Source organism: Heterocephalus glaber, unplaced genomic scaffold (genome assembly GCF_053883595.1).
Source record: "Heterocephalus glaber isolate CG9 unplaced genomic scaffold, H.glaber_assembly_v1.0 deba00001859, whole genome shotgun sequence".
Taxonomy (NCBI): Eukaryota; Metazoa; Chordata; class Mammalia; order Rodentia; family Bathyergidae; genus Heterocephalus; species Heterocephalus glaber.
In genome coordinates this window covers 613,426-685,514 of record NW_028258500.1, presented here as the reverse complement: position 1 = coordinate 685,514, position 72,089 = coordinate 613,426, and the positions used below count along the sequence as shown (strand labels likewise).

Here is a 72,089-nt window from a genome sequence, read left to right as displayed (position 1 = left end):
AAGCCTTAGCCAAGGACTTGTTTACCTTCTCCATGGAACAATATACCTGCATCCTATTGCAATATGTAGATGACTTGCTGTTATGTAGCCCAACCCAAGAGCAATGCTGGGAAGGCAACAAAAAAGGTTGTTGCTGCACTTACAAGAAAACTGGATATAAGGTATCATGGAAAAAAGCCCAGATTTGTGTACAGCATGTTAAATATTTAGGGTTTCAAATAACACAGGGCATGCATTGCCTAGGAAATGAAAGGTCATTAGTGCCATCCCTAAGACCCAACCAAAGAAGCAGCTGAGAGAGTTTCTTAGAGTGGCAGACTTCTGTAGAATTTGGATTCTGGGTTTTGAAGAAATCTCTAAACTCCTTTATGAAGCCCTAAAGAGACAGGAGGAAAATCATCTGCATTGGACTGTAGAACAAAAGGAAGCTTTTAAGAAATTAAAATTGACTTTGACAGCTGCCACAGCCCTAGACATACCAGATGTAAAGTGGCCTTTTACTCAATATGTGACTGAGAAAAAACATGTGGCCCTTGGAGTGTTGACCTAAGAAGTGGGCCCATGGAATCAAGTGGTGGCATATTTATCTAAGAATTTAAATCCAGTAGCAAAAGGATGCCCTCCTTGTCTTTGGGCTTTAGCAGCTTCACTTCTCTTGATCCAAAAAGCAGACAATCTGACCTTAGGTCAGGAACTGACTGTGCAGTTTCCTCATGTGGTCTAGAGCTGCTGAACACAAGGGAGCATTGCTGGCTCTCAAATAATCAGGTTACTCAGTATCAAGCCCTTCTCTGTGAGAACCCCCACTTGTGGTTTATTCCTATAAAAACTTTAAATTCTGCTACTTTTTTGCCCACAGAGACAGGCCTTGCCAATCATGACTGCTTGAATGTCACCAATGAGCTCTTTTCTAGCCACCCTGACTTGCAAATGGCAACCTTGTCCAATGCTGACCTTGTTCTATTCACGGATGGGAACAGCTTCATGGAAGATGGGGTTCATCATGCTGGATATCCAGTAACAACTAAGGATGGGGAGATCCTACCCAGGGCCCCTTCCTTTTGACTGGTCAGCACAATGGGCTGGGTTCTGGGCACTCATACAAGTACTCCTATGGGCAAAGGGTAAAAAGGTAAATAACATATACAGACTCTCACTATGCATTTCCTCCATGGCATGATTCTTTGAGAGTGAGGTCTTCTCACAGCAGAAGGGAAGCAAATTAAGAATAGATAGGAAATTTTACAGTTGCTAGAGACAGTGTGGGAACCTAGCAAAGTTGCAGTAATACATTGTTCAGGACATCAGAAAGGCAAAGACTTCATTGCACAAGGTAACAATAAAGCTCACTGAAAGCCAAGAGACAACATATTCAAAGCTCTACTCTCACCACTCTGGAGGCTGGTGAGTCAACACATGGCTGAAGAATGGGAGCCCTGGAAAAGGCAGCATGGACTCTTGTGGTATGCCAGATCACCACTGCTCTGAGTTTCTTTGTTTTCGAACTGTGGGTGTTTAAACCTAGTGATGAACACTTTGTAATTTTCAAAACAGTAAAATGGGAATCAGAGGGTTATCCATTCACTGTATTATTTGACGCTTGCCCAAGAAAAACATTATGGGGTGCCTGGGGTAGCTTCTGATTGTGGGGGATACTTGGTGGAAAAGTCATACTGTAAAGGAAAAACAAGGGTTTGGCTCAACAACTCAATTGTTGGATGTATTGCTGGCAATTGTGGTAAATGTAAACAAGGTCAATGCCATCCTATATCTATGAACGTGCCAGACCCATGGAATCCCATGTGGTTGCAAGGAAAAATATTTCAGGTTTATATAGGGTATTAGTCCACCACCAAACATGGACCTCAAAAGATGAAATGATAGACATTACAAATCAAAAAGGTATGGAAAGCCGCTTCCTTTGAGTTAGGAAAGACCCCATCCCCTTTAAGAAATCCAAGCTATGCTGAAAGGGCACTCTCAGAACTATACTGGAATAGATATGATAAGTCAAATAAACAGTACCTATACATTGCTGATGCAAGCAAATGAGGAGCTGGCATCAGATTGCTGGTTATGTGTCCCTTTAAATTTGATGAATTATGAAGCAATAGGAATATACACCAACCTAACCCTTAACATCACCAGAACAGCCATGCACGCACTTTTGAGATACCCAACTAGGACAGTCAGAAACAGGAATTGTTTCCTAGGACAGAATAGGAGTAATGAGGAAAATAATAAAACCTGCACCAACTTAGTCTTGTTGAATGAGGAAAACAAATATGTGACACCTAATGGGAGCTTTTTCATCTGTGGAGATGGAATGTACAAGGTGATCTCAGGAAAAATCACCACAAAGTGTACTTTGGGGATTCTAATCCCAAAGTTTTCTGTTTACACCCTGGCAACCATAAAAAAAGTGCCTTTACAAATTGCTTCCCTGGTGCAAACAATTCGAACAAAGAGAGACCCAGTGGTGCTACCTATCCTAACCAGACTTGCAGTCACCAGCAGTCTCATTTTGCGGGGGGGGGGGGGGGCAGCCATTAGCCTAGGGAAAAAACAGTATATTTCATTAGGACAAGAGATTAGAAAACACCTGGAGGAAATTTGGGATGCATTCTAAGCCCTAGAAACTCAGCTAGATTCTCAGAACAGATGAGCTTTTGATTTGCTCACAGCTCGAAAAGGGGGAACCTATTTATTCCTCAGTGAAGAATGTTGTTACTATGCTAACAAGTCTGGTATAGTGCAAGAATCACTGGATAAATTAAGAGATCGAATTAAGACTCTTGATAATGAATTTGGTACAGGAGAACCATCTTATGGAATTTATTTCACTTGGAAAGGATGGAAAACATGTATAGGACCCCTTTTGGGCCCTCTCCTTGTTATCATATTAGTGCTGATGTTTGGCCCTTGTGTTGTCCAGTGGATTTCAAAATTTATCCATCAGCGTATTGCTGCTGCTCAACATTATCAAATGATGCTAATAAGAAATGTAGATAAATTAGATAAGACATATTATGGATAGAAGAATCAACCCGAAGCAGACAAAGGGAGGAATGATAGAGAAAATTTAAACTACAGGCTAGTTAAGGTAGCTGAAGTAGAATAAGTAGCACATTCCTTTAAGATTTACCTTTCCTGTAACTCTTATTGTTTAAGGTGATGGCTAACTGAAACTTTGACCTGTAACCTAGCTGTAGATAATATTTAACCTGGAGAAAAGCAAAGTAGAAATGTTTGGGTAGTTTACAAGGTATGTGTTTTAAGCCCCATCTATTTGTTATATGTCTGTGACTATAACCATTAACAGGAACTCGTTGTAAAAGAGAAACAGAAATTTTACTGACTAAGGCCACCGGGAATGAGGCAATGACTAAAAGAAGATCTAAAAGGAAATGTTAAAACAAAGGACACGGTGGACATTGATCAGACAATTCTGAAGTGGAGATGTGTTTTTCTAGGTGAACTGCCTCTTCTGACCAGGCCCCTCCTAACAGCATGTTTATCTATGGATTAATCAATGGATGAATGCACTGATGAGCATAGCACCTGTATAATCCAATGGTATTCTGTATATAGGAACATTTTGTGACACATTTGTGAAAAAAAAAAGAAACCAGACCAAATACACCACGCCCTCTGTGAAAATGTCTCTGACATTCTGCCAGATGAGTTTCTGGCAATCTCGCCTTGCTAGTAAGTAAAGGCTTTGTTTTTTGACCCAACTTCTGTGTCTCCGTACATTTCTTTCCGTGATTCTGGAACAAATTTACATGTCAAACTATTGTATAAGAAACTGATTGTTGGGAAGTGTTATTCATAAACAAGCCTAAACAAATTGATATTGCTGTATGCATGGTTCTGTATATGTCCATATAAAAATTATGTAAAACTACATTATCCTCAAACTCTATAAAGGATACAAACCCAAATTAACTAGAAGGTACACCAAAGTATATTTCAAGAAAAATTTGAAATCATACTAAGTAGGTTGCAAAATCAAAACACATATCAGCCACAAAATCAAATTAGAAAATATCCAGTAGAAAGGTGATTCATTCTATCAGGTCATGATTTATCATCAATTCTAGTGTTTCCAAAGTCATACTTATGGTATGCAAAATTGTTCAATATTGGAATTCTGTAACTTTTCTATACAGTGTCTCAATCCTCATTCTCATATTATCTGTATTTTATGGACCCACAGATTGAATTTTCCATCTTTTGGATAATATATAAAAGGAAATTTGCCATTTTGGCACTTGTCCTAATCCTAAACAAGAATTTATGTCACCATGCCTTTTTCAGGTATAATACTGAATGACTCAATTTCTCCTTGCTGGGACAAAACATCCAAAATGTACAACTTAAAGGAGGTGAATTTTATTTTGGGTCATATTTTCAGTGCATTGTGAGTGGAATCAAGGCTGATATTGCATGGCAGAAGGATCGGGAAAAGGACAGCTACTCATCAGATGGGAGCAAAGAGGAGAGGAGTGGGGAGAAGGGACAATTCTGAAGTGGAGATGTGATTTTCTAGGTGAACCACCTCTTTCTAGGTGAACCAGACTAAATACACCACACTCTGTGAAAATGTCTCTGACATTCTGCCAAATATATAGATACCATCACTCATTAAATCCCTGAGACTGAACGCATATTTTTCTACAGCTCTGTGACACAAACTATATGATTCATGATGTGTGTTATTCCCCTTCAGTTGTGTGACTTCTAGGACAGCAGGGATAACATCCTAGGAACTGATGTCATACTGTGCTCTAGGCATGTTGTACACCAAAGACATATCTCTGTCTCAAGCCAAACACAATCCCTCTGAGCACCTGCATCCTGTAAAATCAGTGCTAGGTCCCAAAAAATAAAGATATGGTGGAACTTCATCTCCAGTGTAATCAAAATGAGATTTTGAATCATGTGAATAACTTGTTTAGTAATGCTCTGTGTTAAGCTTCATGGTGAAGATGGAACTCAAAGACTATGGGGTGGTAGAAAAGAGTACTTTGAGTGCATCTAGAAAATAAACCAAAATAGCCAAGGAGAGTTTTGTGTACCTGTAATCCCAGATACTCAGTAACCTCAGACAGGCTGATGAAATTTAGCAAGAGTTTTTTCAAAATAACAAAATGAAAAGAGATGGAGATACAGCTCAGGGTGAGGGCTCCTCTTGGTTCAATCCTCACCATAATTAAAGGGAAAAGAAAACATATAAAAAGAAATAAAAAATCAATCTATGAGTATGTATAGTACAGGGACAGAGAATGTGTCTTTATAGGGATAATAGTATTAAGTAAAAGGAATAAATTTCCACCTGATGGAAGAAAGAATTTTATAATTGTCCTCTGGAAGAATTTTTCCAATTCCTGGATGAAAGGGGTGAATACAAAAGGAACATGGAGAAGTTGTCCCTAAGACAAGCTCTTAGCAGTGTCATTGGTGAGCTAATTCTCTGGGCAAGGGGTGCAGTTAAAACAATAAGCAGGCTTTCCCTTTGCAGGAGATTTCCTGAATCCAGGATGATAACTCTCATGGCACACAGAGCATGGAGTCTGAGGAAAACACATATGTTGATGAGAGAATTTTACCACTCCTTCAGAGTTTGAGAGAAAATCAATTTGTATACATACATAAATAGTATTACATATATATGTGAAAATGTCATTACATATATATGTGAATATTTAAAGATAGAAATCTATAAATATTCCAAAATATAGTTAAATATGTTCCATATCAATTCACGGGAAAAATTGAAAATTGAGATTTTTAACTGGCATAGATTCCCATTTCATGAGCAAAATTTGGGGTCAAAAGTCTATAACCACATTCTGATATTTCTTGGTAATGAAGCTCATTATGATTATGTCCAACATACCTCTGTAATTCCTGTGGCCCACTCAAGCATATCATCAGATAAAGACAATTGTTGGCCACAAGGAACATGTGGGTTAAAGGTTTCCAATTTGATTTAAGTCTAAGGCCTTCTGGAAAAATTCCAAAAGTTGAGAATGTCATACTCTACATCCAGTTTCCTTCTGTCATCCAAAGTGACTTGGTCTCCAGCAGGATTGTTAAATTGGATGTACTTCAGAAAGGGGTGAACCTAAAAGAGATACATCATCCTCTGGTGAACAGGGCTTCATGATGAAGACAAAAATGAATTAGAGAATGTTCCTAAGTATCTTTAGTCTTTATTTCATAATGCAAATTTTACACTGACATTTCATAAAATAGAATGAATAAAATCTTATAGGATGCAAAATATCATACTTTTCCTAAAAAGTCAATCTCAGGAGTAAACTTTTTTTTTGGTATCAGGATCAAACTCAGGACCTTGCACTTGCAAGGCAGGTATGGTGCCAATGAGCTAAATCCCCGGCCCTCAGGAGTAAAATTTACATCCATGCTCATTTAAATAAAGTTTTCATAAGTTAGAAAAATTAGTATTGGATATTTAACTAAATTTTTCTCTTAATGTTCCCACAGGATGTTCTTGCAAAATGAAGTTGTCACCATCAAAAGAGATTGCAGCACAGAGTGAGAAATTTAACATAATATAGCTAATAGAGGGTTCACAGCTTTTAAATCCAAGAATTACAAGGTCTTTTGTTTCCCTTTAACAAGTTCATGGAAAATATTGAGATTTTATAATAAATATATTTTCTAGGTGGGCACTAAGATCCTTTAGACAAAAGCAAAGGTCTTGTTTCATATTGATTTTTTGGATGCCAGGGCCTTCTTAATAAGTGAACATTTCTACCCAATTCAAGATTTACCTTCTTAGCAAGGAGCTGGTGTGTAGTCACTATTATTTTTGGATAAAGTGTTCTAAACTTCTCTGATGAAGCACATATGTAATAATTTAAGAATGGCACTTTGCCAGGGATTTAGCTCAGTGTGTCCACCACCTGCCTTACAAGCACCCAAGGACCCGAGTTTGATCTCCAGTACCAAAAAAAAAAGGCACCTTGATTAAATTGCATTCCATTACAAAAAAGATGATTTACCTGCCAGGGGACAAACACCATCACTTCTTTGTTTCAGATTGGTGGGCATAGGGCTTGTTGAAGAAGCATCTCATGAGAGCATGGGCCAGAGCATACACAGCATTTTAGATATTGTGACTCTGATCAGTCATGGTTGTGTCAAAATGATTCACAGGCAGCCATGCCAGAGAGGTATTAGGTGTACAGTCCTTCAGTGAACAGTCAGAGTCAGAGAATGAGCAGTGGAAATTATTGAACCAAAACATAGTGAAGTAAGTGTCTTCTGGGTATTTGGAAGGGTTGGCTTCTTCGACCGAAGTCTGGAAACCAGAAATTTTCTCATGGTGATTTGAAAAATTGAGAGTAACATAGAATTAATTAAGTATGATTTTTTTTCCCAGTCATGTCAGCATGCCATTGTGAGTTTGTGAACAAAACTTTGCCTCTTAGTAAATAGCACTCTATACTATACTTTGTGTCATATCGAATTTCAGTGTCATAGTAAATGATGACCACATTTACTTTTGATGATTCGTTAGTCAGGATAGTGTGTTCCTTTGTGAGTGCCACAGAATATATACAAAATCTTGAGACCATTTTCACAAACACCACACAGATTTTGTTCCTGTCCATCTCTCTTGCCACACCTGAGAGAAATTGAAGACCTTTTGGACATTCCATAATGACCAGTCCCACCCAGGTCCAGCTGAAATGAAACATCAAAGAAACCATAGCAAGGGCCAGAGATGTGTCCCTTGGGGGCTATCTGATAGACAGAAAGAAACTATACACTGTCTCTTAGAGTAGGATGGAAAGAACCAAATGTAACCTTAAAGGAAAGAAATTGGAAGGAATATAAGGAATTGTGAAGACACCAAGCAGAACTTCATGCCTGGAGAATACAAAGTAACACCTGGAATGGGTAGAAGGAGAGACTTATTCATCTGGTCTTTCTAATTATCTTGCTTTGCAAATGCTTTGCTTAAAATGACTGATGAGACACAAATATTTAGAAAACATGTTTCTTCTCTCCATAATTTTTTCTGTCACCAAGGAAATTGTGAGCAACACAGCAAGCAACTGTATCCTTATGCATTGAAATGACACACTGGTAAATCTGTGTTTTAACCAGGATCCTTCTTCCACCCTGATTAGGCACCTAATAATGTCACCAACAAAGACAAGGCTTCATCTTTCCCTGTCTCTCCCATCCTCACCTGTGGAAACTTGTAGAGCTCCAGCAGGGTTCCAATTTGAGCAGAAAATCCCCATGATGTTCCTGTTAGCACTGGTGCAGTCTTCCTCTCTCCTACAGGAGCAATTAGGGATCTCATCCTGTCCTATGAGGAAAATTAAAGAACTCTCTAGTATCCTCCAGTGACCATGAAGGAAATTATGGAACTCATATCCCATAGATATGTTGGGTAAAAGATGAGGATTCTTGTTGATCTCTTCTGTGGCAAATATGAAGGCCAGAACACTCTGGTAGTGGTTGGGCATATGCCTGCATAGAGAGCAAACAGGTTTTTATGATGAAGACAGTTTATGGTTATATTGTAATCTAGTATAATACCATTTGTGAACTGGATGCTCATATTCCTCCCCATATTTGTGTTATAAGAACTGAGGCATAAATAAGAGATTTTTCTGGCTTTTTAGGGGTGGATGAAATTAGGGTTGGGAGAGAACTTGAGGTGGATTTTTCATAAGTATAATCAGTGCCTCACAAGATTTCAGCACAATCGCTTCATTGTCCTGCTACATGAATATGCATTGGCCAGACAGTCACTGATAAACCATAAGACAGATGCTTTTCATTCTCTGAGCCACATCTAATAAATATCAAGAATTATTGTTTTAAACACTCAGTTGCTAGTATATTTTATACGGCAGATAGAATTCAGTTGATATCCTAACTAAGGTTAAACAACCAGGAAAGTAATTCCATCTTTGGATAACTGGTCCCTCTATACAGCTTTAGATTTCATAGTTAAAAAACTCATAATGAAATACTTCATTTTATAATGATGATACACACGAAAGTGGAAATACTAATGAAAATAATGTTAAATGAAACATATGTGACACATCAAGGAACACATCTATGGAAGATTATGGTGTAGAAAAAGGCTGAAATTGAGTTACCTAAACCTCTGTCTCATCAAAGTTACACATCTGCAATTCTGGACAACAGAGGCAAGGCAGGGGGCATCACAATCACAAACATAAAGCTACACTGATAAAAACAGCATGGTATCAGCAAAAACAGACTTGTAGGTGAGTGGAACAGAATAGAAGATACAGAAACAACTCCAGCCACACTCAGTTATATTATCTTTGACAGGGGCTGAATCCCTTCACTGGATGAAAGACAGCCTCTAATAAGTGGTGCTGGGAAACCCTACTACATACATGCTAAGGGTTGAACCTACATCCATATCACTCACCATGTACTAAACTATAATGAAATGCATCAAAGATTTCAACATTAGAAGAGAGATAATCTCCTGGAAATCAAAAGAAGACCCTTGAAGACATAATTGTGGGCAAAGACTTTTTGAGAGAAACTCCAGTTGCACAAAAAATATTAACAGAAAGCAATAAATGGGATCACATCAAATTAAACAGCTCTGCACTGCAAAATAAACCACCAACAGAAAGAAGAGATGACCTACAGAAAGGGAAAATTTTCTCCAGTTTCTCTTCAAAGGACTAATATATAGAATATGTAAAAACTTCAAAAATAAATCCCCAAATTTAAAAGACTCAATCCAAAAATGGACACTTCTCTGGTTAAGAAATACAGTCAATAAATACATGAAAAAATATTCAACATCATTGACTACTAGAGAAATGCAAATTAAAAGAACACTGAGATTACATCATACCTGAGAAAAAAAGGCATCCATCAAGAAAGCAAACAATAGCATATTTTGGGAAGCCTCTCAGGAAATAGGAACCCTTCTTCAGTGTTGGTGGGTGTGTAAACTGGAACAATCACTATGTAAATCAATATGAAGTTTTCTCAAAAATCTAAAAGCAGAAATTTCATTTGACTGAGCTATTCCCTTTCTTGGTATCCTCCCCAGAGAGGTAAAGACATCTTATACCTATGGTTATAGTCATATAATATATAATTGCTAAATCTTGAAAACATCATATATTACCATCAACAGAAGAATGGTTAAAGAAAATGAAAATGGAGTAATACTTTGCTGTAAAGAATGATAAATTTGGGTCATTTGTAGGAAAGTGGATGCACCTTAAGAGCATGATATTAAGTGAAGTAAATCAGACAGATGAACTTAAAAGTCATATAGGTTCTCATGTTAAAAACTTTCTATATAAATAAAATTTGAAATAAAAGTCAGATAATAGGAAGAGAGAGAGAGAAGTAAAGCTATTCTCTGGTAAAGTAAATGCAGCATGTACAATATATCTAAAAGTCTATCTTGTCTTGATGTATATAACAGTCTTAAGTGTTTTATGTTTTCATTCTATTAGTCTGGTTATTAATCGGTATATATAATATTTAACTTTATATGGACGTAGAAGATAAGTAAACAAATCTGATGCTGGAAAAATACAAAAAGGGTGGGGGTTTAGGGAAGAAGAAAGAATTGAGGTGTGCTGTGTGTGTACCAATTCTCCTCATTGAGTAAAACCCTAGGTACAACAAATATAGTAATAAAATTAAATATGAAAAAATAAAATTTTTATTTTGACTTAAAAATTAAAATTAAAAAAATTACTGAAACAACTGAAGTTGAAAAATTAAAGGTGAAATTATACATCAATATGGGGGTTCAACTGAGCTGAAACAGAAAGTCCAATATACACTGAGTCTGAATGGATTTACAGATGAGTTACTTTTAAATGTCAGAATGGAAATTGGACATGGTGGTGCACACCTGTAATCCTAGCTTGGGACTGGGGGCCTGAACCAGGACGATTGCAAATTCAAGCCCATTTCAGACAGTTTAACACTCAGCAAGTGTCTGCCTCAAAATAAAAACAAAATTAAAACAGGCTAGTGATCTAGCTCAACATGAAGGTCTGGGTTTCAATTCCCATTTCTGAAAAAAAAATAGGGTATTCTAGTAATTTCTTAATAGAAAGTGAATGTATGGAACCCAAGTGTGATTTCTATAAAATTAATATGATTTTGATCTAAATACTTAAAAAATGAGCAAAGAATTATCCTAAATGAGTCATTACAAAAATAAATAGTTTAAAAAAATATCCTCACATTTCTGCAAGGAGAAAAACAATATGCTTATTCAAATACAGAGAACATTTGATACTATCAGGTAACTAGTGAGAGACTGAATATTAATATTAGTATTTGAACATAAGTAAAACAAAATCTCCATTTACGTTCATTCATGTGGATCAGGACAAGGAGTGTTGGATATTTTATCCCACTTGATTTAATCATTGGGTAATGTAAATATATAGCCACACATAGCACTGCATCCCAGAAGCACATATAATTAGTATTTGATAACTAAAGAAAAAAAACAAAGATAAAACAGAAAACCTTTTAATTCAAAATTTACTTTACTTAAAATAAATCTCACTGAGTCACAATGGGAGTGGTAAGAGGGCAGGGATACAAGTTCACCCTCCTTCCAGGAATGCATTGCACAGAAAACTACTGCAACCTCTTCCTGTAGATCTTGTGTTAAGAAAACTAGTACAAGCCTTCTGGTTGATGGGGTGTGATCTCCTTTATGTATTGTGGGGTGAAGCTTCTTTTGAATTATATTCATGTAAATATTATTATACTCTTTTTTCTGGCTAGAGAAAAATATGACAGATTAAGAGCTACATGGACGAGTCCAAGGGAACTCAAAGCATGAGCTTCCAGTTGTATTCTCCAGTGGAGTCATGGATAATGCTAACTTCTCCCAGCATCAGTGTGTTATTTATGGAATACTGCCCACCAGGAAAGTTTCCCCAAGCTCCGTGTCCAGAGGGCTTTGTTGTTGTGATTGTGGTAGTTGTGTAGAACCTTGGCCTAAATATATGGCTGCCATTAGTCTCTCCTGAGCTGGCACTAAAATCTTTAACCCTTGGCCTTTGTAGTTTTTCTCTTGTTAGTATATTTTTTTGACAAATATTCCTAAGAAGTTGAGAATCAAGAGCATTTTGAATAAAATAGGACCAGGGCAATATTTCTGTGTTATCATTAAAATTACTTAGCAACATTCCGGAGTCTCTAAGCTATAAAATGAATATTCAGGAAAATAGCTAGAAAAAAAGTAAATGACTGGACACATACACATTTGTATTTCATAAAGGAGAAAACTGTTCACCTTACAAATCCATGACAAAATCTGATAAACCAAGGCCCCTACCAAAATGTGTGTGAGCCAACCACAATGTAAACACATGAGAACTATCAAAATTTCCAACATAAAATTGCAAGCTTAAACGATTTTGGTGAAAAAAAATAATGGAATAGCAATAGCAAATTTCATGATACTATTCTGAAATGGGAAGAAAATGTTCAAATGGGAAGGGGACTAGTGAGGGTGAAAGGAGAAAGGAAGGAAGAGAGAAGAAAAATATAATAGAAGTGAAAAATGGAAACAAAATTTTGCAAATAAAGAGAGGAAGAGGGGTTGAAGGGAAGGGAGGGTTGGGCCAGGGATTTAGGTTAGTGGTTCTGCTGGTTGCCTAGAAAGCACAAGGTCCTGAGTTCGATCCTGGTACCAAAAAAAAACAAACCCCTGGAAGGGAGGGTATTTGGAAAAAAGGAAAAAAGTATATCATGCATAGGTTCAAATTCTCTATGATAAATGTGATGATTAGGTATATCTAAATTGTACCAATAAAATTAATTTAAAAATTTATGATAGAACATATAACAAAAACATAATGTGCTAGTAAGGATATGAAAGCATCAAAGAGCACATTTCACACATGTTAACACTCTCCCAAAAGTTGTCGAAGTTGCCACTGCTGTAATTAAAAACAGAAAGAGGAGAGATTTTTATGGCAAAAGCAAAGAGTTTAAAGTAGTATCTTTAGAAATAATTGTGAACAATAATGAAATTATAACTTAGAAAAAATCAACAACACAGTCAGTATAATGATTTAAACAAAATGAGAATGACATGGAAAATGGAGATGCAATAATGCGTGAAATAGGAAAAAAAGAGAAATTAGCTATGTGTAATTTTTATTAATTTACATATGTATGTATACATACACTGCTTAAATCACAGAGTTCAAATTACAAATCACAGATCAATATTAAATTATTTTATATGGAAAGAGAATTGTGAAAAATAGAATTGTGTTTATTGCAAAATAAATGGAAGAGGCCAAAAAGCAGTATCCATCTTTGAAAGTAATTCAGAACAATAATGATGTGATAATTTAGAAAAAATAAAAAACACATTTACTATAATGTTTTAAACAATCTGAGTATGATCCTGAAAAATAGAGATGGAGTAATGCAACACAATAGTAATAAAATGAACTGTGTATAATTTTTCATTAATTTGAATATGTATACATGTACACTGCTTATATTACAAAGTTCATATTACAAATCACAGATCAATATTAATAATTTTATTTATATGGGAAGAGAATTGTGCAAAATTTAACTGTCTATTAGAAAATAAATTGAAGAAGTGCTAAATAATTTGTGAGTTAATATAGATTTATTTATTCAATTTTGCATTTGAATGCATGGTAAACAAGAACAAAAAGGTAAACAATACGTGAAGTTTTTGCTACCAAAAATTTCCTGATCATTTTAGTTTAAAATGATATGTGCAAAATATTCATGGTGAGCCCAGTTAATCATTTTAAAAATATAGTACATGGTTCCCCAACTTATCCTTTACCTAATATGAAAAATAATTTTGAACTCATGGAAAGGCTTATAGCAAGATACATAGATGATAAGGAGCAAGCCATTCAACAAAATTTTCTTAAGGTAATATGTGAAGTATAATCAATCCAACTATTAAAAATAATGCAGATATAGCAACATCACATTATTTGCAAACAGCAATTTAGAGCACTTGCTACAGGTGAAGATTAAGGAAATAATATTCCACTGCATGATTGGATAAGGGTCCAGTATTATGTCTCTAGATGGTTATTGATATTAAAACCCTAAATTTTTAAAAATATAGATAGCTTTAAGCCCAGCCAATTTCATTCTCAGAATTCATTTGCTTTAATCAGAGGCTGCACATCTGGATAATAATAGACTACAATCTAATATCTATCAAGCATCAATCTATTAACTTCCTTATTATGGAGACATGAGATCAGGAACCAATCAGAAATTTAGGAAGTTCCAAATTGATAACAGGTGATAACAGGTGAAGTTTGCTGGTCTTACAGGATATATGATGGAGGCCAAAGAGTTTTCATGAGCCTACTGATGTATATGTCAACATCTATGTCATATTTTTGTGCAAGAAAAATGGTTTGCAGCAGCATAGACATGGTACATCCTACTTCAAATGTAATACCTATGTGGGTACAGAAAAGACTAAGACACTACTGGGACTACTTTAATTCTTAGAGCCATGGCATTTCCAAATACATAGGCCATCTGCTCCTGTGAAACTTTGAACTTGTTTGCAATGCACTATTAATTAATATTCAAGGAAAATATAAAGGTAATTCTTTCCAAAATTTATTTTCCCTTTTCTTTTAGTAGAAATACAAATTTTATCATGTTTTCCTTAATATTTGTTCCTTGTGGGTAAGTCAGCCTGGACATTAAAAACTGCTGGAATTGCAAGGATTTTCTTTCTGTTGCAGACTGGGCTTAGAGAGTGTGGGAGAAAAATGGGGCCAACTGAACAGCAGACCGATGTCCTTAGCTGGTGCTAGTGGAGAAAAGAGGATAATAGAGAGAAAAGGTAGCTTCTTCTCTCCTCCCTGAGATAGGAACACACTCTCTGCCTAGTATCTTTGAACTGTTCCTGAAACCTGCTGATACTTAGTGTCTGATCTGTTCCTTATCGACCACAATCTTCAGACAATGCGTGATCCCACTGGGCTGCCCAAAGCTGGAATCCTCAGGTTGGTATCTGAGATCCTTTACTGTACTTGTGCTGTCTCTTAGTCATGTACAACCAGAGGCCTCCATCCTCTTTGGCTATAAAATCCCTTAGACCCATGCAGCTCTCAGAACCTACTGCAGATCATCCTCCCTATGAAAAACGCCACTGCAGTGGTCCTTACACTCTGAATTGTGTCCTGAGAAAATAAAATCTTCATTGCCATTCTCAACAAATGCAATAATTCTTTTTAAAAGTTTCCAGGGTTGACAGTAGACTTCCCTGATCTACCCAGCCCATATTCCTGGCATTCTGTCATTGTCTGAAAAACACACTCCACAGAAGCTATCAGAATTAAAGTTCATGAAATAAACAAATCAACAATGACAACAGGTAACATAGTTTGGAAAATAATGTAAAGAAAAACATGCTTTCCACATATAACATCACATGCCTGTATTGGATTCTGGAGCCCTAGGTTGAAGGAATGCTTAAACTTAGGATATTACTGGTAACCTAGGTAATATAAAATGACTGTCTGGAAAACCATGACATTATGGAAGAAAGTGCTTAGGAATAAAAGTATAAGTAGGCATCTGGATATCATAATAAATATGAGAAAGATATGGGTACCAACTATAGAAGGAAGAGGCCAATATTTCTTACCATGCCATATCAGGTCCCAGTGACAGGAGCATTCCTGGCTCCAGCATCTGATCAAACCCAGTCAGTCATTGTGTCAGTCACATCCTCATTCCACAGAGGGGGACAATGAGTCTGCTAGAATCCTCTGACACTGTGCAAAATCCATAAATTAATTATACATTTGGCTACAGAGCTGATGGGTTAGTGTCTGAGAACAGACACTGAGAACAGAGAGTGTCCATCTGTCCATATGAAGAAGAATCAGTCTGGAGGTGAAGAATCAGTCTGGAGGTGAAAAATCTCACAGATGAATTCTTTCTTATTTGTGACCTGGCTTGCAGATCCAGGAGTCATAGACGACGCACTGCATAGAGTCATGACATGCACAGTATTAGAAAGTAACTGAATATTAACAGCACAAGTCTCCCCCAGCAGGAGGCTTTATGAGTAGCAGTGGACACTGTATTGATAGACAAAATTGTATGCATAATTAAAAGAAAATGATTAGGTCCAGCATTGTATACAGGGCATATTTTGTGGTAGCTGCCTGGCCCTGAATTCAACACAGTGTCTTAGAGTCTGATTGAAAAAACACCAGTCAGTGTGCTGTGCAAGGGCAGCTCAGTTGGGAGGAGGGGCATGGATAGTAGAATAAGATATAAAAGGATAGAATCCTCAGCTTCCCACCCTACAAACAGGAGGCTAAGAAAATAAGTATTTATATTCCCAGGTTCAAAAAGTGAGAAAGATTACAGAGAAATTCAAAATAATGCATGGATAGTACTTTATATCTATGAGAGGGACAGACAGGGCAGCAATAGAGTGAAAGCGGATGTAATCACCCACAGATGCTTACACATTATCCTTCCTGATGACCAATGAGAAAAGAAGTACATGAAATATACAATTATGGCACCATAACGTATTTCTTCATAGGGTTTAGTTTGATGGAAAAATAGTAGTATACATTAATAAAGGTGAAAAGTCCCCCAGTCACCACATCTCCATCTTTGTACACACTGGTGCTCCTTCTGGGAAGACAGGGTTCAATTTCAATATTACACACTAAGAGAAGATGCTGCAGGAGAAAAAATGCAAAAATCAACAGGAACATCTTAGAGAATGTCTGTAAAGACTTGTCTGAATGAAGAGGAACCTCACTGTGTCAGCCACGTAGATACATATATTATATTTGTATTAATGTGTGTGTTATTGTTTTTGATTCGGGTGGGGTGGTCACACACATGCCCCTAACACTTTTCAGCAAAGCCTCTCAGGGGACTCAGGAGGAATTACTACCATTTGACTCCGGGGTTCTGCATCTGAGGTCTGGTGTGCAGGTGAAAAACACAAGTTGGAAAGTATATCTGAGTACCATTCTCTCCACTTAGAGGCATGATGACTCATCCAAGTCCACTGACAGCAACATCCCAGGCCCACTTCCTCCCGGGCAGATTTGCTCCTCAGCCTGTGTCGATAAGCCATTTGGGATGTGGCCTATGGATTGCACTAGAGTTTCAATGCTAGGTGTTCAATGAAATGGTATGAAATGGCCCAGCCCAGCCAAGAACATCTGTGTATTATGTGATTCAGAGTAGAAGACAAGGAGTTACAGCTGCATATACCTAGGTTTATTGCAGCCACCTGTCACTTTCTTATGACTCATATTTTTCTGCTAACAGTCACTTGTGCTGAACTCCCACTCACATCTCTCTCCATGTCGTGGGATCCCGATAATTACACTGAATGCAGAACATCAAATCCCTAACTCAAGATCAATGCCAAAAAAGTTATAATTTTTTATTTTATTTTTATTAATAGATGTTTCCAGCCCCTGTAGTTATAGTCATTTTGGGGAGTCATCAAGTACATAATACAGATTAGATCTATTCAGATTAGATCTAATCCCCTTCCCTCCCACCTCCCTTCCTCCTTCTCTCGATCCCCTTCCCCATTTTCATCACTGCTGATATTGTTAATCTCATCGCATGGTGATGGCACATAATGTTTGCATTCATGGAGGACATCAGGTTCCTGCATGATGTAAATCTTTGTCCTACTTTGTGCTCCTTGCTCTCCCACTCTCCATTCATGCTCTGTCTTTAGGATCCCTTCCCAGCTGAAAGAGATCTATTTCACTGTCTCCTTCTATCCATGCTTTGTTGTGCACTTTGTGCTTTGCCTTCCTCAAGTGAGAGTTATTCTATGGCAGTGGTGGTGAACCTACAGCATGTGTGTGCCGGAACGGGCAGTTTGTTTTATTGGAAGCTTGAAAAGGTTTGCCATCACTGCTTTATGGCATTTGAGCTGTTGTGCTTGATTTACTTCATTTAACATTACACTTTCCAGGTGCATCTATTTTCCTATGCATGTCTCCAGTTTCTCCTTATTTATAGCTGAACATTATTTAATCTAGTACAGATACCACATTTTCTTTATCTAATCTTCTTTGATGGGTATCCCAGAAGGCTGCTTGTAGGCTTTAGCTATTATGAATTGTGCTGCTAAAACCTTGTTATGTATGTACCACTGTAATATGTTAATATATTTTTCCTTAAATTCTTTTATTGGTTCATTTTAGGTATACAATAAGTTTACATTTATCATTGGGTGCTTGTACCTGTACATGATGTATCTTGGTTTTTATTTTTTCCCCATTACCTGTGCACCCTTCACCCCCTCCACCCTTCCCTATTTACATAGACTTTGTTTCCATTTTTTTCTTTTCTCAGAATTTTTCTTTTCTCTTCTTTCCTTTCCCCTTCCCCTCCCACCAATATTTTGAGAAAATACCTACTACAGGGATAGCTAGGTCAAATGGAATTTCTAGTATTTTCTATGAGATATCTCTATACCGATTTCCAAAATGGTTGTACTAGGTTACACTCCAACGATCAATGTCGGAGTTTCCCTTTTTCACCACAGCTGCACCAGCACTTGTTACTTTTTGACTTCTTGATGATTCTCATTTTTTTAATTCATTAAGTTTATTGGTATAGAATATGATGACATTCATCATTGGGAATTTGTACCTTTACATGACATATCTTGGTTCTTATGTTTTTCTCTATTCCTCTGCCCTCCCTTCAACCCCTCCACCTATCCCTATTTACAAAGACTTTGTTTCCATTTTTCCTTTTCTCATATTTTTTCCTTTCTCTTCTTTCCTTTCCCTCCCACTCTCACTTCCCCTTCCCCTCCCATTTTAGACCTTTTCTTCCTATTTCACATTATTTATTATAAATTTTGATCCTCATTTACACTTTCACACCAGAGAAGCTATGCAGTATTCTTTTTAGACTAAGATGGATCTTAGCATTGTCTTAATTTGCATTTTCTAATGGGCAGAGATGTTGAACTTTTTTGAATGAGTTGTTGAACATACTTGTTGGCCATTTGGATTTCTTCCTTGCACAAGTGTCTGCTCATTTCACTTCCTCTTTTCTTGATTGGGTGGTTCATTTTACATTGTTTATTATTTTCAAGTTCTTTGTATATTGTAAATATTAGTCCTCTGCCTGAGGGATAGAGGTCAAAAATATTTTCCCATTCTGTAAGTGGTCTCTTCACTCTACTATGCAATTCCTCTGCTGTGGAGAATCTTTTCAATTCAATGTAACTGCATTTGTTGATTCTTACTGTTTTTTCTCTTGCAATTGGGGTTCTGTTTAAGACATCATTTCCTACACCTGTGGTTTCAGGTGTTTTGCCTATTTATCTTCTATTAGGTTCAATGTTTCTGTTTTAATGTTGAATTTTTTATTTATTCTCATTTTAGTTTATTGCATGGCGAGGGATATGGATTCAGTTTCAATCTGTAAAGAGATATCCAGTTTTCCCAGAACTATATATTTAATAGGGTATCTTACATCCGTAATATGATTTTGGCCCCTTTTGTAACAGATCAAATAGCTAAATGATTCTGGGATATTGCTGGGCCCTCCATTCCACTCCATTGATCTACACGTCTGTTTCTGTTTTAGTACCATGACATTTTTATCACTGTTTCTTTGCATTACAGCTTGAGGTCAAGTAATGTGATGTTTCTTGCTTTGCTCTTATTTTCCAAGATTGTTCTTGATAATCCTGATCCCTTCCAGTTGCAAATTGTTGCAGAATTCTAAGAGATAGGAGAGACCAAATGAGAGACAGGAGGATTTACTTAAGGTGTATACACTGGCTCAGCAGACTCTGTGTCCAAAATGGCTGAGTAAACCAAAAAGGCAAGAGGGTCCCTTATGTACACTTTGGCGTGTAGCAAGCAAGTTACAGAAACAAGAAACAAAGGCAGTTAGTTATTTCTGAGGCATCTTCTTATTTTAGCCTCAAAGAGAAACAATGTCTTTTGTTCCCAGGATGTCAGGATATAATAAAACTAGTTCACAGCTGTTAGCTGAGAATTGTACCAGTCACAGGGCAGGGTGATATCTCTTCAAAGGAGAAGTCCAAAGTTATAATTGGGTTATCTCTTCTATCACTTGGGAGAGACATGGGGCTGCATTCCTGAGGAAGAGAGGAATGTCAGGAGGGTCATCTAGGTCAGGCAGATTCTTGGAGCAAAGGCTGGTCATTTTCTGAACTTCTGCCAAAATATAAGCTTTAGGTTTGATTTATTTAGTTCTGTAAAGTATGTTGTTGGTATTTTGATTGGGCTTGCATGGATTCTGTATAAAACTTTGGGAGTATGACAATTTTATTCTAATTGTTCTGCCTATCCAGGAGCAGGGGGATCTTTCCATGTTCTGATGTTGTCTTCAATCTCCTTTTTCAGAGTTATACAGTTTTCTTTGTAGAAAACTTTCACTTCTTTGATTAGGTTAAATTTTACATATTTAGCTTTTTGAGGCTAATATAAATATTATTGTTTCCATAATTTTCTTCTGACAGAGTTCATTATTGGTGTACACAAATGCTATTAATTTTTGATATCTTAACCCATTGTTGAAGTTGGCTATTAATTCTGAATTTTTTGGTGGAATTCTTTGGATCGTCTATATAGAATATCATGTCATCTGAAAATAATACTAATTTGAGATCTTCCTTTATTTTGATATATATTCCTTTCATTTTTTTCTCTTTACTAATTTCTACGTTTAATATTTCATGTACTACGTTGAATAGAAGTGGTGGTAGTGGGTATATTTGACTTGTTCCTGAGTTTAGGTTAAAGTTAAAATGTTTTTAGTTAAAATGCTTTTAGTTTTACCACATTTAATATAATGTAGATTGTTGGTTTGTCCAATGTAGCTTTACATATGTAGCTTTGTCATATGTTTGTCATATGTAGCTTTAAAATACAGGTATGATTCTTCTATGCTTATTTTCGCCAAGATTTTTATTATGAAGTGGTGTTGGATTTTGTTAAAGGCCTTTTCTGCATTTATTGATGTGATTATGTGACCCTCACTTGTATCTATGTGATGTATGACAGTTGTTGATTTATGTATATTGAACCATTCTTGTATCTCTGGGATAAAAACTATTGGTTTGAGTATATGATCTTTTGATGATGTGCTGTGTTCTATTCACTACTGTCTTGCTGATGATTTTACATCTATGTTCATTAGGAGACTGGTCTGTAGTTTTCTGTTTTAGTTGAGTCTTTATTTGGTTTTGGAATATGTGTTACACAGGCTTCCGTAAATGAATGTAGAAACTTTCCATCCCTTAAATTTCCTGGAAGCTTGAGGACTATAGGAGATACAACACTCTGAAAGGATTTGCACAGTTCATCATTGAATTTGTCAGGTCCTGGGCTATTTTTAATTTGTGGATTCTTTATTACTGTCTCAATTACATTGTTTTTTATTAAGTTGTTCAGGAGTTTTGTGTCCTCTTGATTTATCTGTGATAATTTGTATGAGTCTATGTATCTGTACCTTTCTTCCAAATTTTCCAATTTGTTGATATACACTTTTTCAAAGTAATTACTATCTTCTGAATTTTTATGGTGTCTTTTCTTCTTTCAACTTTTTCATTTCTAATTGGATTGATATGAGACTTTTCTCACTTTTTAAAAGTTTGATTAAGGATTTCTCTCTTCTCATTCTCTTTCAAAGAAGCAGCTCTTCACTTCAGTGTTTGGTTGTGGTCTTTAAGGTCACTGCTCCAGGCAGAAGAATGAGGCAGTTGCTGGTATCAGGGGCACATAACTACATCATCCCCATCTGCTCCCTCATCCAACTCACTTTCTGTGGAGTCTGGATGGAGACAAATCCACCCTACATTGACACAGATGCACACTCTGAACATGGCCACTTCATCATCATGTGCAACAAGGGCTCACTCACTGCCTTCTACTGTGTCCTGGGATACCTGGGCTCCTTGGCCCTGGTTAGTGTCACTGTGGCTTTCCTGGGCAGGAACCTGCCTGACACCTTCAATGAAGCCAAGTTCCTGACCTTCAGCATGCTAGTGTTCTGCAGTGTGCTTGTCACCTTCCTCTCTGTCTACCGCAGCACCAAAGAGAAGGTCATGGGGTCTGTGGGGGTCTTCTACATCTTGGCCTCCAGTGAGGGGCTGCTGGACTGCATCTTTGCCCCTAAGTGCTACATGATTTTATGAATGTCAGAGAAATTCTCTGCATGGCTTGAGAGATAAAACATACTTTATAATAAAGAAGGCTTACTAAGGTAAAAATATGATTTTATGACAGTAAATGTAGAGTCTGAGGCAAATTTGCCCTATTTTTAATTTTTCATTCAAATAGTAGATTTTTTTTTCAGAACCAGAAATCAAACTCAGTACCTTATGCTTTCCAAGCAGGCACAGCACCACTAAGCCACATTCCCAGCCCTTCACATAGTAGATTACAATGTGAGAATTACTTCAGTAATCTTACAGTTATTCTTGTAGTCACTACTACCTGTAACAGTCACCTTTTCTATTTGAATTTTGTTTTGGAGGGTTTTTTCCTGTACCTCCCATTAAATCTGCCATCAATTCTATTATTTTGGCTTAATCTTGATTATTTATTCAATTTTATCTTGTCTCCTCCCCTAGTTTTCTCTATTTTTACTAATATTTGTTGTACTATTTTTTTTCATTAAGTTTATTGGTACATTTTAGGTGTACAATATGATGACATTCATCATTGGGAATTTGTACCTCTACATGATATATCTTGGTTCTTAATTTTCCCCCATTCCCCTGCCCTCCCTTCAACCTTTCCATGCCTCCCTATTTACAAAGACTTTGTTTCCATTTTTTCTTTGTGTAATATCTTTTTTCCCCCTTGTTTCCTTTCCCCTATCCTTCCCACTTCCCCTTTCCCTTTGCCCTTTTTCTTCCTATTTCATATTATCTATTATACCTTTTAGTCCTTATATACACTTTCAGTTTCTCACATCAGAAAAACTACTTGGTGTTTACACATGTCTGTCCTATTTATTTCATTAAAGAGTATGGCCTCAATGTGCATCCATTTAGCTATAAATGAACTCTAGTTTGTCATTCTTTACGGCTGAGTAGTATTCAATTTTATTTAAAAAATATACATCTTCTTTATCCAGTCTCCAGTTGATGGGCACTTGGGCTGTTTCCAAGCTTTAGCTATTACAAACTTTGCTGCTATAAACATGGGTGCACATTTATCACTGTGGTATGATCCTTTTAATTTTTTTTGGAAAGATACCCAGCAGGGAAATAGCTGAGTCAAATGAGACTTCTAATCCTCATTTTGTGAGGTATCTCCATACTGATTTCCACAGTGGTCGCACCAGTCTGCACTCCCACCAACAGTGGAGAAGTGTTCCTTTCTCTCCACACCCCCACCAGCTTCTGTTATTGGTTGATTTTTTGATTTCTTGATAGCAGCCATTCTTTCAGGAGTGAGATAGAATCTCAGTGTTGTTTTCATCTGAGATGCACTATTTTTTTTAAAGTAGGAAATTTTATTGGGATATAGGAATGTGGAATAAAAATAGCTCCTGAGAGACAGAACCTGAATGGATTGCCTGTACTCATTTTTTTTTTATTGTAGACCACTATGTTTCTTAATTCCTTAACAAGTATTTTTTCCTCTTCAAGAACTACTATGATTTGAATGTTCTGATTGTAGTATATTTTCACAGATCATTATTTTTCTTCTCATTCCTGCATTTTTCAATATTTTTGAAGTGATTCTTTTTTTTTTTTTTTTGGTACTGGGGATTGAATTCAGGACCTTGCACTTCCAAGGCAGGCAACAGAACCACTGAGTTAAATCCTTGGCCAATTGAAGGAATTTTTGTTTAGATTATCACTTTTGTATGGACTTGAGAATTCTAGGCTTGGCTTCCCATAGTCTACTCTAAATATTTTGAATTTAATATGGAGATGTATTGAATTTACATGTTAATTCAGGGGGAAGCTAGATAGGGTACAAAGGTGAGCTTTCCTATCCCTGACTGAATAAGGCTTCCTATTTATCCTGTTTAATCATCCTTCATTATTGGGATACATTATCTGCCATGGCCTGATCTCTGTAGGGCTTCACACTTAATAGTTGTATAGGGAATGGATCTGGAGGAAGGCACATCCTCTTCTCTGCTGGGCCTTGTTCCACCATGCCATCTTGTCACCTGTTTTCCCCCCAGGGGCCCTGCCTAGACCCTGGGAGGAAGTGAACAAGATGCATGTTCCTTGATCCCTGTGCGGATCATCCACAGAAGGAGGTGAGTTAGCCCTGGCCATGGTGATCTACAGAACACCGCTCCCAGCATGTATCTATATATCTAGATCTTCCTTTGTAAGCATTATATACACATGCAAATTATATGTATGCAAAAATTTTTCTCATCCTTCTTATTCCTGGTTATTTTTCAGGATTTGTTGAGAATGTGAAATAAAATCATTTATCTGCCACATTTTTATGTGTTTTATTTATGGCTTATGAGGAAAGCATCAAGTTCATGTATCAGGTTTAACTTAATTTCTTGGTTCCTTTATTAGGGTTTGCTGAGTCTTTTGAACTTTTAAAGTCTATGATCTTGTAGTGGCATTTTATATTCCCTCTTCAACTACTTATAAATTTTCTTTGTACTTTTCTTTTCACTGGTATTATGATGCTTGACTACAAAGTGACCCTGGGCTTCTTTGTGTTACTTCTCGTTTCAGTGGGAGAGCTTTCAATGTTTCACCATCAAATATTATTATATCGCTATTAGTTTTGGGGACCATAGCTTATAACAAATGAGTACATGTTTTTACATTTCTAAATTGCTTAGTTTTTTTTTTATCAAGCTATGGGAAAAATATTTCCTAGTTTTTATTTAAGGTATTTTTTTTCCTTCACTTGTTAATTTTTAGCATCTTATTAATAATGTGAAATACTGGGCCTGGGATTTAGCTCAGTGACACCACGCCTGACTTGCAAATGCAATGTCTTGAGTTCAATTCCTGCTACCAAAAAAAATGTGGAATACTTATTACGAGTAAAATCTTAATTGCGCATGGCTTGCTCTTCTTTTATAAGACTATTTGGAGTATACACTAATTTAGTATTTTGTATTTATCTTTAAGAGATTAGCTAATATTTCTTTGAAGTTCCATTCTTATTGAAGTTTCACATGTGCATATGCAATACAATGTGTTTCTTAAATGAAAGCATAGATAGTTTGTAAGGATGGATGAATTAGAGGGCAGAAAAGAAAGTGGTGACATCAAAAGGAAGGGAATATTTCACAGTAAATGGATGTAAGTATAGAGGAAAGGCATAAACTAAATTGAGAAGAGAATTTTATCATTGCTGCTTTCAAAAGTTTTATTCTTCAAAACTATAACAAATTTTGGAAAAATAAAAATTTTTTTTGTGCTTCCTGGACCTTACAGAACTGCAACTTTCCTCTTTGTTTTCACCTCAAGCCCTCACAGCCCTCTCTGCAGTTCCTGGTCTGATGAATTCATCTACTGAAATAAATTTCTCCTAAAATACACCCTGCTGCCTCACTCTCAGGGGTTTGCTGAGGGAAAAAATGGTACAGCAAAATAAATTAGATGAGAATTTATCCATGTTAACATTCTATGAAAAGGGATGGAATGTCTAATGGTAGGTAGAATGATTATTTTAGTAAAAATTGGACTATGTTCTTTGCTCTCAGACCTGTGTTTCAACATTACAATAGCCTAATTCATGGAGTGAGACACGAAAACTTCTGATACTGAATCAGACTTATTTCAGCTGTGTGAAAACAGATATGCTGTTTTGCTAGGGATTATGAGTAATAGTACTGTTACTCAGAGTGGACATAATCTATCTCTTTTAGACACACAGGGATTACTGTCTTCCAAAATATAATGCAACATTCCAGAGTAGGTTCCGCTGGGAAGTAGAAGTAGGAAGACCAACTTTGAATTGGAGCTTCTATTACATTCCTCAGTAATATGCTTGCATTTCCTTTGCCTTTTCTTTAGATTCTGACAAATGAACAAGATGCTAAACCTATTGTTGGATTATATTTTATGGAAGATAATTGTATCATATCTGGAAAGCAGGAATAAATGTAGGAAAATCATACTCCAGAGAGCTAGTGTTTCAGGAGAAGGGATCATGCAGATGTTAAGCAGCTGGTTTGCAGAAGAATGTCATGCAGACAGGCTTGTCTTGAAACCCTAGCAGCAAATAGGTTTGTCCTGGGAGCAGCCTGTACAGTAACAGTTCTGCCACTCATTACCTCCCTTAAGTCTTCAATTTCTTGAAATTGAAACTTGGCTTATACTATTTGTTATGACTTAGACCTAGAATGTTCCTCTCAAAGCTTCAGGTTTTTGAGATGGGGCTTCCGTAAGATGAATGGATCATGGGGCACCATATTCAGCTTCACTGAAGAGCTCAGTAGCTAAATGTCCTGTGCAGAGGAGGGGCCTGGTTGGAGATGGGTTACTGGGGCTGTGATGTGGAAGGATGTAGTATTCTCCCAGGTCCTCTCCCCTCTCTCTGCTTCCTGGATGCCGTGGGTGAAGCATTGTTTTCTCTACCATATCCCTTTGCTCTGCTGTTTCTGCCTTGGAGAATAAAACTATGAGCCAAAAAAATCCTCTCCTCCTTTAAGTTGTGAATTCAGCATCTTGTCTCAGTGACAGAAAAGTGACTAAGATGTTATTCTCCACTTTGAGATTGATTTTCTTGTTAGTATATGTTTGACTTTTAGCTAATTAAAATTTTTTCAACCATATATTTCATAACCATCTGTAGGATTGAAAGATCTATAACACACACTATTTTGGAAGACATAATAATGCAAGGGGTATCCTTTTATATATAAACTGTACACATGCTCTAAATCTTTAAAAAAAAACCTCCAAAATTTGAAAGTATTTCAGGTCCGAAGCATCTTGGGTAATTACTACACAATCTATAAAATATCCCATGTTTATAACTAAAGTACTATTTTTAAAGTATTCCATGACTTTACACAAAACAAGTCTGTATCTGAGGCTTTGTCAGAATTAAAGACAATTTGTATTATGTCTGCCAAGAGTCTCATCACAATCCTATGAAGGAAAGAAAGCAATAACTGCTTTAACTGCTATGTGGACTCTAAACTGTGTGGGTCCTGTTTGACTTTGTTGATGAAGCATTTTTTTCTCTGCAGAAACTGATAAGATCACACTCTTTTACTGTCATTTACCAAATAGCTTACAATGTCATTGCTTCTGCATAGAAAATCAGGCTCATTATGAGTTAAAAATGAAGTAGTTGTTTCAATTCAACAATTTCATTAAAAATATATTTATCAAGACCTCATGTGTATGTGACTCTATTCTGGCCATGGGTCTGGAGTTTTGACATAGAGTGGAGCTTTACTTGTAAAGTGTCATCAGTGGGTGATGCCAGCTGGGGCACAGTGCAGGGACAGAAAGCCAACTTCATCATCCTGCATTATTTTTTACTCTGATTGCTGTGATCATGACTTGAGGCCTTGGCACAAGTCCCACATTTCCTCTGGAAAACCTATCATTATCGTTCTTTAACCTTTCCTCAGACCATAAAAGATTCTTAATTTCAACAAAGAAATGTAATTGTGTCCCCAGCCTCCTCTCCCTAGCAGGCAAACAAATTGCTCAGGCAGAGGAAAAACAGTTCTAATGATAATTGCTCTGTGAGAAAACAGAGACTTAGCTGGACTTTTGAACCCATTGGTAATTTCTTTCCTATTTTTGATCATCCTGCCTTGTTTTCCAGCTACCTGTAAAAATGATAATGTCAGTGAGAAAGTAAACTTTTCAAGCCGCGTATTGGATAATCATTCGATATTGAGTCATCACACACACACACACACACACACACACACTATTTTGAATGATCTCATGATATAATGAGGACAATTTTGCACCTGAGGAAACAGATTAAGACAGGTGAAGGTTTCAACCAGATCAGAAGAGGAAGAATATTTTTAGTGTTGATTCTGCCATCCTGTGTCACCCAGGGCAGCATGGTGGCAGTCCCTGTGCATTAGCCACACTCAGAGCAGTGAGGGGCAGAAGGAGTTTGTGAGCAGGAGGAAACAGTTACCCAGGTTGGTTTCAAACTCCTGGGCTATCTCAGCTCTATCTTAGCCTCCAAGTAGCTGAGACTCCAGTCATGTCCCACCATGGCCAGATTTAATTAAGTTTTAAATAAATCTATGGGACCATTAAAGCCCATTTTTCACCGGTACTGTTGTAGTTCTGAAACTTAAATCTCAGAAGGGATCAACAGCATAGGGAAGCATTGATGATTAGGTTACAGAGCTTCAACATCTGTCTCCATCACAGTCTGGAATTTGTCATTGAAAACTGTAAAGTGGCAGAAGCTCACAATTTAGAATTTTCTAATACTTCATTATGGGGCCAAATTTGATTTTTAATAGCCCCAAAGACTCAATAAGCTACATTGGGATCATGTAACTATGTTCCAGGAGTGTCTTCTGAAAATTAAAAGTAGTGCCCAGACAGTACTTGCAAGGCTCATTTAAAGTAAACAGGCAAGCCCAATTATAGGAACACTCCTCAAAATATCTGCACATCCACTTCCAAAAGATTCCAGGATATTGTGGCTCTGTGTGCAAAGACTCATTAGAAAGAAAGAAATCTCACCACTGTGACAAGAGTCCTCATCATGTAGCACTGAACGCTAGTGAGTGTGCATGGAATTCTTTGTGCAGCTCTGAGAAAGATCAACACTCTCTGAGATGTACTTGGTCTCCCATATTTAAAGTGCCAGATTCTCTTTATTTTCTTCCCTAATTTTGTTGAGAAAATCAGCCCCTCATTGAAAAGCCAAGTGAGCCTCAGGACCAAGTACCAGGGTAGTGGTCTGCACCTTTTGGAAAGTGACTCAGCATGGCAGAGGGTCTATGACTGTGCTGTTGGGGGAGTGACATGATTTTAACATACTGTTTCCCTACCCATACATTGGCATTAAGTACACTGATGGTGTGATAAGACTGCATATACCTCACATTATAATTTCTGCTGTGGCAAAGTGAAATTATGCTGTCTGGTAAATGTGTTAGAAATGTATTACTCTACACACTGGAGTACACTTAATCCCATGTACGCCAGGATTGTCCTGACTACATAAGAATAGAGCTCTACTGCAAATCTGCCTTAAAAATAACATGCAGACTGTGGTGAAGATTATCCTCTGCTTACATTATGAAGAGAGGAGTGCACTGCTGACTGGGATGATGGTCTTTGCCTTCAACTTTCCTGTAGCAAGCAGACATGTAATATTATGTAGTGTACATTACAGCTTTCCTTTAAGTTAAGAAATGTTTCCTTTAAAAATAATCATTGTTCCAAATGTGGGAATGTTCACCCCAAATCACAGTCTCCTTTACTATGGTATTTCCAAGAGAGAGCATTTGTTGAACAGAAAGTGGTGATCTAACTGTATGCTCGAAAGAAAGCAAACAGTATTTTGTCACTTCTTGAGTGATACACCAGTTTATTTCACTTGCTGTAAAATAGTCACTTCTGAAATTTCAATAACAATGACTGAGGGCCGGGGATTTAGCTCAGTGGTTCTGGTGCCTGCCTCGCAAGAGCAAGGTCCTGAGTTTGATCCCTGGTACCAAAAAAAAAAAAGAAAAGAAAAAAACAATGAAAAATTTTGGAACATAAATATTCACTTTCACCTTATCATAAGCAAGAGATGCACAGTTGAAAGAATTCCACCTTTTCTTAAATTTTAATAGTCGATTTGAATGTGAGAAAAGTATTTTGGTAAAAAATGTGGTGGTGTTTTGTGGCAAAAATAGCCTAGTGATCTCCTGCTAAGATCATCATATTCCAACACAGTGAGTTCATAGAGACTCTTCCCAGATGTGGCCACCTGAGTGGTGGGCTTCTATGGGTTGAAAAATTCTAGACCCAGAGGGTGCCATAAATATTCCTGCTTCTTTATTATGGATATGTTAATGCCTATGTACATAATGGTACAGTGAATATTTTTGACAAGAAGTTAAAGTAAACAATGAACATGGTGAGAAGAATAAGAACATCTTTATTTTATTGAATTTAAGGTGGAAATTCTATTTCTGAACTGCAACCTGTTTTACATGATATTGAAAAGTACCAACCAAATTGCTGATGAGTAAGGCAGAGATGCCCAGGTGATGGGCATTTTAATATGTATTCTTTTCAGTCCTAGGAATTTCATTTTGGGCCAGGGATGATTTAGCTCAGTGGTTTTGCTGCCTGCTGCCCAAGTGCAAGGACCTGAGTTCAATCCCTGGTACCAAAAAAAAAAAAAATTCATTATAATGAAATGAAGGGCATGAAGCACTCTTATTTGCATAAGAAATCTAAGCATACATACAGAGAACAGGACGGGACTTTATTTACTTATATAGAGCAATATATATAAAACAAATTTTAATTTGCATCTATTTGGGATAGCAATGCCGATTCCTTGCACTTTCCTCTATTAGGTTTAATTACTCTTAGTCTAGATTTGCATTAAGATAAGTATGTGTTTATAATAGATTAGTAATAAGTGTAAAAACCTCTCAACTGATATTTCAAAGTCTTTATAGATGAATTTAATCACATTACTATTATCAAAATAATTGGTGATTACTTTGGCAGAATTGATAATTCATAGTCACAAAGTAAAATAATTGCATAATATGTGTACACTTTCAGATAAAATCTTATGATGACAGGGACAGAATGGTAAGCCTTTTGGGTCAGAGGTGAGGTCCACACAAAGCACAGCCTGATACCTTTCCCCAGCCTGTGACAGGGAGGGCACCAGCACAGTCTTTCCAGCATCCCAGGTGGAAGGCCCAAGTCTCTGCTGTGCATGTGAGAAGACCTCACTATGCCCGAGCACAAACCTGCTCCCAGATGGGGCTCCACCCTTCTGTACCAGGACTCAGGGGATCCTCCCACACCCTAGGAGAAGGAGCTTTCTCAGCACATTTCTTGGGCACAGAAGACACCAACAGAGGAAGGGAAGGTCACCGTGCTGAGGAAGACCTCAGGCTGATGGTGCTGCTCCGTGCACACCATGACCACCTCCTCCTTACATAGGGGACAGCATTAACACATGGCACCCGAGAGGCAGAGCTACACCTGAACAGGTCTTGAAAGCCTCTAAATCTGCCGCTCCACAGAGCCTGTATTCTAACAGAAGGTTTCTCTGGGGACCTTGCAGGCTGACTTTGGAGTGGACTAGAACTTTCTGCTCTCTCTGCTGCTGCAAACACTTGTGACTATGCATTTTTTGTGTGTCCTAACTGGCACACCCCACAGCTCTGCTCCTGGGTCTCCTGCCAATGAGACCTGCTCTCCCCTTCTGTGACTTCAGGCTTGGGTCAGCTGGAGCAGCACCCACCTCTGTTGTCTGTTACTCATTCAAGCTCTATCACATGGGCAGTTAAAGCCTGCAACTGGCCCTGTTCATCATTTGATGCTTTGGCTTCTGGGGGATGGAGGCTTAGAAAGTCCCTGCAGATATCCTCTCCTGAGAAGGTCTGGGGTGGGAATTGAAGTATGGATCTTGATCTGTGCTGAATTCAATGACTGATTTAGAATGAGGAGAGGAGGAAATGGTGGCACCCCAGCCTGGCCAGGAGGACACACTTCCCACTGTCATGCTGCCTTCCAGTCCTGAGATTTTCACAAAGATAGCAAAACACAGATGTGTTCAAAGGTTCCAGAGCAGTGATTATCCAGATGGGGATCATCTCTTTCATCTCAGCTCAGAGAGCAGGTGTTAGATGTGGAGCCTCACCCTGCAGACCCCACTCTGGCCTCTTTAACATGCACAGGCTCCTATAGCCCACATGTACCCCTACGTCTACATGGGTAGACCTGGTGCTCTCAGTCATAATGAGCTGTGTGTGCTCATTAGTCCTCTGTCCTCTCTGTGCCACATTTTCTTTATCTCCAAAATGGTGGTAGTAAGAGCCGAAAGTGTGCCTGCTACAGAGTAGATTTTCAGTACATACCAGCCCTTAGCAGTGTTCCTAGGTCCCAGGCAAATGTCTCAGAAGTTAGTGCCAATTCTCACATCCCTCCTAATCACACAGAAATGGAATCAGCTGTACATGTATTAATTACAGAAGGAATGCACACTGACCATGCAAAGTGTGAAGGGACAATGACAGCTGCACTTGCTGCATGCTGACCACATTCCACAGACCTTCCATGTACAATTCTCACTACTGTCTTAGCAGCCAGCTACTACTGTCAACCTCACAGATGTGGAAATTATGGCAGAGGAAGGTGAATGCACTTACCTGGTAACACAGCTATATAGACACACAGCTGAGATTTGCTCCCCAATGTCCTATCTTTGGAGTTCATAGTCTTTACCTGCTCGTTACCCATGCTACCTGGAGAAAAGAAAACTCATGGTGTCTGTCTCTCAAGCACTGCTCATATTTCCCATTCTTTACAGCCATTTCCCATCATGGCATATATATACACACATGCAAATAGAAAAGAGTATCCCTGTGCCTGGACATATTCCATCAGCTCAGGACACACAAACTTGACATCATTTTAACATAAGCATGTGTGTATGTAATATGAGCAGTGGCAGTTACATATTGCTACCGCAATGTCCCAAAATTCTGTGGCCCTAGACAGTGACCACTTGTCACTTGCTCCTGGTCCTGCAGTTCGACTAGGACAGGGTGCTCCACAGTCAGCAAGGCACAGTTCCAGCTCCCATGCATGACAACTTGCTTCCTTTGGTGTGACCCAATGAAAGGGAGTGGGTCCTAGAGGACATGCAGCTGGATAACACTGAGTCTACTGTCCTTATCTGTGTTGATCACAAGCCTGACAGTGACCTTGGCAACCAGGTACCTCTAAGACCAGCTGCTGGTCCCCTGTCCCCAAGTACAGAAATGTGAGCAGGGGACAAGAACTCACCAGGGCTGGCACGGAAGAGAGGCAGTGCTGGTGGAGCCACCTGCGCGGGATACTTCAGGATGTGGGTCCAATTGGGCGAAACTCAGCCAGGAACCAGGGCCAGAAAGGTTTCCATGCAGTGCCCTGTGGGACAGCTGTCAGAAGAAGAGGAGTGAGTGGGCGGGGCACAGTGCATAGAGTGGGCAGGGTCAAATCAATGGGCGGGGCCGGCCTGACTAACCCTATCAGAACGCATAGAACTGCAGGGACGGGCGGACCCACCAGAATAAACCCAGTGAGGCGAGTGAAGACCAAGGGAGACTGGGAATGGATCCCAGAGAACCTCTAAGGAGTTCGAAAGTTGGAGCTGTGCAGGGTGCTGTGGAGCTGAGCAGGTGAGAAGGACAGATGGGCGGGGCTTCCTGGAGGCCTTGGGAGTGGGAGAGAGGCTACTGCTCTGGAAATCCTGCCAGACATCACCTTGGGACCGCACCCTTTGAGATGCAGAGAGAAAGCAGGCTCCATGTTTGCCCCTGGCCGGGGTGGAATGTCAGACAGACTCTTTTCCACTGGTGGCCTCAGTTTCCACGTTTATAAACTTAGAGCAATGAGGGGAGGCACAAAGCACCAGTTGTGCAGCATTCCTTGTTTATATCCACTCCTGGATGGTGTGGACTCTCCATGTATTCATAGGTTGGATGCTGGGTCTTCTGCTGGAATTCATCTCTTGGGTCCTCTTACCCTGGGAAAGTCCTGGAGAATGTCACTTTAGAGACCTGTTTTCCTGGAAGAATAAATTGTCCCTAATTCCTTCACAGAGGCATCTCCTGTAACTGGAAAGTCAGAGGGTAAGTATTTGATGCAAATCCACAGGGTTCAGCCTGGTCAGGGTCCCAGTTACTTTTTTTAAAATATTATTTAATTGGTACATTTTAGGTATACAATATAATGACATTCATCATTGGAAATTTGCAGCTTTACATAGTCTCTCTTGGTTCTTATTTTTCTCCCTTCCCCTCCCCTCCCTACAACCCCTCCATCCCTCTCTATTTGCAAAGACTTTGTTTCCATTTTTTCATTTTCTCATATTAATTCCATTCCCTTCTTTCCTTTCCCCCACCCCTCCCACTTGCCCTTCCCCCTTGCCCCTTTTCTTCCTATTTCACATTATCCATTATACCTTTTAGTCCTTATTTACACATTCAGTTTCTCACACTAGAGAAACTTCAGTATTTACACATGTGTGAACAGACATTTCTCAGACAAAGAAGTAGAAATAGAAAATAAACATATGGAAAAATGTTTGACATCACTGGTCATTCGAGAGATGCAAATGGAAACAACACTGAGATTTCACCTCACTCCAGAAAGAATGGCTGCTATCAAGAAATCAACCAATAACAAATGCTGGTGGGGCTGTGGGGAAAGAGGAAACCTGCTCCACTGCTGGTGGGAGTGTAGACTGGTGCAGCCACTGTGGAAATCAGTATGGAGATACCTCAAAGAACTAGGACTAGAGGTCCCATTTGACCATGCAATTTCCCTGCTGGATATGTTCCCCCAAAGAATTAAAAGAATCATACCACAGTGATATATGTGCACCCAAGATCATAGCAGCACAATTTGTAAGAGCCAAAACTTGGAAGCAGCCCAAATCCCCATCAACTGGAGACTGGATAAAGAAGATGTGGGGTTTTTTAAAAATATAAAATAGAGTACTACTCAGCCATAAAACTGAGAAATTAGAGACATTTATAGCTACATGGTTACACATTGAGGTGATACTCCTAAGTGAAATAAACGGGACACACATGTGTAAATACCCAGTTACTTTATTTACATCCACATCCCATGGTCCTTGAGCCTGGACAGTGGAAGAATACTGAGTGGGAGGTAGGCATGGTCCATTGCAGAGCAGTGTCAGTTGGCCCACTGTTGGCATCTGGAAATGAGGAAAATAGCTCAAGTGACACCTGATGGGAAGAATCTACCCCAGCTCCATTATTCACTGAAAGAGCACTTCTTGATGGATGGATCACAGGATCTGTATTTTGGCAGTATTATCATTTAGTCTTTCATAGAAAAATACTCTCCTTGTACTGTTACATAAAACATTGTTATGTACTAGGCACTGTCCTAGGCAGCAACAGTAATAGACTGCACAAATCAGCCAGGAATCCCGGCTTCTATTCTACTAGAAGGCTGCTGCTCCAGTGATCTGACCTAAGTAAGCAGGCATTACACAGGTCTGAGGGACTGACACATTAGGCATTTGAGCTGTGGCCACCGTCCATGGCTACATTTCCACTGCTAAATAATTGACCATGTGACTTAGATAGCAAAAGCCCTTTTTTGCCTATGACACAAGCAGAAGTTGGTCTTTGCTCACTTCTGCAGTGCTATCTTCTCATCATCCCCCCCAGATTTGAGGAACACCTAGCTGCTCACCCCTCCCAGTCCTTATTGCTGGGCTTTGCTCTATGTGGTCTCCACCACTTCTTTAAAGTGCTGAACTACATATGAGACATGAGAAAGCACCAAAATTGTGTGTAATTTCTTGGCTAATGGCCAGTGGAATCTTAGCATCCTGGCATGTTTACTTGCAGTTTTAGGAAGCCCCTAAGCACTTGTTTTATAAGCAACCTATGTTTTTAGTGCAACATGCATTGAATTTTATATGTGCAATTAGTTTTTCATCTATGAAAAGGAAAAGCAGTGTTATGACATGCAGTCCCCATTGTGTTTTACTGCATCATCTCTGTGTGGAGCAAAAGCCACACTGTTTCATTCAGCAGCAGGCAAGGGTCTGATTCACTCATGGCCTGGTCCTGTAGCTGTTGTTGCTGGGAGCTTTATGAAACTGTGCCAAGGTGGGAGGCATACTTTCTCATTGATATGTGCTGACTTTAATAAACCCAGAGCCTGTTAAGTGAAAGGATTTTCCCTAAAAAAAAATCCCATTTATTTTTAAACAATTGATGGAGTAATAAGATACTTTCATGACAAAGAGCACCTTAGGAACTTCATGAATACCAAACCAGCACTCCAAAGAATTTTACACAATATCCTAGGAACTGACATTGAGAATCAAAACCCCAGGAAGCAAAGCAAAATGAACCCATCTGGCATGACAAGAAATTACACGTAAAGGGGGAGAACCCAACAAAAAGAAAACGTCATGGCAATGACAAGTCAATACGTTTCAGTTATAACCATCAATGTTAATGGTCTCAATTCACCAATCAAAAGAAATAGAAGGCAGAATGGGTCAAGAAGCAAAATCCAACAATATGCTGCATACAAGAAACACACTTCATTCAAAAGGAAACTTGTAGACTGAAAGTTAAAGGGTGGAAAACAATACTCCATGAGACAGGAACCCCCCAAAAAGCAGGAGTAGCTATCCTCTTTGCAGATCAAGTAGGTTTCAAACCAACCCTGATTAAGAGAGATGAAGAAGGACCCTACATCCTTGTAAAGCGAAGAATCCAAGAGGAAGATATGACAATCATAAATATCTATGCACCAAACACTGGTGTGCCCAACTATATAAAACAAATCCTAACAGACATGAAAAGTCATATATGCACTAATACAATTGTAGTGGGGGACCTCAACACCCCACTGTCACAGATAGATAAACTAGACAAAAAATAAGTAATGAAATATTAGAACTCAATCGAACTCTTGAACAAATGAACTTAACAGATGTTTACAGAGTGTTGCATCCCACAAAATCAGAATACACATTCTTCTCAGCTGCACATGGGTCATTCTTCAAAATAGACCACATACTCACACACAGAACATGTTTAAGTAAGTGCAAAGAAATTGAAGTTATCCCCTGTATATTATCAGACCATAGTGCAAAGAAATTGGAGATCCATAGCAAAAGAAACTCAAAAATGTTTAAACAATCAAGTACTAGATAAAAACCAGACATTCTGCTCCATTATTTCTTTTGGGTTTTTTTTTTTTTTAGCGAATTTCTTTTATTTGAACTGTGTAAGATTGCATATACCTCCTCATTTTCAGTGGGTTCAAATATATTGTATTGCATACAAAATTAAAACAGTGACTGTCCCCTGGTCTCTGCTGGCATGGCATAAAGGCACATTTCATCATATATACACGACTTTTCCACAGTGACAATATTTACGGTGAGGAAAATAATAGAATGATAGCAGTAGTGTTTATTTTACTTCACAATTAGAATTTATATTGGCAGTCCTGTAATGTAATGCACACAATAAGTTATAACCATACATTTTCTCTTTTTTCATATGAAGCAAGTATTGTCACAGTGCAAATGCCTAAGAGTATTAGTGGGTTTTCCTAGAATGTTCTAGGAACCTTTCAAGGAAAGTCACTTGGCTTGTGGGGTCCCTTTTAGAAGCTGCTCCTTCAGGGTTTGTCTTGTTCCACATCTCAGTTTTAGTTTCTTCCTGTGCTCATGGTCCCTACTTCCTGGAGTTGTGATGATTCAGTAAGACCTAGTGTGTGAAAGGCTTTGAAGGCTGTGGTGCTGAGAGCAGGACAGACGAGCTCCTATTACTCTGGCATGGCACTGTGGGTCCTGTGGAGGAGGTGCCCATTTCTCCTGCTGGACCAGACTAGTGCCAGGGTGGCTTTGTGTTTTGAACCTGTTTGTATTTTAACACAATTGTGCTCCTGTCCATGTAGCCTAGGGCAAAGTTTGCCAAAGTGCTGTGTCAGTTGTGTGGCTAGAGGCCAAATTCATACAAAGGAGTCTACTCTGCCACTCTCAGACATTTTCAGCCCCTGCTTCCCTGGGATGGCAGTGGAGCCCAGCTCCTGCCCACTATCCTGTCAAGGTGCTTCTCTGGCAATCTCCTGTGTGAAGATCAATACCCACAGCTCAATGCACCTGCAGCTCATGTCTTCCAGGGCATCTCCTTATTCCTCTTCCCATACTGGGCCTCCTTAGTTTCTCTCAAAAATGAGCTTATTTGTAAATATGCTGTGGCACCTCTTTCCTACTAAGACCCGCAGGTTTTTATTATATCACTCAAGGAATAGCCCATTAGACATAGTACAAGCCTTGATTTGTTGTTCTGAAGTTGGTTTTAGAACAACCAAGGTCTCTACTATGCTGACAAGTTGAAATGCTTCATTAGGAAAATCAGCTGCATTCCACTGGCAGGAGGATGGAGGCAGAGAGGAGGACTTGGTCAGACTGAGTCTGATTTCTAATCTTTAGGAGACCAATTCTTAGGTTTCCCAGGATGTCTGGCCTGGCTATGGTTTGGAGTTCAGCTCCCATCAAATGTGTCACTTCTCTCTCAAGCAGTCACTTCAGCAGCTGTCTTTTCCTCTCTTTGAGGTAGCTGTCTGGACCCAGAGTCCCTTCCCTGAGAATCCAGGAATCTCCCAAAATGACTCCCATCTTTTTACCCTTGACAGGCTATAAGAGAGGTAGCCATGTGTGGTGAACTAAAGGGTGCTTGTAGGAACCGAAGCCCTTTACAGTGTGGAGACACTAAGGGCTGGTGTGATAATTAATTGTGTCAACTTCAATAAGAAATGCCTAGCACATTAGATCAGCACAGTTCTGGCATGACTGGATGACTGATTTAACTCAAGAGGTAAGAACCACCCTGAATGTGGTGGCACCAACCAATAGGGTTGTAGTCTTGATGGCTTAACAAGGAAAAGAAGAAAGACTCACTTTTGCTTCTTCAGAGGAGCTCCTGTCTTTGCCTTCACCTTTGGACCTCCATCTCCAGGCTTCCAGTGCAGACTCTTCAGCCTTCCAGGACAGAACCTTCAGCTTCCTGATATGGACTTGTAGGGCACTCTGTAGCGAGCTCCAGGTCTTCCACCTTTGACTGGATCCTCCGGTCTTTAGCATGCCAATGGCCTTTTGCATTCTCCATCTCTAACTTTGCAGATATATATATATATATATATATATATATATATATATATATATATATATACACATACACATATGTTAAATGTGTTCTGATACATGTGACCAGCTCTATTTTCTTCCTACATATGGTCAATAATAATTAACAATGCATCTCATCAGAGCTGCTGTTTAATTATGCTTTACCCAGCTTGGGCTGAGCCTGTCCTGTGCATTGGTTTGTTTACTCCCCCCACAACCTGGCATCAGATATTTTTTATTCTCATTTGCAAATGAGGAAACTGAGTCCTTGAGAGTTAGCTTACCCAAGGTCCAGCCCCTCTGGGCAGTGGGCAGGCTGTGAACCCAGATGTATTAGCCTATAGAGCCTGCTTTGAACCCACCTGGCTGCATTCACAGCCCCTCACCAGGCAAAAGGGGCAGGAAGTGTATCTCCAGGCTGAGGGAAGAGCAGGAGGAAAGGCCTGAAGCCGGGGTGGGGCAGAGGGTGACTGTTGGTAGGTGGTCAGTAGTGTGGCTTTGCTCAGTGGGAAGAGAGACATGTGGATGGAGCAGAGGTCCCTGAGAAAAGGTGGCAGCCAGGGAGTTCACACACTGTGGCCTAGTTTTAATGATGTGAGGCTGTTTCCTTACCAAGCTGAGCCCAGATATGTGCTCCCTCAATCTCTGAATCTTCCAGGTGTGGCTTGAGAGTCTCTCTTTGGACATGGGCATCACATGGAGAATTCTGAGGCCACAGGGACAGTGAACTGCCCTGGATCAGAGCTGGCAAGGACAGTGTTTTCTCACTTCTGTATTTCCTAAATCATAGTATATTTCAGCTTGTGTCATTGCAGATTTCTCCCCCCCCCGCCCCCACCCATTGGCAAGAGAGAAAAACTACAGTGCACTTTGTGGCTTCTGGTGAGATATTCTAAATAAGCCCAGATACTATTCCACAGCAAATTGTTTGCAGGGCAGTGGAGCACAGATCTTTCAGGCTGACTTGGATGTCAGTCCATTACTCTGTCCCCACAGGAATGGTCATGCTGGTGAGCACAGAGAGCATCAGCTAGGCTAATTGTTTTAAACTCAGTGATAATGCGCACCATTCCTTATTGAGGGCACGCTAGGGCACTGCATGCAGAAGCCTCATCTGATCCTCACAGCAGGTTGGCAGCATCGTCCTAGGAGTTCCCATTTCACAGACAGGAGAGTGGAGGCTCAGGAAGGCAGAGTGCTTACTCAAGGTCACCCAGCTGAATTACTGTACAGAGGAGGATTTGACATTTTCCTTATTCAAATTCTGAGCTGAAGCAGCCCAGGTGTCCTAAGAGGGCAGCTTCCTGGGCTTCTGCGTGGAAACTTGACCTGGAGAAGTGGGTGGGTTGAGAATGGTGCCCAGAGACCCCGGTTCCAGTCCCTGGCCCCCTGCATCACTGGGACCTTGGGAAAGACCGCTGAACCTGTCATTCTAGGAGGATCCTCAGGGTTGATGGCCATGCCTCTGGAGTCTGTTCTCTGCCTCTGGTGACAGGAGGAGGATTGGCCAAGGAAGGATGGGGAAGCAGCAGGATCCATCACTGCCCACCTCCATAGCCTGTTTTCCCTGGGCCCCTGGCTCCCTTGCTTCTCCCACAGACCACACCTATCAGGGCCACTGGTCTTGCTGCCCCTCAGCCTGGATAACTATCTCCCCACAGACATCCCCATAGTTAGTTCCTGCTCGAGCTCCTCCTCCCATCTCTTCCCTGTGCTATGTATGTCAGAGTCCTCATCTGTCACTGAGTGAGTGGTTCTTCCTGTCTTTCCCCTTCAAAAGCAAGGCCATGTCTGAATCCTTCACTGTGGTTTCCCCAGCCCCTAGCAAAATTCCTGAAATGCATTAGGTGTTGCAGAAGTGAGTGTAGAGAGAAGGTACAGGGCATGTGTTGATGGATCCAGAAGGTTAGGGGAGAGCAGGATTTCATGTAGGTTCTTTCACTGCTGAGCAGGACAGAGGATGGGGTTGCTCAGGGAAGACTTCAACCCCAGAGCCGGGTGGCTCTCCTGAGGGCACAGTCAGTGGCAGCAGAGCCGTGTCCACTCAGCAGCCCTGTGTAGAAGCTCTAGAAAGGATTAGAACAGCCCTCTGATATGAAGGGGTGTTGGGGGGGAGTCATTCTGAATGGAATTGGCACCATGATCTTCAGGCAGGAAGTTGGTCAGTCTCCAGGCCAGGGTCTCTGTGTTTGAATCCTTGCAGCCCACATTATATCCCTGGACCTCAGTGTCCATATCTGTAAAATCAGCATAAAAATGGTCCACACCTCATGGTGCTGTTGCTGGACAAATGTCTACTGATGTGCAGAGTGCTTAGAGCACATGTGGCCGGCTGTGAGCATTTTAGAAGTGGTCATTCTTTTTATGAACTGTAGCTTTGGGCCTCTCCCCGCACTGTGTCTGCAGCAGTGACACGGATGTCTTGTTACCATCCTTGCAGATACTCACAGGAGTCACCTGCAATGGTGTGGAGGAAATGGTTCAGTGGAGGGGCTGCCCCAGGGGTTTAGAGGGTCTGGCTGACAGCAGCATGTAGATCAGGATCTGAGGATGTCCACTGGAGTGGGTGGGGACTCCTGTGGCCTCTGCATTGACATCCTGGCTCTGCCTGAAAAGCCACCTCATTTCTCTGAGCCTCAGTTTCCCAACGCCATCTGGTGTACATGGAACAAGCATGGATGGGTAGAGTTTAATGTGTCTTCTTACCCTGAGTACCATTGGAAGGTTTCAGGATTCTTTTCTACTTTCAGTCTGCTATCACACTCAGTTTTCAACTCAGCAAGCCATCCTTCTTAAGAGGACTGGATAAATTATTTGGGTTTTTTTTTTGGTACCAGGGATCGAACTTGGGTCCTTGCACTTGTGAGGCAAGTGCCGGAAACACTGAGCTAAATCCCTGGCCCAAAGGATAAATTATTTGATAAGTTGTAATTGGTAGCAGTTGAATGCCACCTCTTGACAGAAACAATTTTGACAGAAGTCAGTATGTTAAGTCAAAGGAATTCCTTGAAGCCATGGGGCTTCGGTTCCAGTTATGGGCCAGGAAGAAAGTAGATGTGGGGCTGAGGAAGGAGCTGGCGTGTCTGGATCATGAATCCCAGCTCTGGCAGGTTTCCAGGTTTTCTGACCTCAGCAAATCACTTTTCTCTTCAAATACTCCACTTCTGAATGTTTTAAATTTTGGAGAATGATGTCTCCTACTGGGACTGCTGCAGCCTACAGCACAGAAGACCTAGCATGTTTCTCACACCCAGTAAGTGCTCAGCAAATTTTCCTTTCTCTCCATCCATCTTTCCCACAGCTTCTTACATGTCCCTCAAAACTCTTGTGTTTGGAAGGTGATTACATCATAGGGGCCCCATATTTATCAGTAGATTCACACACTGATAATGTTAGCATCTAAATATGTAGTTAGCAGGTGGGGCCTGGCTGGAGATGGATTGCTGCAGACATAACCTGAAAAGCTGAATCCTTGTCCCAGGGCCTCCCTCTCTCTTTTCTTCCTGACTGCCATGGTTGAATGGCTTTATTCTATCATGCCCTTCCATGCTGCCATTTCTGCTTTAGATCCAGCTGAAACCTTGAGACAAAATAAACCTCCTCTTCCTTTAAGTTGTAGGTATTCGATACTTTGTCTCAGCAATGAAACAGTGACTAGCACCATGTATTTTAAAATCAGGTGGAACTGATTCGTGAGAGGAATTTGGAAAAACTTGAAAATACCAGCTAGAGAAGCCCTAGATTGTGCAAATACAGAAAATGGAGATGCAAAAAATAAAGCTAAAGCCCAGGTAATTAAGAAGGTATTTCAGCAGATGAGTCAGTTATATCAGGAGCTGGGGCTGGGACTGTGCAAAGTGAGAGGAACACAAGGAGGGCAGTTGTATTTCTGTAAGTTTGCTTCACATGGGGCAATGACAAATTATTGTATTTTGTATTTTAAATGTGTTGAAGTTTTGATGCAATATACTGGAAACATCAAAAGACAGCAATAAAACAATAAAAGTCTCTATCTCTCCATTTTGTTTTGTGTTTGCTCCCTCATTCTCCTTCACTCTTTAATTCTATTGATGTGTCCGTGAACTCCAATCATCCTTTCATTGCCTTTAATACTCTCTTCTCTACCTACCCAACCCATTTATGTCTCCATCCATCCACACACATAATTACTCTTACAGTTCCTTCATTTAAGAAACATTTTTATTGCATATCCATATTCAACAATCTAATACAAAGGAGGACTATTGTCTAACTCATTTAAAATAGATGCCAAATGTTGAATTCTGATATACTCTCAGCAGTGTCAAAGATCAGCACCCCCTGAGCAATTAAGGTTTTAACCAGAAATGATATTCAACATCATGAGCAGAATTCTTAAATTTAAAAAGTAAAAGAGAAAATAATGACTCAGAACCAAAAACTGGGTGTGGACACACAGTGAGCTAAATCCACAGACCTTTTTTAATATGCATTTTCGGACAGACACTTGTTAAGTCTCTATGTCGCCCAGGTTAAGCTCAAACTTGCAATCTCCAGCCTCACTGTCCCAGAGTGCTGGAATTACATGTGCAGATCATCATTTCCAGAAAAAGTGGATATATATGCATTAATGTGCATAGATATATTTATATGTATAGTAAAGAAAATATGGCAGGTAAACCATTTATTATATTATCAAAAACACTTTAAAATATTTGGATATAAATATGACAAGAAAAATTATTGCATGTATAGTATAGTCCAAATGTACATTATACAAATATATAGCTGACATTAATAAAGGGCAATTACACAAGAATAAATGGAAATACAAATCTGGGATGGGAAAATTTTCAATTGCATATTTACAAATTTTTCTGCAAAGTATTCTATAAATTCAATATATTGACATCATATAATCAACAGTATTCATACTTGTACATGATCAGCCAAATATAGAATCTTTAAAGCCATGTAAGACAGAAACACTTCAAAAATAGTGTAATGCATATTGTAGAAGGGAAATGCAAGAAGACAAATATACATATAACTACGAAAATATACTATTATCAGCACATCAAAGGCAGGATACTCTTTCAAAGGGGAAAAAAAGCAATAAATATGTAAAGAGTTCAGCATCAGAATGACATACAGGAAGGAATTTATTATATTTAAAAAAAATACTGAGAAAGCCAAAGGAAAGGCAAAATGAAAATTGATAGTATAATCACAGTCAGAAACAATAGGATGAAGTCCAACATAAATAAAAAATAAAAAATATCCAAAATAAAATTCAACTTAAAAAGATGATGACTACAGTTTCTAGTGACAATTACACTACTAGAAAAAGAAGTTACATTGTTTATTATGGACACACGTTCTATAGTATAATGTAATATCCGACTTTAAACATGGTTCAGCTGTGACTTCAGACTCACAGTGTATTTTAGGAAACAAGTATGTTTAATGAAGAGAAGGCTTCTTTCTCAGACTGTGTTTTGTCCCTGATCCAAGGCAAAGACATTCTCTCTGGCTTTAACAAAATAATGTAGCACTTTGGTGCAAAGATGCAGCCTAGCAGCCTTGCATTGGAGGCCAAGATGGAGAAGATCTCCATGGCCACCATGACCTTCCCCTTGGTGCTGTGGTACACAGGGAGGAAGGTGACCCACACACTGCAGAACACCAGCATGCTGAAGTCAGGAACTTGGCTTCATTGAAGGTGTCAGGCAGGTTGCTGGCCAGGAAAGCCACAGTGAAGCTCACCAGGGCCAGGGAGCCCAGGTATCCCAGGACACAGTAAAAGACAGTGAGTGAGCCCTTGTTGCTCATGGTGATGATGTAGCCATGTTCAGAGTGTGCATCTGTGCCAATGTAGGGTGGATTTGTGCCCATCCAGACTCCACAGAGAGTGAGTTAGATGAGGGAGTGGATGGTGATGATATAGTTAGGTGCCCCTGATACCAGCAACTGCCTCATCCTTCTGCCTCAACCAGTGTCCTTAAAGGCCAGCACCACAGTAATAGTTTTGGGCAAGAGAGTAGAAACAGCCACAGTGAACACATCTCCAAATGTGGTCTGCCTGAGGATGCAGGTGGCTGTGTTGGGACGGCCAATGAAGAGTAAGGAACAGAGGAAACAGAAGGTGGGGGAAATGAACAGAGTGTAGCTGAGAACCTGGTTGTTGGCCTTGACAATGGGAGTGTCTTGGTGCCTCACAAAGAGCCCAAGAACAGCAGCTGTGAGAATAGTGAGACTCAGGGTGGTGCCAGTCATTTTCCCAACAGATCTTCATAAACCAGAAAAGTCACAGACTTTTGGATGCAGTGGTTTTGCTTAGTGTTAGCATACTGATGATCTGGACACTTCACACGCACTGTTCCATATCTAGAAAAATTTGAAATTGTCCCTTGCTGAGGTTATTATGTCTTATAATTCACAGACCCATTCCCAGAAACTTACTGGACTTGAACTAAAGTGTCACTTTTTAAAAAAAACATATAACCACATTCAACTGAGACGGGGATGTGGAGATAACAATATGAAGACTGCTGGGACCCCAGGTTGGGAAGAACACCCTCTCCTCCTCATATTGTCCCTGCCTTAAATAAAAAATAATAAACTATGGGATAGCAGCTGAGACAGTGACTGGGGGATAGGGGAGGGAGACACAAAACTGGAGGGCAGCAGTGAAGAGGCCATGCATATGCTGGGAGGGCCCATGGTGGTGGCTGTATAAGTCTGTGTCTTCCAGGTAGGCATGTATAAATATAAAGATAAGCTGTTCTTTCTCCCCTCTCCCTCTGTTGTGCTGCTTGCTGCCATCCCAGCATCTTTCCACATGAGGGGAGAGGGAAGAGATGAGCCATCATCAAATTGTGATCAGACCCACATCCATCAGCTTCTGGATCTTCTGTGGTATTACAGAGTTCTTTAAGTGTTTGCTGAGTGCCTGGGGGTCCTTCTGCATCTGCTTCAGGATGAGTCACATAGCTGGGTCACTCATTATCTGCTGCACCTCAGGGATAGCCATGGCCCATCGCTTTACATCCTCAGGGTTGTCATGTCTGTTGTACTGAGCCATCATATAGTGCTGGTGACCATCAGCAGCCTCTGTACAGCTGGAGTCCAGGTCCAGTGCCTTCTGCTACACATCCATGGCCTTTGTGTAGTCCTTCATGGCTTCCATGGCAGTGGCTTTCTGGGTATAACCCTTGATCAAGGTCAGCTCCAGCTGAATACATTCTTCACAGTCCTTGAGCGCCAGCTGGAACTCCAGTAGTTTGGTGTAGCAGGCAGCTTGATTGCTGTACAGCTTGGCATCTTGTGGGTTCCGTTTAATGTCTTCTGTGTAGTGCTTCATGGCCTGGGGATAGTCTCCTTTCTGAAAACACTCATTGCCCTTGTTCTTTTCCTCCAAAGCCAGGTCAAGGTTGATGCAAGCCAGCCACTATTGCTCCTTCAGGATTTTTTCTGCCTGCTTGCATTTCTTCAGTACATCTGGGGTTCGGTGTGCTGCCAAAGACTTGTTGTAGAAATGAATGGCATCCTTGTACTTTTCCTCTTTGAAGTAAGAATTGACAATTAGAGTGTAAGCTTTGGCCATCTGTCCATAGTCTTCTCGGTTCTCTCTCCCCACTTCAATGACCTCACAAAGCGCCCAGCATTAATTAGAGTCACCCTTTTCAAAGTATACCGCTTCTTGATTGGTAATGTAAATCATGTTGGTGTGGCCCAGTTCCTTGGAGCTGTCATAATGCTTCAGGGCTGTGTCAAAAATCTTTCTTCTTGTAGAGATCATTCCCCAACTCTTTTTCTTTCAGTGCCTGCTTCTTATTCTCTGGAAGATCCTCTTCCATTGGCTCTGGCTTGGTTTCCTTTTTGTGAGGAGGAGAACGAGGTGGTGCTGCAGCCTCTTCCTCCTCATCCATACTGCCCAGATCAACCCCAAGGAGGACACTAAGTGCAGTCATGATGTGAGGGTCTTGTAGTTTCATGCGGAGGTCAGATGGCTTGTTTTGTAGTTGCTCAATCAGTTCCCAGTAGGTAAGATCACTGAGCAGTGACGTCCTGGGATCATTCTGCAACTTCTGATATAGGTTGGGTATGCTGAAAGGGTTCATGAATTTCCTCTCTGCCAACTGGGCCTCCATATTCTGTAAACCCTCTTTGAGCTGAGGGTTATTTGCTTCATGTTTTAAATGTTCCTCATAGGTTTGCTTGATTCTTCATATCAGTTTAAGAACTCAAGAGCTGCTGCTCTTCTTGAATAGTCCTTGCCCCAGTCAGGCTTCAGGTCAACAGTTTTGGAGCCATCCTCATAAGCCTTCTGGTAGTCTCCTTTCTCGGCCTAAGCTGCAGAACGAGTGCTACAGAGCACATGGTTGTGGGGGGCCAGCTTAATTGCGTCAGAGTAGCACTGTAAGGCATCATCAATATTACCAGCGCTAAGGGCCTTATTGCCCTTGTCTTGTAGCTCATTCACCTGCTCCATAGCCAGGCCAGGAGCTTTGTTGAATTGAACCCATCCACTCTGCATTACCAACCCTAAAGTGTCACTTATAAAAGTTTTTCTTTTTCTTCCTCTGAGATACATTCTCAAGCCTTCTAAATTTTAGTATTTTGAGAAAAGATCTCAAGTTACTATATTGCTGAGGCTACATTCAGTCTTAAAATCCTCCTGCCTAAGACTCCTAGAGCAATGGATTTCAGGCATGCATTACCACACCTCACTTTTCCATTTCTTTCTAAAGAAATAATAGAATGGAATCTAGAGAAAAACTCCTAAATAATACTGACTACTATGGTATACTGAGCAGTGCTGTTATTTATTCTCCTTTTATATCTAGCATATCCATTAAAACATTTCTGTATTTTTATACCAATAAAGGATCTACCTATCTAAGTCAAATCTTTATAAATGATTCCCTAAATATTTATTCAATGAGCAATCTCACATTAGGAACCCAACCTAATTTTCTAAGTCTTAGGGAAATACATATGAGGAAATGTATTGAATGTCATGTAGTCCCATTATTGAGCTGCTGCATGTATGAATGTGCTTTATGCAACTGCTTATTCACTTTTAATAGCCCAATGGGTATTTTAATAGTTTAATGCTGGTACCTTTCAGAACAATTACAGGATATATCACTACATATGTAATGACTTTAAAAGTTTGCAATAGCCAATTTTCAAAATTTCATCTGAGTGGCTTATGAATGATACGTGGAAACACGTTATATTTTTGGTAACATTTTTGAATTCCATCACCAGTTAATCCAATATCAGTTTATTCATTTACATGGATTTTATACTTCAAACTCATGTCATTGGAAATCTTTTCATTCATACTTCTCCCTTTCCAATACATGTTTGCGTTTGTGTTTTCTTAGCTTCATTGTATTGACCATGACGTGGAGTTAATGTTTGACAGAAGTGGTGACACTGAAAGTTCTTATCTCATTCTTACCTTCAGAAATGAACTGCAAATTGTGAAGTGTGCTATACAATAGCATAAATATCATTTTTTTGGTATTTAGAGATTCTTCACCTACTCCTAATTTTCTAAGAAATACTTTTGTTGTAGTTTATTTGTAAATCACAGAGATGTATAATTTTATTACACAGTCTCCATTTATTAGCATCATTTTTTTGCCCAGGAATTAGTGCATTTAATTATATTTCATAAACTGAGTGTCCTCATGGTATACTGTCCTTGAAATATATACTTCACTTTGGAATAGAATCTGTGAGTTTAATTTAAAAAGGAAAGTGTTCTATGAACTTTGTTTCTTCTAAGTATGTTGTCAGCTATGGGTAACACAGTTAAGCTTCTCTATTAAAATGAATTGATTTTCTTCTCTTCCCTTTCTCTGAAAGAATGAGAATGTCAGTATTTGTATGTTTTTTAAGGCTTATAAATTCCACTGCTAATATTATCAATCAATGAAAATTTGGAGTGAAATATTAACCTATGGATTCCCTACTTGTTAATAGATGTGGTACAGTGGAAATATTGGTATTATGGAGATCTTTAATTATCTTAGGACTCTTTTGTTAAAATTTCTTGTTATTTTATAGATTTCAAGTCATAGATAAATTATATGTAAACTACATATATTTTCATATGAAATGTTTTCTACATATCTGTACTAATGGCCATATTTCTTTCATGATATGATACTAGCTTTCAAATTTCCTCTTTCCTCTTGATCAATTGTCCTAACAGTTGTCACTTTTTATTACCAGAATCACATTTTATTGTGTTTATTTTCTCTTTTAATTTCTTAAAAATTCCTTTCATACGTAGTTTACCTTTCATTATCTTTGTGTTCAATTCTTCAATGTGTTGAGTATTTCAAATGCAGAACTTCAGCTTTTTTATTTAATTACACAATAGCACAAAAGTATATATAATATAAAATGGATATTTGCCTCAGTATAGCTGTAGTTTCAACTCACAGGATTCTCAATTGCACATGATATTTACTTTGGGCTTTAATGTATTCTATAAAATATATATGTTTGAGAACAGTACATATAAGAAGCATGTACTAAATGTTATTAATTGGTGAATTTTTCTCTATATGTATGGATTCATTTAAAAAATACCACATTTCCATATCTCAAAATAACTACATGGTACAGTACATAATCAGTCTTTAAGTATTTTAGAGAACATTTGAAATTATACTAATCGTGTTTTGAAATCAAAACATTTATCAGCGACAAAAGCAAATTAGAAAGTATTCAGTAGGAAAGTGATTCCTCCATGTCATGATTTATAAGAAGTTTAAATACTTCCAAAGTGGTACTTATGAAACAGTCTTCAACATTCAATTTTTGTAAATTTTACAGATTATGTTTCACCCCTTATCTTCATATTATCTGTATTTTAATAACATGGTATTTTTCCTTTAGGATATTTGAGTATTCCACGAATGTTGAATATCTCATTTTGGCCACTTCTGTTAATCCTAAAAAGGATTTATGCCACCCCTTTTCATTCTGCTACAATACTAATGCTATCACCTCTGTCAAAAGGCCCATTATAGCTTCTTTAGTCCTGTATCCTGTGTGCCATCATCCTTGCAGCTCTGTGGCACAGACTCTAATTCATGCCATAGGCTGTCTCCTCACTCACCTATGTGTTCTTGGAGAAAGGGATGAAATCCTAGGGATTTGACTGTGATGTGCTATAAGCATGTTGTACACAAAAGACATTGCCTGATCTCCACTCAAACACAACCTCTCTGAGCACCTGCTTTGTGTCAAGAACAGTATCAGGCAATGGAAAAATGAAGTACGCCTGACCCTTGTCTTGAGTGTGTTCTTGCTGTGGTTCCAAAGAATGTAAAGGGTTGGCTTTAATCATACTGCATGTTAAACTTCATGATGGAGATGGAATTTAGAAGCTTTGGGGAGGGAAAAGGGCTTTCCTTGAGAAAATAATGCTTTTAATAGGACTAGAAAAATAAATCAATGTAACCAGATGTGGTGGTGCCTAACTCTTATCCCAGGGAATCAGTAGGCTGAGACAAGATATCAAATCTTTGAGGTAGTTTGAGGCAAATTGGTGATATTCTGTATCAAAATAACAAATAAAAGTGTCTGGGACATAGGTCATTGATGGAGCACATTCTGGTTCCATCCCTAGCAGAGCAAAAATTTAAAAAAAGATTAATAAGAATGGAACAAAAGGAAAATGAATTAGAGTGCACCTCAAAGGAGGAAAGTTTGTAATCAAAGTGGGCAGTAGCACTGAATATAACAAATAATTTGATAAGTGAAGGAAGAATTTTATCATTGATCACCTCAACAAAATCTGTCCACTTTCCACTTCCTGGATGGATGGAGTGAATATAAAATAGAGTTGGAATTTGTCCATAGGGCGTGTTCCTCCCTGTGTCCTTGGTGATCTCATTGTCCACATAAGGAGTGCAATCAAAACAGCAGGCTGACTTTCCCTCCTGAGGGCTTTTTCTAAATCCAGTACTACAGCTCTCACTGCATACAGAGCAGGGAGTCTAAGAAAAAGAGACTTGGTGGTGACTTCTTAGACTTTTACACACTTCTTCAGAGCTAGAGGGCTAAACTCAATTTGATACATATGTAAAGAAAACTATATAATTGAATGCCAAATTCATTTCATAATATGAAACACATTTTCAAAAATATAATTAAATAAATGTATTTCTTTCCTACTCATCAGAAAGTTGGTAAAGGAGATTTTTTTCAAATAGAAATTTAAGTTGTTCAATTTCCCCATGTGGTCATTCTATGAGCAAACTTTGAGGCACAAAACCTATACAATATTCAGCTTTATTTTGGTTAAGGAAGTGTGTCTTTATTAGGTATAACATACCTCTGTAATACCCATGGCCTGCTCTATCTTATCCTCAGATGAAGTAATTTTTTGGCCATGTGGAGTATGTGAAGAAAATGTTCCCAGTTTAACCTTAATTCTAAGGCTTTCTGGAAAATTCCAAAAATTGAGAATGTCATACTCTGAATATAGTTTCCTTCTGTCTTCCAAGTTAAATTGGTCTCCAGCAGGATTGTTACATTGGTTCTTCTTTAGAAAGGGATGCAGCTAAAAGAGACACATAATCCTCTGTGAAGAGGGCTCCAGGATTAAGATAGAAAATATGCATGGTGCAAAGTTCCTAAATGTCTTCAATCCTTTTTACATAAAGCAGCTTTAACACTGTTATCTATTGAATTAGAGCACATGAATATCTAAGAACTAAAATGTCACCATGTTCCAGAAATGTCAGTCAGTTTCAGGAAAAAAAAATTCTATGCAAACCCATTTAAATAAAGTCTAAAGTTGTATTAGGCAGAAAACATTATCAACAACCACAACAAAAACAACAACAACAAAGAGTGTGGAATCAAGCTTCTAAACCCACAACATTCATTGTCTACATGATTATTCCTACAGCATCTACCAACAAAATGAGCTCATCAATATTGGAAGAGTTTGCAGAATTAAATGAAGAATTCATATAATATGTACACTGTAGGATTTAACACCATTTAGTTTTGTAAGTGACTACAGGCTTTCCTGTTGTCCTTTAAGAACTTCATGGGGCATGTTTAGGTGGGCAAAGCTTTGACATCTACAGAAACAAGCAATGAGATTACCTCCTGTTTCCTCTTCTGTGCCAGTGGGTCCTTGAAGATCTTTTTGTTTTTAAGAATGAGGGATCAATTTATTTTAAGTAAATTTGTCACTGAATATCAATGTGTACAATTTCAAACATTTATAAATCTTGCAATTTGTAGAAAAATTAATGTAATCTTAAAATTATCTGAACAGTGATTTGCACGGTTATTTACAATGAACTCTACCTGTCTAGGTAAAAACACAACTACATTAAAAGTAACCCTGCCACAAAGTGATAACTTCACAGTACCTTTCTATAATATTTGTCACTTAAGTGGCAGCTGTATAAATAAAACCCAACAGATTCAATAATTTAGAAATAGTATAGTCAGAACAGTAAATACAAGCTATTTTTAATTCCAAACAAAATAAAAACTTTTATGTTAACATAAATATTTTCTCATTCAGCACTGATAGAAAATAGGAAGCAATATTTTCTTATTTATTTACTATAAAACAAATTTAATTTTAAGGTGTTAAAACACTGATGTTAAGTTAGATTAGGTAAATTCTTATGACATATAATAGTAAATATTTTGATAAATTCTTGGTTTCACTCAAAGACATTTCTAATGGTAAATCCTTTTTCAGTTGTAATAGGATATTAGCAGAATAATTCTCTGATCTCCTACAGAAATTATAATTTCTCATTAACAGTTGATAACAATTAGATTGAAAGACATTCTTGGCTTCATTCCTAAATTTTTTTCTACTTATCTTTTAAACATTTTGACATTCCTTCAATTCCTCAAAAGAATCCCATATATGTATAAACTTAATTCCAAAGAAAAATAATTTTATTTGGACCAGTATTTGTGTTTGAGAACAATATTTACTGGAGTATTTCACAGTTTTTCTTCTTTTTTAAGCATATATTCACTTAAGTACTATATATTCTATGTCAATAAAAGGAAATATACTTTATTATGACTTCAACTGTATTTCTTATATTCTACCTTTTTATTTAATGGTCTTAGGTGAATATATCCTTGAAGATCGTTTCAACTCAGCTCAGGAATTACCTCCCTAACAATAAGTGTGATACACAATATCTTGTATTTTGTAGAAATGGCTCTAATATTCTTAAGTAAAATACATATAATAGTTTAAGAGGGCTACCTTGATGACACTGCATGCCATCCAAAGGAAGACACATTACCCGCCAAGGGGGGAACATCAGTATTTGTCTATTTCTCACTGGGGGCCTTTGTGCTTTTTGAAAAAGCATTGCAGGGGGGCATGGGCCACAGCATACACAGCATTGTATATATGACAACTCCCATCACTCATGGCTGTGTCAAAACGATTCAGAGGCAACCAAGCCACAGAGGCATTAGGTGTACAGTTTTTCAATGCACAGTCAGAGTCAGAGAATGAGCACTGGAAATTCTTGGGGCAACACATAACAAGGTTAAGTGTCTTCTGGGTATTTGAAAGAGGTCGCTGCCTGGACAAAATGTTTGAAACCTGAAATTTCTTCATAGTGGTGTGAAAAAACAAGAATCCCATGGAATGGGTCAAATATGAAATTTTTCCCAGCTGGGTCAGCATGCCATTGTGAGTTTGTCACCCAGACTTTCCATGTCACTAAGTGTTGCCATATGCTATATGTTACATCATTTCAACTTTCAGTATCATAACAAATAACCACCACACTGACTGTCGATGTTTCCATGGTCAGAATTTCATGTTTCTGTGTGGCTGATAGGAGACAGCAGCAGTTGAGACCATTTTCCCACAGACTACACAGACTCTGTTCCTATCCATCTCAGCTCTTATGTCTGAGAAAAACTGACAACCCTTATGGCCCAACTGTGATGCCCAGGCCAACCCACGTCCAGTGGAAATGAAGCATCAAAGACACAATACAAGGGACCAAATACTTTTCCTTTGGGGCCACCTGGTAGAGAGAAGGATACTGAGCACTGTCAATCAATATATGATCAAAAGAGCCAAAGGCAACCTAAAAGAAAAAGAAAATTGGAAGAAAATACTGAAGAATGTTGATAGAAAGCACAATAGCAGAATTAAATTGTACTTAGTAACAATCACCAGTTGTAGATGGAGACAAATGTTTTGTCTATCTTTCTAATCCTATCACTTCTTAAGCAGTTTTATAAAATGAGAAAAATAAAACAAAACAGATTCAGACACCAGGATATTTTCTCCTCTTTTTCTACACATATAAACATACAGGTCAGTGACCTTCAGAGACCACACACCTGTACTTGAGCAGGTTGGACTTTTATTACCTTCTGTGGTGAGGGAGTTACATCCCATGGGGGATGGGAGCATTGGGCATTCTATATGAGGGTAATAGAAAGCACTGATGATAGGATTAGGTTTCTGTTAAGAGAGCTGAGTGAATGTTTGTGGACATAAGGCCTTAAATCAGATTGAATGTTTTTGGGATGCAATCACTCACACTAGCCAGGGTACTGAAATGTCTTTCATTTGTGTACACTGACAACATTTGTGATACGTCTCTGTTGAGATGTTACAGAGTGACCTAACTTTTGTCTAGAGCTGTCATGGTCACAGGAAGCTTTATCTGATATTGAAATCATTCACATTTAGCAAGGGAACTAGAGAACTAACTGCCCGTGAGTGCCAGGCCCACCAAGAACAAGTCCTCAGTCTCAGATCACGAAGGCTGCTTTTCTTCTTTCCACATGTTACAATGGTATCTTATATTCAACAGAAGATACACTCTCAGAGAGCTGACATGGTTTCATTCCCTTCTGATCTTTCCAGAGAAAGTACTGGCAAAACTGCTCAGAAGCAGATGTGATTAGAAAAATATTCAAAGTGGCTGACTTTTCAGCAAAAGCAAATGGAATCTGAAACAATGGAATGACATCTTCAAAGTTCTACAATAAAATAGAATTCTGTATTTAAGAAAGTGTCTTTAAACTATTATGGTCAGATAATGACATTTTTAGGCAAGTTGAGGGAATTCATCAACAGCATATCCACACTGAAAAAATAGTGTGTGTGTGTGTGTGTGTGTGTGTGTTCTTCATGCAAAAGAAAAATGATACTAGATAGAAGCTCAGAAAAACAAGAGAAATGACAGCAATATTAAAATTATGGGCTAAATTAATTGATCTTATGAAATTTTAGGATTTAAAATATACACAGGACTTAAAAATATTTTGAAAGGGGCCAGGGATTTAGCTCAGTGGTTCTTCCACCTGCCTCACAAGGGCAAGGTCCCAAATTCAACCCCTGATACAAAAGAAAAAAAAAAAAAATATATATATATATATATAGAAAGGCTAAGTGGAGTCAAAGCATTCTATTGTCTTCTTAGTCTTAAGTTTTCTTCAGTCAGTAATACCTGTCTAATTTTTATGGTCATCACCAAACATAACAAAAGAGTACAGAACTATAAAGCTAAAGAGGTGAAAATGGATTGTGAAAAGGAATAAAACCAAAATGTTCAAGAAAGGAGCAAAAGTGACCTACTATGGACAGACACATAGAAATTAAGTAAGAAAGTTGAGGTTACTTTAAAGCCAAATAGATCAGTGATAACAAATGTTAAGAAAACTACTACAATAACTACAGATTGTGAGTCTGGATTTGTAAAGGAATTAACTTAAGTATATGGAGCCACAAGATTTACAAGAAAATTTGTAAGGAGTATACCTTACCTTGTCTTTCACAGTGAATGTAGTAATCAAACCTTAAGAGAATGGATAAGCCATTTAAAGATTGATAATAAATAGCAATGGAAAGATTGTAGGGCACCAGAATTTGTGGTACTATCCAGTTGGGAATGAATATACATTTTTCCTCTCTGATATTAAACAGCCTACACCTAACACTCTAAAACTGAGGTGGCTGCACCAGCACAGATGGAGGTAGCCCCAGGAAAAGCATCTAGATCAGGGTTGAGGGTCATAGAAAGGGTCTCTATTCAGTGACAGCAGGTGGAAGCTATTATAAAAATGCTCCAACACACAAGAGTGAAAAGTATTGAAATGAACGGAAACATATAAAGTTTCAGGAAAAAAATATAAGACAACTAAAGATAAATCCTTGACTACAGTAAGAGAAAAAACTATGTGGGAACAATGATTTGAAATACAGTAGCTGTTTGATAAGATTATAGAAGTCAGAATACAATGCATAACATTTTAAAGTGTTGAAAAGAAGTGTCAACCTAGAATTGTATGTCTAGCAAATTATCATTTTGAAATGAAGGTGAAACAAAGGGATTTTGTGATGAAGAAAATATAAGGTAATGATTTGCGGATTACCTACTCCAAAAGAATGATACAGGAAATATTTTCATAGAGATAGAAAATGTAACCAGAAAGAAACTTTTAAAAAATTAAGAAAAAATCAAATTCCAAGTAAATTTGGGATAAATAAAAGATTATTGCATTTACATAACCAGATATTTGTGATTATATTTCTCCTATAGCCTGGCTTCCACATACTGAATCAAATTCTCATCACAGTTTTCTATATGATTTAAGTTCATTATCTGCAAATGAATTAAGTGCTTTATTATCTCCAATTTACTGTTTGAAATCTGGTTATTGTATTTTTGGTTTCTCTATGTTATAGTTCATTCTCATCTTATTATTGTTTAGTCTTTAAGTCTCAACCTATTGTTTTATAATATAAATCTCTTTTCCTTTTATTGGTTTCAATTTGCAGTACATACCTGTCATGCCTGGTTCCTTTGACAATACCAAAAGGTCTTCAAAATACTTTATTTCTATATAAATCATTTTTGTAAATCATTTTGTCTTTGGACCTTCAGACTAATGTTATTTCTGTGTGAGAAAAGTGCTGACTATAATGCAATACTAGATGAAAATCTATTAGTTGCTGGGAATTGAAACAATAGATTGGCAAACAACCCTGTTATTATTGATGTAATTCTGAAATGGAATTTTCCTAGCCCTCAGATGAACATATAGTTGCAGAGGTAGATATAAGGGAGTGGGGCAAAAATAACCAACATATACTGAATATTGGTACAATACATCCTTTATGGATCTCCATTTAGTCAATAATGGGTAAATAGAATATTAAAGTCAAAACAAGATACATTTTTAGAAGTATTACATGGGAATATTGGCTTTTAATTAGTAAATTTTTTTTCCTAGCCCTCCCTTCACACCCTCCACCCTTCCCTAATTAAAAAGACTTTATTTCCACTTTTTTCATTTCACATCATTTTTCCTTTCCCTTCTTTCCTTTCCCCTGCCCCTCCCACTACCCCTACTCTTTTGGATATTTTCTTCCTATTTTGCATTATCAATTATTCATTCTAATCATTAGTATATTTTAGGTATACAATATAATGACATTCATCATTGGAAATTGGCAGCTCTACATAATCTTTCTTGGTTCTTATTTTGCATCCTTGCCCAGCCCACCCTTCAACCCCTCCATTCCTCCCTATTTACAAAGATTTTGTTCTTATTTTTCCATTTCCTCATATTAATTCCATACCCTTCTTTCCTTTCACCTACCCCTCCCACTTCCTTCCCCTTTGCCGCTTTTCTTCCTATTTCACATTAGCTATTATATATTTTAGTCCTTATTTACACATTCAGTTTCTCACACCAGAGAAATTATTCAGTATTTATATGTGTGTCCTATTTATTTCACTTAAGAGTATCACTTCAATGTGTATCCACTTAGCTATAAATGTCTCTAATTTTTCATTATTTATGGCTGAGTAGTACTCCATTTTATTTAAAAAACCCCACATTTTCTTTATCCAGTCTCCAGTTGATGGGCATTTGAGCTGTTTCCAAGTTTTAGCTATTACAAACTGTGCTGCTATGAACATGGGCACACATATATCACTGTGGTATGATTCTTTTAATTCTTTGGGGAAGATCCTCAGCAGTAGAATAGCGGGGTGAAATGGGACTTCCAGTCCTAGTTCTTTGAGGTATCTCCATACTGATTTCCACAGTGCTTGCACCAGTCTACACTCCCACCAGCAGTGGAGCAGGGTTCCTCTTTCCCCACAGCCATCCCAGCATTTGTTATTGGTTTGTTTCATGATAGCAGCCATTCTTTCTGGTGTGAGGTGGAATCTCAGCATTGTTTTCATTTGTATCTCTCCAATGACCAGTGATGTTGTACATTTTTTCATGTATTTATTTGCTATTTCTACTTCCATGTCTAAGAAATGTCTGTTCATTTCAGATGCCCATTTTCGGATTGGATCTTTAAATTTGGGAGGTCAGATCTTTTTAAGTTCTTTATAAATTCGAGAAAGTAGACCTTTGTCTGAGGAAAAGCAGGTGAAGATTTTTTTCCCACGTTGTGGGTTGTCTCTTCACACTGCTGGTGGTTTCTCTTGCTGTGCAGAAGCTAGTTCATGGACAACTGAGGTTTTGTTCATAAAATCCTTTCCTACATCGATGTCTGCAAGGATTCTACCTAACCTCTGTTCCAACTGGTTCAGAGTTTCTATTTTAATATTTAGATCTTTAATCCATTTTGATTTTACTTTAGTGCATGGCAAGAGATACAGGTCTAGTTTTAATCTTTGGCAAGTTGAAGCCCAATTTTTCCAGCACCATTTATTAAAGAGGCTATCTTTTCTCCAGTGAGAGTGTTTGGCTCTTTTATTGAAGATAAGATGGCTGAGTGTGTCTGGCTTTTTTTCTGCATCTTCTAATCTGTTCCACTGGTCCTCAGATTTGTTTCTTTGCCAGTACCATGCTGTTTTTATCACAGTAGCTTTGTAGTATAGTTGTACATTGGAGATTGTGATACCCCCTGCCATGTCTCTGTTACCTAGAAATGCTTTTGCTGTTCTGGGTCTCTTCTTGTTTCAAATGAATTTTTGGATTGTTTTCTCAAGGTCCATGAAGTATGCTGCTGGGATCTCAATTGGAATTGCATTAAATCTATATAGCAGTTTTGGAAACATGGCCATTTTCACTATATTAACCCTTCCTACCTATGAGCAGGGGATGTCTGTCCTTTTTCTGATATCATCTTCAATCTCTCTTTTCAAAGTGCCATAGTTTTCAGGGAAGAGGTCTTTGATTTCTTTTGATAGGTTGATTCCTAGGTATTTCAGTTTTTTGGATGCTATTTTGTAAGGAATTATTTCCCCTATTTCTCTCTCAGTGAGTCTGTCATTGGTGTAGAGGAAAGCTATTGATTTTTGAGTGTTGACCTTGTAACCAGCTACTTGACTGAATTTAGTTATTAAGTCTAGAAGACTTTTGGAGAAGTTCTTGAGGTCTTCTATATACAGTATCATGTCATCTGCAAATAATGACAATTTGACTTCTTCATTTCCTATCTTTATTCTTTTTATTTCTTTCTCTTTTTTAATTGCCATGGCTAATGTTTCCAGAACAATAATGAGCAAGAGTGGTGATAGTGGCCAACCTTGTCTTGTTCCTGATTTGAGTGTGAAGGATTTCAGTTTTTGACCATTTAGTATGATATTGGCTGTTGGTTTTTCATAGATGGCTTTTATCAGTTTAAGGTAGAGACCATCTATTCCATATTTTGTAGGGTTTTTACCATAAATGCATGTTGGATTTTGTCAAATGCTTTTTCTGCATCTATGGAGATAATCATATGGTTTTTGTCCTTGGCTCTATTGATATAGTGTATTACGTTGATTGATTTGTGTATGTTGAGTTATCCCTGCATCCCTGGGATGAATCCCCTTAATCAGGGTGTGTGGGAGGCCTTGTCCCCCCTGCCCCGCTAGTACTCTTGAGTGCCTTTTACGGGCATGTCTAAGCCTGCTGCAAGTCTACCTGGCAACAAGGAAGTAGCCCCAGTACCCTCCCCTTGCTCCCTCCCTCTAGCCGTACGGTATATATGCTGTAGCAGCTTCCGCAATAAACGAGACTTGATCAGAAACCTGTCTTGTCTCCATCTCTCGTGTCCCCTGTCCTTTGTCATTCTCACTCCCCCTCTAGGGTCTCCGTTGACTTACCCGCGGGCCGGGACAAGGGTGCATGATTTTCTTGATGATATTCTCCATTCTATTTGCCATTATCTTATTAAGTATTTTTGCATCCATGTTCATGAGTGAGAGTGGCCTATAGTTTTCCTTTTTGGTGGGTCTTTAACTGCTTTGGGGATCAAGGTGATGCTTGCTTCCAGGAATGAATTTGGGAGTATTGCTTCCCTTTCAATTTCATTGAAGAGTTTAAACCATAGTGGCAGTAGTTCCTCTGTAAATGTCTTGTAGAATTCAGCAGTGAAGTCATCAGGACCCGGGCTTTTCTTAGCTGTTAAGGTTTTAATTACATTTTCAATTTCATTGGTTCATATTGGATTGTTTAGAATTTTTAGGTCTTCATTCAACTTTGGTAATTCATATGTATCTAGGAATCTGCACATTTCTTCTGTGTTGTCCATCTTATTTGCATATAGGTTCTGGAAGTAGGTATTGAGGATCCTCTGGATTTCTGCTGAGTCTGTTGTAATTTCACCCTTTTCATTCTTAATTGCATGCATTTGGGCCGTTTCTTTCCTTTTTCCGATAAGGTTCGCTAAGGCTTTGTCAATTTTGTTGATTCTTTCGAAGAACCAACTCTTGGCTTCATTGATTTTTTGTATCATTCTCTTAGTCTCCATAGCATTGATTTCTCCTCTGATCTTTATAATTTCCTCCTTTGTATGAGCTGTGGGGTTGTCTTGCTCTTCTTTTTCTAGAAGCTTGAGGTTCAGCATCAGGTTGTTTCATTGGGCTTGTTCTGTTTTCCTAATATGCATATTCACTGCTATGAATTTCTCTCATAAGACTGCTTTCATTGTGTCCCATAGAGTCCAATATGTTGCACTGTCATTGTCATTTAATTGAAGGAACAGTCTGATTTCTTCTTTAATTTCCTCTGTGACCCATTGGTTATTCAGAAGTGTGTTGTTCAATTTCCATGTGCTGATGAAATTTTTTGAGTTTCTTTTGCTATGGATCTCCAATTTCATCACACTGTGGTCTGATAACATACAGGGGATAACTTCAATTCCTTTGCACTTACTTAAACATGTTCTATGTGAGAGTATGTGGTCTATTTTGCAGAATGACCCATGTGCAGCTGAGAAGAATGTGTATTCTGATTTTGTGGGGTGGAACACTCTGTAAACATCAGTTAAGTTCATTTGTAGAAGAGTTCGATTGAGTTCTAGTATTTCATTACTTATTTTTCATCTAGTTGATCTATCTATTCGTGACAGTGGGGTGTTGAGGTCCCCTACTACAATTGTATTAGTGCATATAGGACTTTTCATGTCTGTTAGGATTTGTTTTATATAGTTGGGTGCACTAATGTTTGGTGCATAGATATTTATGATTGTCATCTCTTCCTCTTGGATTCTTCCCTTTACAAGGATATAGTGTCCTTCTTCTTCTCTCTTAATAAGTGTTAGTTTGAAATCTACTTGATCTGCAAAGAGGATAGCTACTCCTGTTTTTTTTTGGGGGGGGGTTCCTGTCACATGGAGTATTGTTTTCCTCCCTTTAACTTTCAGTCTATGAGTTTCCTTTTGAATGAAGTGTGTTTCTTGTATGCAGCATATTGTTGGATTTTGCTTCTTGACCCATTCTGCCAGTCTATTTCTTTTGATTGTGAATTGAGAGCATTAACATTGATGGTTATAATTGCAATGTATTGACTTGTCATTGCCATGACGTTTTCTTTTTGTTGGGTTCTCCCCCTTTATGTTTAATTTCTTGTCATGCCAGATGGGTTCATTCTGCTTTGCTTCCTGAGGTTGTGATCCTCAATGTCTGTTCTGAGGATATTGTGTAAAATTCTTTGGAGTGCTGGTTTGGTATTCATGAAGTTCCTAAGGTGCTCTTTGTCATGAAAGTATCTTATTTCTCCATCCATTTGGAAAGATAGTTTTGCAGGGTTCACCAGTCTGGGTTGGAGGCCATTTTCCTTTAGGGCTTGGAATATGTCACTCCAAGGTCTTCTTGCCTTGATTGTTTGTGTTGAGAAATCTGCTGTGATTCTGATGGGCTTTCTTTTGTATATGACTTGTTTCTTTTCTCTAACTGCTTGTAGAACTTTGTTCTTCTGTTGAGTTTCTGGAATCTTAACAATTATATGCCTATGTGTAGATTTTTTTTTGATTAAGGCTATTTGGAGCCCTATATGCCTCATTTATCTGTATGTCAAGCTCTTTTCTCCTGCTTGGGATGTTTTCTGCCATTACTTCTGTGAAGAGGTTTTTTTATGTCATCTCCACTCTCTCCTGTTTCTTCATTGACTCCAGTCATTCTTATATTCTTCTTCTTTGCATCACCTAGCAGCTGCTGGATTGATTTCTCATGTTCCCTTATATTTTTGAAGCAATTTTTCTTTTCCTGGTCACTAATTGCAATCTTATCTTCTATATTGGAAATTCTGTCCTCACATTGGCTCATTCTGCTGTGTAGACTTTCAATGGAGTTTTTCATGTCCTGGAAATCTATTTGCATCTGTTTTATGGATTCCATTAGTTTCCTATGTTGGGATTCCATCATGTTCCTCAACTCTTCTCTAGATTTGTTAATCATGTCTTGCACTAGGAGCACAATTTCTCCTGCTATCTGAGAAATTATTTCTGATTTCATTTTTTCCAGATCCCCTTTTGTTGCCAGTTCAGTGGGTCCAGGTGGTTAAGTATCAGAATGTTCTTTTTCATTTCCCTTTGGGGTTGCTGTAGGTGATCTGGAAATCTGGTTTTGAGACTTATTTAAGTGTTTTCTCATTTTGACTGGGGGGACAGGGGGGTGCTGTTGGCATCTGTGTGGCTCACCTCCTGTAAGCTGGGAGAAGTAGGCCAGGGGCCGGGAGCGGCAGTAGGGATGGTGGCCCAAAAGCCCATTCCTCTGGGCTGGGAGTGGTGGGAGGGCTGGTGGCTGGGCAGCCCCTTCCTCTGGACTGGGAGCATTGGGACAGTGGCTCAGAAGCCCATACCTCTGGGCAGGAATTCTTTAAATGCTGAGAACTTAATTAGCTCCAGTACAGTTGTCTGGTGGTTCAGTGTCCTCTGCGTCTTTGTAGTGTGGAACTAGGTGGCTGTACAGAGAAGAGGCTAAAGGAGCCGGGTAGGGGGAGTCCAGTGGGCACACTGATTCGGTGTTTCCAGCACTACTCTATAACTAGAAAATTATTAACTGTTTCAACTTGAAGTTTTTGAGTATTTTTATATTATATAATTATTTTGCAAGTTTAAATGTTTCAAACTAGTAATCTTAATATAAAAATATAATAAGTAGTATTGGTAAAACAAGATCACACATTTTAAATTAAGTACATGTACCAGGATTCTACATAAATAATTTTTCTGAAATTATTATAGAAATTATCTAAAGAGAGATACTGAGTTTTGAATCTGATAATTATAAACTCAATCATATCACTATACACATGATGTTTCTTAGCAGGAGTTTGAAAAACCTAAGTGTGTCAAAAATGCTTCTTAATTTTCTAATGAAAATATGGGGCACATATTTTGGTGCCCTATAAACAATACAAATTTGTGGGGTTTTTTGGTACTGGGAATTGAACTCAGCATTTGAGCCATGAGGCAGGCACGGTGCCACTGAGCTAAATCCCTAGCCCAGTACAAGTTCATTTTTAATTGTGACTAAAACTATCTTGGATAAAGTTTATTCTTTGTATGAAGTTCTACATCATATAGGCCAGTGGTGCCAAACCTATGGCACAAGTATCACAGACAGCTGTTTGTTATCATTGAACACTCTAAAAGGTTTGTCATCACTGTTATATAGGTTGTTTTTCTGTCCTGATTTGAAAAAATACATGTATAAATTTTGTGATGTGATAATTGTAGCATGGGTATTAATGAAAAAACTGTCACTTTGGCATTATGTATTGGATAATTTCATGAAATAATGATAGCTAACTCTTTAAGGTTATGGTTATATACAGCTATGAAAGTAAATATGTAAATGTAAAGTATTTTTGTTTCATTCATATTACTATGTACAAAAGTTGTTATGGTTTCTATAATCATGTTAATTGGTTAGAAATCATGAAAGTAATCTATTAAATTAATATTTAAGAAATAAAATCTTCCTATAATTTATCCTAATTGATGGATTTTCCTCAGTGGCCCTAAGTTTCAGGGATTTGATGCTATTCATACTACAGGATGTAAGTGAAATCTTTTCCTCATAAAGCATAAGATGAACTAAAAAATAATAAATAGTCAGCATCATGGATATTCACAAAAAAGACATTAATATATTTGTTATTGGAATACTTAGTGAATAGCCAGATCTTAAGTCAATTTGGGATAGAGTCATTACAAGAAGTTAAAGCTTCTATAAATTTCTGCTGCAAACACAAAATAATGAGACATGCATACATATATACGTGTGTATATATGTACATACATACAGCTATATACATATATAAATGTTTATGTGTACTTGTATTTGATTTTTTTAAAAGCAAAAAGGCATGTGTCCCACATACCAGAAAAGAAACAGATATTCTAAACCAAATTTTGTGCTGATGCTACAGGTCTTCTGGCTTCTGGATCTAAATTTGAAATGTTATTGTTCAGAGTTTTGGTCCTGTGGGATTACAGGTACAAAGAGTACAGAGTAAAGGCAAACTTACTACCTGAAATGAAACTTTGACAAGACTCCCTACTTATTCAATAATTCATTCAACAAATACTCAGATCCCCTAGTATTCTGATGGCAGGTATGCTGTTTTAGTTACTTTTCTAGTTGCTGAGACAAAATACTTAATGTAGAAATTAAGGGAGAAAAGGTTTATTTGGCTCACAGTTTGTAGAGATTTCAGTCCATAGCTGGCTGGCTCCAAGGCACAGTGGCATGGCAGAGGGGCAACGCAGAGGAGAAACAGTTCATGGTGAGCAGAAGCCAAGAAGGCAGCAAAGTAGCAAGGAAGCAAGCAGCAAGTGGCCACAGCAGCCCTCTTTCTAGCCTTTATATTATATCCATGCTACCTGCCCTTTATGGCAGGTAGAACTCACACTTAGGATGGGCCTTCCCATTATCCACACTCTGAACTATGTCAAATCAATCAGTGGACTAATTTAGTAATCACACACCCTTAATCCCAGCATCACACACTTGTAGATCCAGCCACCTCTGAAAAAGCTCCACCTGTGGCTGTATGAGGCTTTGGGTGCCCCAGGGGACATTTAGACACAAGTCATAACATATGCCTTTGTACAAACATAAATTCCCACTTGCAGAGAGCTTTTATTACAGTGAAAAGGATCTCATGGGTAATGAGGAGAACAAGAGTGAGAGAAAAAGTAGGAAATGAACCTCCTGAAAAGAAGCTGAAACATCTGACCCCAGGTGATCTGTAATGGCATCTCAGAGGTAAGGCCTGAAATACTAAGGATCCCAGGGATGCAGATGAGCTCCCAACTACTATAAAAGGAGAAGTAAGAGTGAAAGCATAAAAACAACACAAGAGAAAATAAACTCCTACCTGAGTGGTCCTTCCAATTTAGATTCCAAAACATTTGAACACTTCTACCTCTAAGAATGACAATACAAACAAATTTAAAAACCCAATAATCAGTACATGGTTTCATGCCAGGTAAAATTGACTTTATGAAAGTCTGACAAAGATTTAAAATAAACATTTTTAGCATGTTTAAATGGATGCATCAGGCTTGTTTTTCCTTGAGAATTAAAAATGAAAGTCTGAAAGAAAAGGCAAGAATAGTTGAAAAGAGTAGTTCCTGAGACAATCCTGAAGAAAGCAATGATTAATAATTTTGAAAGTAAACATAGAATCATAGAAATAAAAAGCAGAGTAGATGGATAAATATTAGAATAAAAGTTTAAAAGAGAATTAGAGAACTTGCCATGATGATAGACAAAATGGAATAATCTCTATAATGTTTATACTGATTACATGTTAAATTATATTATCATAGATATAATGGGTTAAGTAAAAATATGTTAAATTAACATAACCTCTTTCATTTTACTTTTTCACATGGCTACAGAAGAAAATCTTAAATTACATATGCAGTTTGTGTTACACTTCTTGTGGAGAGTGGAGAGTTTGTGTTACAGTTTGTGTTACACTTCTTGTGGAGAGTGTTCTTGTACAAGAGTTTGGTGAATAATATCAGAGGAAATGGTAGAGAAAAGATATTTGCAAGGATATTAGTGGGCTTTTTATACAGTTGGAGAAAGAATAGGTATAGCCACGTCAAAGTGGAATTGTCATCATAAATTAAAGCCATACTTGAGAAACTTATAATGAAATTGAAGAACCTCAGGTATAAAGAGAACAATTTTAGAACTACTAGTCTGCACCAAAAGGTGGGCTTTGAAATAATAATACTTGTATGGATTGATGACGGACTCTTGGAGGCCACAGACAATGAAATAACATTTAAATTGATGAGCAAGAATAACAGTTAATCCAACAATGTTCTACCAAACCAAACCATTATTCAAAGAAGAGGAAAAAAGAATAAACAGTATTTTTCCAAAAATAACATCTAGTTAGTTTACCATCCACAGATCCTCGAAAAACAAGTTTTTGGGTCTGGGGGTTTAGCTCAGTGGTTCTGCTGCCTGCCTCACAAGCGCAAGGTCCTGAGTTCGATCCCCAGTAACAAAAAGCCAAGTTTTTGAAGGACATATATAAGTGAGGATATAATCAAAGGAGGACTTGGCATATGAGAAATATTAATGAGTATAGAAAATGACCAAATATTAAATGTAATTGTTTTTTTTTCTTATGTCCATTTTTAAAATTTGAAAATAGGCAAAGTTGAGGTAGGTAAAAGTGATAACATGGTGATGCAGTGGTTTGATATATATGTAAGAGTATGGAAAAGTTTGGGATCTAGAAATTTGACTCAGTTAATAGTATGTTTTAGGCTCATCTATAATCAAGAATATGAATTGTGAATTTAAAAGTAATCTTTAGGAAAGAATAAATATTAAGAAATAGCTATATAAAAAGTAGGAAAAAGGACTTAAGAGAAATGTATAAATCAAACAGAGACATGAAATTAAAGGGTTAAAAAAGAGAGGTAAAATGAATAGAAAGTAAGAAATGTGAAATAAAAACTTTTAAAAGTCTAAATGGATCATCATATTGCCTGTAAGTGTATTAAATACTGTGATTAAAAGCAGAAATTGTCAGACCAAAAAAACAACAAAAAAAACCCCTAGTTTAAAAGCATGTGTAAAAACTCAGATAATGCAAAACAAACACAAAATAATTTTTAAACAGTATGTTTGGCAGAGTGCTTACTGCACACTACTAATTCAATAAATGTTGCTTATTTTAAAATAAGGAAAAATGTGTGTTTATTAGAGTGCTTATCACATACAAATTATTGAATGCATGTTACTTATTTCACAAGTTTTTTCAAGACGATATTCTCATGTTCATATTATTAGGCTTTTACTTTATACCTCAAATGTTGAAACAGACAAGTTGAAGAGAAATGACTTAAAAAATAGCAGTGTTCTTTTCTGTACAAGGTTTAGAAAACACAGGAGCAAAGGCAATAAATAACACCTCTGCGCCATCACTGAAATATGGCTGCTTTCCCTGTGACTCAGTTTAAATGTGCATCAGGTTGCTCACCTCTTCCAAGCAGTGTGCAGTGGGTTACTGGCTGTGCAAAGTGAGAACAAATGGCCCCCTGCTCTGTGCAGATTGCAATGTGGAGAAGAGGATCTCAGTGCTAGATGCACCTCGATTCTTAGTATGATACATTTGTGTTAGACTTCAGGAAAATTTTGGGATTCCTGAAATTATATACAAAGATGTAGCTAAATGCATTTTTCAGTGTGATAGGTAAGTAACTTCCATCAAGTTTTGGAGAAGTGAATATTTCTTTAGGTTTCTTTATGAAAACATAAAAATGAACACATTAATGAGATAGGCATCATGTAATGCTTTGATACATATATTTATTGCACAGTGTTCAGTGTTCAAATTAGGTAAACACAGCCAAAGTGTTTATTATTTCTTTAGGGAAAAAACTTTCAAAATCTTTCCCTCAAGCTTTTTGAACAATAAGGTACATCATCGCTCTCTACAATTACCCTACTGTGCGGGGACATTGCAGAACTTTTTGCTTGTATCTGTGACTTAGTACCTGAACTTTTACTTCTCGCACTCTGGGATCCATTAGTTATCACGGGCCTGTGGAACCAATAGGAGGAAACAAGACTTTCACACAGTTTTACTTTTGCTGCTTGTAATTTAACTTAGGAAATTACATTTCTTACTTTACAATAATTGTCATCCTGGAAGATGATTTTTTTCCTATCCTTTTTGGAGGTAGGAAAGCTATCCTCATAGAATTCATTCAACTTGTAAGGTTTAATGCTCCTGAAGACTGGTTTTCAAATTGACTTTTATGGCCTAGTCTCAATTATACTTGCAAATTAGTAAGGGCAGTTGAGTGATAAAAAAGAAACCCTCAAACAATCTTCAAACCTCATTTTAGCCCATAATTTTTGTACTTTTCTCCTTCATTTTTTTACAAGTACTTCAAATAGGTTAAAAAAATAAGTCATTTGGATTTCACTTCCATCTACTCTCCCTTTCTCCACTTACAGTGAAGTGTTAATGACCCAAGCAAAAAGACCTGGAACCTTGAAAATGGTTTAAAGATTTAAAGATGATATGATTTCCTATTTTCTGGCACCCTGGCTGCTTTTATCAATTTGCTTTCAGCCTTATGATAAATACAGACATAGATGTGAAGAATAATATAAAATACTTCATGCATTTTTATTTCTTAAACTTAATTTCTCAGGCAAAATCTGCATAAAAATTCACATAATAAAAACAAATATGTAATTATCTATTGGAACTCTATCATATGTGATGTGATAATATAGTTGTTGTTATAATGAGCCAAAATCTTGATTTAAGGAGGCTTCTGTTTACTAACCAAGCCCCTCTGGATATGCCTCTAGAACCAGTCTACACTGCTGACTCTATCACTAATAACTTTATGTTACACCTTAGAGTATAAGAATGTTTATTATAGGCAGAGTATAGCTTAGATACTAAGAATAAGCTATCTAAATTTAAATCATACTGAATTTAAATTGCTACTCATAATTAGATTACTATAGGCTACTTCAGTCTTTCGGAACCTTAATCTTCTGAACTCCAAGATGGGCATCAACATCTTCACTACCACCGTAACATGTTAGAGTGGCATCACCATAACTTGGCAGATGATTGTGAGGATGAAATGATGTCATTCACACAATGTAGTTAACATGGTCACCGCTCCATTATCAAGCCAGGGTTATTTAGTAATCAAACATTTATGAGGATTCCTATAGAATGCTTATTTGATGCTATAAAATAGCAAGAATGAGAAATGTACAATTATATGTCAAGTAGGAATAAATCTTACAAAAGATATTGAGTGAACAGTGCTGGCTACAGAAAATTACATGCAGCCTGATTCCATGTAAATCAAGTAAAAAACAGACAAAATAATCCAGTAATTTCCCTTGTAGGAGGCAGGTAGTGGCTGAGAGGGAGGGGAAGGAGACCTCCTGTTGCCTTTGTTATATGGTAAATTTCTCTTTGCCACCTTTGAAGACATTTGCAAGTTGTGAGTAATAGTTTTTAGAGAAAAAATGATTATTTTTTGTTCCCTTGTGATTTTGCAACTATTTCTTAAGAGAAGGCAAGATAGCTCAGTTTTCTCAGATTATGTCCCTTATTTGATAAATATTTAGAGTACAGTTTCCAGAACATGTCTATTTGGTATAGAAATTTGCTTTGTTGTTGTACAACTAAATGATTGACTGGAGAGTTTGTTCCATCTATACCTTCTTCCCACGAAAATATAAACAAAAGTGGATTCAACTTCCCCCAACTATATTTGAAAGTTTTGAAGCTGGAATTTTTTAATTAGTTAATGTTTCATTACCTTCAAAAATTCTTGAAATGTTCTAATGAAACTCAAGAACAAAAATCATAGATTCCCTTGTTTCAGAATTTATTTTATTATTAAAGATCATAGTTAATATTTATAGAGTATTTTGTGATGTGCCCCCTTTTGAGCACTTTATATTTACATTTGTTTAATTTTTCCCCAAAATTTATAAAAAAATAGGTGCTATTGTTATAACTAATCCTCATTTTAGCAAAGAAGAACCTGTTGCACAGAGAGGTTAAATAACTTGTTCAAAATCAAACAGATGGTGACTAGTAGAGGTCAGATTGAACCCCAGACAGTTTGGCTGCCCCAAGATCTCTGTGTGTTGTTTTTTTTTTGGTACCAGGGATCGAACTCGGGTCCTTGCTCTTGCGAGGCAGGCACCAGGACCACTGAGCTAAATCCTCAGCCCAAAGTGATTAATATAATTTACTTGGTTTTTGTTTTTGGTACTGGGGACTGAACTCAGAACCTTGTGCTTGCAAGGCAGGCTGTGGAACCACGGAGCTAAATCCTCGGCCCTTCTGTTTTTTAATAATTATTTTACCATCTTTAAAAAGACCACTTTGTCAACATCATGGCATTGTAGGTGCTGGTGATAGTAGGTAAAAAGGAGAAATTCAGAAGGCAGCCCTTGTGATTAAGAAGGTCAAGGTGTGTCAGTGGCAATAACAGACCTTTTTTACCCAAAATGCTCTCTGTGTGTATCCTTTCCCTAAAGTACTTTAGAATTAGCTTGTCAAAATTCATTAGAAAGATAATGTTGTGATTTTGATAGTTTTAGTGAACATATAGATGATTTGGGGAAAACTGAAATCTTTAGGATTCTGAAATAGCTCATAGGGTCATAAAATTTATTTCTATTTTAATCTCTCTTATAGTTCTTCAATTAATCCATGTATATTTATTTCTAGTTTTATTTGTGCTGCTTCTGCAAAGACTTCCATTATATTATAAATCCCACTCTTTTTATATAGAAACATTATTAAATCCTCTGTGTTTATTTGAAAAATAGACCCCTTACTGAAATATCTTATTAGTTCTAGTAGATTTTTTTCTCTTAATTGTTGTGGTTGTCATTTCAATGCTTAATACTATTGAAAATTAATGATTATTTCATTTTTCATTCAAAAATGTATACATTAATTATCAATTTTTTAATGTTCTGAACTGTACTGATGATAATTAGCATCCTATAAGGAACATCATAATTATTTTACTTCCAAGTTAGTTCTTGAATAGAGTTAGAAGTCCTTTGTCTCATTAAGGAGGCATTCTTCTGTTCCTCTCCCCTGATTTTTAATTATTTTTAGTAAAATTATGGAATTTTATCAAATGCTACTTCAGGAGATTCTGTGATTTCTTGAAGCCTCTTCTTATTAAAACACTTTGTTATGTATATCCTAGTGATTTAATCATGAACTCATTCCTAGAATGAACTCATGTTGTCGGTAATATATATTGCCCCAAGGTAAAAACTTCTGATGACAAATTTGTGTATTCCACTTTTATCAAGTATTACTTATGTGATCCTTTAGATTTTCCCTCATTATTCTGAGCCTTATTATGTAAACATGAATAGTAATTTCTCTCATATAGAACTAGTTGGTGGATAATTCATATTTGGCACAACACATTGCCTGGATTATTTTAAATACATAATAGAGTTTACCTGTTATTATTTTTCATTAAAAACAGATTCAGTTTAATATTTTATGTATGATTTTTCCTCTATACCCAGAAGCAAAATTGTTCTGTAAACTTTTATTGTAATTTTAGCTTTAAAAATTTCTACTTTAGGGAATCTTTAAGAACGAAACCATACAGAGGTCCTGAGTCACGCGGAAGATGCCAAATCACCCTGCTGCAGACAGGCAGGTCTGTGAACGCCCTACCGAGGTCCTGAGTCCCGCAGAAGATACCGAGGTCCTGAGTTGTGTGGAAGATGCAGAATCACCCTGCTGCACCCAGGCAGCCACCTGGTTCCACACTACAAAGACGCAGAGGACACCAGACCACCAGACCAAGGTACTGAGTCCCGCTGCTCCCAGACCAAAGGTAGGGGCTTCGGAGGCACTGTTGCA

General features: G+C 38.0%; 2 pseudogenes; both read right to left on the bottom strand.

Annotated features, from left to right (window-relative positions):
- Positions 1–44,364: 44,364 nt before the first annotated feature.
- On the bottom strand, positions 44,365–56,774 carry LOC110347496 (vomeronasal type-2 receptor 116-like; annotated as a pseudogene).
- LOC101702936 (stress-induced-phosphoprotein 1-like) lies at positions 45,790–47,412 on the bottom strand (annotated as a pseudogene).
- Positions 56,775–72,089: the final 15,315 nt, after the last annotated feature.